General features: G+C 41.8%; 4 protein-coding genes and 1 pseudogene across 5 annotated transcripts; all 5 read right to left on the minus strand.

Annotated features, from left to right (window-relative positions):
* Positions 1-3,585: 3,585 nt before the first annotated feature.
* On the minus strand, positions 3,586-10,987 carry LOC129826102 (probable G-protein coupled receptor 21). The gene has a single exon (XM_055886425.1). It carries the CDS (start codon positions 9,969-9,971, stop codon positions 8,889-8,891), a length of 1,083 nt encoding a protein of 360 aa, XP_055742400.1. The 5' UTR covers positions 9,972-10,987; the 3' UTR covers positions 3,586-8,888.
* An 8,455-nt stretch (positions 10,988-19,442) lies between these two features.
* LOC129826103 (zinc finger and BTB domain-containing protein 26-like) lies at positions 19,443-27,216 on the minus strand. The gene is made up of 3 exons (XM_055886426.1): positions 26,601-27,216; positions 25,367-25,534; positions 19,443-25,176 (listed from the first exon to the last, which is right to left on the minus strand). Exons 2-3 carry the CDS (start codon positions 25,505-25,507, stop codon positions 23,962-23,964), a joined length of 1,356 nt encoding a protein of 451 aa, XP_055742401.1. The 5' UTR covers positions 25,508-25,534; positions 26,601-27,216; the 3' UTR covers positions 19,443-23,961.
* A 9,455-nt stretch (positions 27,217-36,671) lies between these two features.
* On the minus strand, positions 36,672-40,250 carry LOC129826104 (UDP-glucuronosyltransferase 2C1-like). The gene is made up of 2 exons (XM_055886427.1): positions 40,112-40,250; positions 36,672-38,344 (listed from the first exon to the last, which is right to left on the minus strand). The coding sequence occupies exons 1-2, from the start codon at positions 40,119-40,121 to the stop codon at positions 36,747-36,749; spliced, it is 1,608 nt and encodes a 535-aa protein (XP_055742402.1). The 5' UTR covers positions 40,122-40,250; the 3' UTR covers positions 36,672-36,746.
* Positions 40,251-50,577: 10,327 nt separating this feature from the next.
* On the minus strand, positions 50,578-56,526 carry LOC129825889 (keratin, type I cytoskeletal 18-like; annotated as a pseudogene).
* An 8,687-nt stretch (positions 56,527-65,213) lies between these two features.
* On the minus strand, positions 65,214-70,905 carry LOC129826105 (LIM/homeobox protein Lhx6-like). 2 transcript variants are annotated; one of them, XM_055886430.1, is made up of 8 exons: positions 70,441-70,905; positions 69,025-69,207; positions 68,699-68,820; positions 67,486-67,706; positions 67,139-67,239; positions 66,823-66,918; positions 66,478-66,658; positions 65,214-66,248 (listed from the first exon to the last, which is right to left on the minus strand). In XM_055886430.1, exons 1-8 carry the CDS (start codon positions 70,516-70,518, stop codon positions 66,166-66,168), a joined length of 1,065 nt encoding a protein of 354 aa, XP_055742405.1. In that variant the 5' UTR covers positions 70,519-70,905; the 3' UTR covers positions 65,214-66,165. The 2 variants fall into 2 exon arrangements, with proteins under 2 accessions (XP_055742405.1, XP_055742403.1); XM_055886428.1 differs by lacking the exon at positions 70,441-70,905 and adding an exon at positions 69,576-70,060.
* Positions 70,906-72,089: the final 1,184 nt, after the last annotated feature.

Consider the following 72,089-nt stretch of genomic DNA (forward strand, 5'->3'; position numbering starts at 1 on the left):
CAGATGATACATCTTCCGCTTTGTGGGGGATTGTCACCCGTTACAATGACACTAATGTCATCAGTCCAGCAACTGACCCGATGACTCCCACTGGTGAATCACTTTGCGATATCACAGACAGATATCCTCATCTCAGTTTGCAGGTACTGAAGAGGCTTCCACACGCGGACGCTGTGGTGACTGACATGCCTCGACAGCCACTCAGCATTTTGAAGGACAAACACCAGGAGATTTGGTTAAAAGGTTACAGCCATTCTCATAACAACGCGGCCGCTGACAACTCGTACATAGGGTCCGATATTTTTGTTTGTACCTCGTATACCAACACCAACCGCTGGTGGGGCGGTCCAGAGACACAAAGGTAGGGAATACTAGCCCGGATGATGATGAGCCTCATCGAGGTCAATGGTGGGGGTCGAGACTACGTGCAACACCATACGAGGCCGCCAGAGCAGAAAACAAATCTAGTTGTTAACTAGTGTACCACACTGGTCATTAAAGAGGTCCAGTGGACTTCCACCTGCAAAACAAATGGCAAAAATAGTAATGCCTTGCTATGTGTAGGTTCAACTACAATACAACTAGTAAAATGCTCTAATCATGTGTTCCGGTAGGATAATATTTCAGAATAAATCGATAAGATAACTGGTCCCCTTGAGTATCAGTACCAATGACAGCACAGTCAGTCCAGCAACAACCAGTAAGAGGATTAGAGACCTCACAAGTCAAATTGTTATTGATAACAGCGACGGAGGAGTTAGTAGACACTCAGATTTCAACACGTGTAATGGAATCTCCAGAACAGTCTTCTGATGGTCAACACACATGCCACTAATAAATAGAACCTTCCATTCAGGAGGAAAGTTATTAGAAGTCATGAACCATGATCACAATGACTGGTTCGGTGCTTAGAGAGTACTTCCGACGTGAGGTTAGCTCCTCCGTGGATAACATAGCTATGAAATAGACTCCTTCATTCCTATCACCGCTACAATGGCTTAAGACACAATGATGTGTAGTAAAACTACTACAGGTCCCCTTAACATATGTCTTGAGGTCGACATCAATTCTTACTGACCTGGAAATGATCTCATTGACCTGGAAATGATCTGATGACGTCAGACTCATTCTGAACAGGTTGCAACCTACCAGGATACTTGGTTCTTTCCCTTGGCATGTGCGCTTATATAAGCATTAACGCACACGTACAACGGAACATCTAATGAGGATTTTTGCTCTGATCACTTAAGGGTGTTCTGTTTCCATTGGACCTGTCATGACATTTTTTATCCGACATGCACTTTACTCGCATAAAAAGGTTGGATGGAGACCTGGTTAGTGATATCATTTTTTTATATGCATCTTCCATTTGGCATGTCTCTTATGATGTGGTTCACAGCACCACTAATGGATGTGTTGACTTGACAAGTGCTTTGAAGTTTTGAATGACCCTTCCCCCCTTTTGTTCCATGCAATTACGTTCCATTCCACATTGGAAATCGACACTTCCCTACTATACACTGAGTATACCAAACATTAGGAACACCTTCCAAATATTGAGTTTCACCCCCACCCCCCCCCCTTTTGCCCTCAGAACAGCCTCATTCGTCGGGGCATAGACTGTACAAGGTGTCTGTTCCACAGGGATGCTGGAGCATGATATCTCCAATGCTTCCCACAGTTGTGTCAAGTTGACTGGACATTCTTTGGGTGGTGGATCATTCTTGATACACATGGGAAACTGTTGAGCGTGAAAAACCCAGCAGTGTTGCAGTTCTTGATACAAACCCTTGTGTCTGGCACCAACTACCATACCCCGTTCAAAGGCACTTAAATCTTTTGTCTTGCCCATTCAGCCACTGAATGGGACACATGCACAATCAATGTGTCAGTTGTCTCGAGGCTTAAAAATCCTGATTTAACCTGTCTCATCCCCTTCATCTACACTGATTTAAAGTGGATTTAACAAGTGACATCAATAAGGGATCATAGCTTTGAACTGGAGTCACCAGGTTAGTGTTTGTCATGGAAAGAGCAGGTGTCCTTCATGTTTTGTACCCTTGTACACAGGTTACTGTTCACTGAGAGTGAGTTCCTCTTCCTGGATGTCTACAGGTTTACTATGATAAATCCCTGTTCTCATCTCACTGTACTCCATTGAGTTACAGCACCAAGGCTTCAGAGGAACGAGATTGCCTGCCAAATGTTATAGTCTGGTCTACAGTAAAGGATAATATCTTGCGTAATGGCATTCCATAGCATGATGCCATTTCACATTTCTATAGGCTCCCACAGCATGAATCCATCATGACATGTGATGTGGGAGGGAGATAAGCTGATGCAAAGACTACAGTATATTACAGGGCCTGTCTTCTGGCTCCCACACCCACGCATTCTACCATCTACAATAGTGTCACATAGATTATGCTGCTCTTTCAATTTTTCATTTTTGATGTTCTGACCAGCAACGCCTCTGAATAATAGTTGGGGCTGGCTCCATCTTGTGCAGCAACTCTGGGTTGATCAAAGCGAGAGGAGAGAGGACCCAGAGTGTTAAGTCTAAAGTTCAACACCTCTCAGCTCATTTCTTATCCTACACTCAGACTTCACGTCTTATTTACTTTTCGTCTTAAGGAGGGATTCCTTCACTTGAATTTTTAAAACTTTTACATCTGTGACTGTTTGCATTTGGGAGATAAAACCGACTTGGTTGGCAGGGTTCCCTGAAAGTACTAAGGAAGTGGATAAGAGTTGGCAGACTGGGCTGAGACACACACCAACAGTGTTTGCTGGCCGAGAGTACTTAGCACCTCTGAACGTAAATTGAACCGAGTGAGCACCGTTTTACATGTTGAATCAGCTTGAAAAATGTCTGCAGTCAGACGTCTACAGCGGGTGGTAATAATGCTTTTCTACTTTCTTATTAATTTATTCTTAAAAGGACACCTTCACTCAATAATCAACCCCCTACTTTGCACCTAACAAGCTTGTTTGCCATATCAAGCGTCTTCAGAACTGTAAAAAGAAATGTCACGTGAGTTTGCCCTGTCATTCCACATTAATAAGAAACTGTGAATATGGGTCAGCCTGCGGTAGGAGGGCTATTGTAACTGTAGTTCGCATGTACCTTAGAGTCTCTCTCTCTCTCTCGCACACGCACACACACACACACACACACACACACACACACACACACACACACACACACACACACACACACACACACACACACACACACACACACACACACACACACACACACACACACACACACACACACACACACACACACACACACACACACACACACCAAAACAAAACAAAACAAAACAAAACAAAACAAAACAAAACAACCGTGAAGCTTAAGGCTATGTGCCACAAAGTTAACTTCCCACACAGAAAGGAGGGAAAGGGCTACTTAAGTATGGTTCCCAATCAGAGACAACGATAGACAGCTGTCCCTGATTGAGAACCATACCCGGCCAAAACATAGAAATACAAAATCATAGAAAACAAAAACATAGAATGCCCACCCCAAATCACACCCTGACAAAACCAAATAGAGACACTCTCTCTCTCTCTCGCTCTCTAATTCAAGGGGCTTTATTGGCATGGGAAACATATGTTTACATTTCCAAAGCAAGTGAAATGGATAAACAAAATTTAAATAAACAATAAAAAGTGAACAGTAAATATTAGTCACAGAAGTTCCAAAAATAATAAAGACATTTCAAATGTCATTATCTATATACAGTGTTGTAATGATGTACAAATAGTCTCTCGTTCTCTCTCTCTCCTCTCTCAGCTGCCAGAACCCCAGTTCCCTTTTAGATTAGATAAAGGGTAAAACCAACAAGAAAGAAAGCAAGAAAAGAATGCCAGGAAGAAAGGGTAATAAACAAAGTACTGCCTGTACTACAGAAGGAAGCTGAAGGAATTCACATTTTCCATATTGGAGGTTCCCACCGACCACAACCCGTCCCTTCAATGGGCCGTGGCTCAGGCATGGATCAGGTTGGATAATCATCAATGTTTATGTTCCTTCTATTTCTGGCCTGGGTTATCAGAGGCTGAGTTAGTTACCTCAAAATGATTAGTGCGACACACTGCGTGCGTGTAAGAGAGAAACGCTCCAGGTAGCTGTGTGTGTGGTCAGGTGAGCCTGATAAAGAGAGGGAAGAGGCCCTGCCATGTCAGGTCAGGATCAATATAGATTGCTCCAGCTCTGGCACCAGCTTAATTTCCGGGCAATAGCCAAGAATAACTATCGGCATGAAAAAAGCATTTCCCCCTCCACATCACTCTGGTTCCAGGGATAGCTATACTTAGTGACTCAATCTCACTTCCTGTACTACACCGCCACACAACCCCACTAGAACCCAAGCCAAGATAATTCCCACACTAAGGTTAAAGATGCACTACGCAGAAATCGATCTGCCATTTCCTGGTTGCTAAAATTCTAATCGTTTGCTTAATTTCAGTTTATGTGACAGCACAAGCAAGTGTAGTGTAGAGAATCATCTAAACTGCTGTGAAATATAGTTTCCATAACCCTAAATATTGTATTTTCAGCTGTTTGAAGCTGGTGTACAAAACCAAATGTAAAAGACTGAAAAACTCAACTTAAGAACGGGAACCATAGAAATTGTGCACATAGAACAGATGTACCGCATCTTAGACTTGCTTTCAATGCGAATTACAGATCTATAACACACATTTCTATGTGCATTTGGTCAGGTCGCCCAAAAAGTTACAAATTGCAGCTTTAAAGCATTACTCAAAGTGAAATGCTCCCCTAATCAAAAATGAACAAAGAATTGTTTGGAGTAAATACTCGTCAGGGAGTATGTATTATCCATCTGATATTGTGACAGTGAGACTAAGACCATGGAGGAAAATTTGGTAACTTGATCCAGTGATGTTATAGGGCAGGGGTATTCAAATCCTACCCTGGTGGTCTGGACTACCGCTGGTTTTCTGATCTATGTGATAATTAATTGCACCCACCTGGTTTCCCATGTATAAATCGGTCACTGATTAGAGAGGAAGAATGGGGAAAAAAGCAGTGGAACTGGTTTTGAGTTTAAGATTTGAATGTGAGGGTTATAAGGTGTAGATTTAAGAAAAGCATTTGACTAATGCTAAAAAAATTGTATACACTCCAGTACAGTTGGTAACTTCACATTTAATCATCAGTTGCAGGATACAATCAGAATCAGAGTGGTCATCAGCAATTGTCAGCAAATACATACAGTACTTATCATCACAGGAGGTACAGTCCCCAACACGTGAGGTACAGAATATTTGTTGAAGAGCTGAGATTGCTTTTCACATTGGGAAACCAGTATTTTACCCACCTTATATTTTAGTTAAAATGTGCAATTTAACATCAGTTGTGGTGGTTCTAATGGTGGCAGCTAGGCGAAAGTCTCTTTTCAATGAATGTATAATGAACTAGTTGTTCAGTTACATGTTCATTAAAAACACAACCCCAGGAAACATTGTATGTTTCATGAAGTTATCTTGCCTCTGTACTCCTCAGAATGAATCATCATAAATCACTTGTCAGAATGCGAAATACAGTTGAGATGGTGGTGTTGGTCAATGTTGGACTGAGGGGGGAGCGACGCCAAGGGAGAGTCTCGCTGTTCCAATCTAAATACATTACAACCCCCCCAATCCTCAACCCCCACCCGACCCCTCCTCCCAAATACTGGTCCAGATTTGGCACTGCGGGTCTGGTCTCTGTGAAACACCACGTCCCCTGAGATCACCGCTGTAGCTTTTGATTCTGGTCCGATTCTGACAACAGCAACCATTTTCCCACAGGAAAAAACATGCTCTTTGACACAACATGTTTTGTTTTACAACATCAAAGCCTAAAGGAGCCCACGTGAGTGGGACCTTGAACTATATAATGTGCTGATTGTGGTGCATTAAGGAATGTGCTCAACAACATATGAGAGGATGACATACAATATACCATAATGCACAATTTAGGAGGAGTCATTTGGAAATCAATATACAAGGTTATCCTCAACATTAACCATTGCGATTTCATACGTACAGTATCTTCAGCAATTCAAAGAGACTTGCAATATGCTGGTAACGTCTTGGACAAGTGCAAAACGTGATGCTTCTCTTCTCAGATTACACTGTGACCAGACCCCCCCCCCCCAAAAAAACTGTCTACATCAAAGATAAAGTACATTGAGTACTACACTCTCCCATTGAAGGGCTTTCATGTTATCTCAAAATAAAACCAAGACTCTCGTTTATAGTCATGTGAGCGCAACAGAACACGCACTTCACTCTCACATTCTAGAACAGTCATGTGGGCCAAATAAAGGACAACTACTCTTCAATCAGATACCGATAGATATCAAATATCACATGCACATAATTCAGTTGACCAACGGGCTTGTGTCAGATACGGACGAAAGCCCTTTAGTAATAGCACTGCTGATATGTTTTCATTGTCTTGAGAAGAGTTGGGAGGGGACAGAAACGTCTATTGTACAGACAGACAGACAGCAGCATATGGGGACTGGTGAGGGAAACAAGCACTTACAAGCAGCCCCTCGGAGGAAAAACAGTGTGAAAAAAAACAACTCTCAAAATATTCCTCAATCTGAATAAATTCACACTCTTTAAAAAGGTTTCTGATGTAGAGACCCATACAAAAATATATCTGTTCTCTTGAACTACTAAGGTCTTTCCCAGAAAGGTGGAATTTCTGAAAACTAGAATATGACCTAAACGAAATATAGTATGATATTTACACACCATCATCAATGCTTATAATGTTAAGGAAATTGTATAGGCTATAGCTGAAAAAACTGCTTTCAGTGGCATCCTCCTAAAATGAGTATTGATCATCTCACCCACCTCTCACTGGCTGAAATACCATCATGCATAGACATTTTCTGAAAAATAATATTGTAAAAAAAAGAGAAGATTATTCTATATTATCCTGGGATATCAACAGTCATAACACCACAGTTAAGCACTATTCTTGAACAGATTTTTTTTTTTAACATACAAATGTTGTATACAAGACCTGTATACACACTATAGTACAAAGATGCCGTCATGCTGTCCTTGGAAATAAGAATACAGAGTACTGCAGTGCAGGCCCATCTCATATTCTCCTTACTTGCTCTACTGTGTGTGTGAGGGACTGATTGTCTATGCCTGTGTACGTATAGGTTTGTCATATAAGAAGACTCCTGCACATACAGCACAATCACCTCTGAAACTTTTATTGTATTGATGTTTCAGTGAAGTGTACACTGTCCAAGGTCTTTGTCTCCTATCCAACATATATTTACATATATTTGCACATAAACCTAGTTCACATAAAAACCTATTAGCAATTCACAAGTCTATTTTCCATAAAAGCCTTCGAGACCCACGGTAGATCCATATAAACCTACTTTGTATAAAACCCTTAGAAACACATTGTGTTAATGACCCCTCTGACTTCTAGAAAGACAATCTGGCTCTCTGGTAGCCTACTGTACATGTGCTGCTCTGCCACTCAGCTCATCTGTACAGCTAACAGGAGCCAAAGGGCACAGAGTGAGAGAACAGCTCAACAGTAAGACTACACACACGGTAATGATTGTGTTGTGCATCTGGATCGGTAGCATGCTTAATATCCAATCTATAAGAAAATATTACTTCTGTTATTGCTGTCAGATTATGATGAGTAAATTGTGCATTTGTAGCCTCAAGACCAGTCTGAATGCATCAGCCATTAAGGGTAAACAAACAACCGATGTTCGACCTCAGGAAACATGGACAGAAAATAAAATACTCAAATAAATCAACTTGTCTCCTTGCTGAGAATTCAGAATAAATTGGTTGTCCATGATAAACCAGAATGCCATCTTGCAAAAATCGGCTAATTCATACATTAACATTCCTGTATGAAACTCAACACTTCATAAACATTCTTGGCTCTCACTTCTAACACCCAACTTCAAAAGAGAAGAATCCGTTTCATAAAATACACACAAGCTACTGAATAAACCTCAAGTATTTTTTTCTAGGAAACGAACTGTTCCCAGTCCTTTTCACACACTACTCCTCTCTGTATGCTACAGCCTACTGTAGTGCACAATATCATTATCAGATTATCTGACTGCTACAAAATGTAAACTATTTGTCGCAATATAAGAGAAGAAAAACAGTATATTTCAAGTGCTTTTATGTTTCTAAAATACTTTTTTGCATCACTCATGTCTACCCTGAAAGAACAAAGACGATTAAACAGTCTTGAATCAATGTTGAAATAACTTTTTGCACTACATTGATTTACACAGTGCAAGTCGTGTTGTGCTGATATTGTCCTTTTTTTTGCGTTGGGAAGATGTTAGGTTCACAGGCACACCTAAACCCGGCACCAAAGCTGTAAGATTGGAGTTGCTCCTCTTCAAAACCCACAGAGAACTGTGTGCCTTTTTTTCCCTCAGCTCCATTCTGATATCCATATATACAACCACAAACCTTCTCCTCCGCACGTGGTGGTGATCCACCCAGCCAGAAATAGGCAGCCCCGCTTGGGGGAACACTCCAGAAGAAGACGCCCCCAGCTCTTGCCTGCAAACCACCCCTCTGACCTGGCCATAGGGAGCTCTATGTACTACTGCTGTAGAAATACAACCTGTCACATGCAATGTAGTAGTAATCCACTGCACTCACCAGGGGCTGAAGCCAAAGCCAAGGCCTAAGCTTACTGTACCCACTGGGCACACACTGGTTGAATCAACATTGTTTCCACGTAATTTCAATGAAATTACTTTGAACCCATATGGAATAGATGTTGAACTGACGTCTGTGCCCAATGGGTAGCTAACCAACTAGACAGTGTCTGTAGGAGATTGTTACACATGGCAGGCTGGGGCTGGGCGCGGCTTGGGTAGAGCGGGACCCTTCTTCCCCTCCATGCAGCAGCCCAGTCCCTGACACGGGGAGCAGAGTTGCCTGAACAGGCGGCCCAGGCCCTTCCGGAACACGCTGTTGGAGAGACTATAGATGAGGCAGTTGCAGAAGCTGTTGCTGATGGCTAGCCATGTGGTGAGGAATGAGGCCACTAGGTGGCGGTAGAGTCCGGCGCTCTCCAGCAGGAAGTAAAGGATGTAGGGCATCCAGAGGACGTAGAACACACTGGTGATTCGGAACAGCACCATGGCATAGCGTTTATCCGGGCACCCTTCGCCACGCTCGCCCCTTTCACTCTCCTGGGGGCCAAAGCGTGCATGGCGCTGGGTGATCTCCCGGGTGTGCTGACGGCAGATACGGAAGATATTCCCATAGGTGAAACACACAGTGAGGGCGGCCGGCACATACAGCATAGCCGCGATGAACGAGCTAAAGCCCGGATCGGTCTGCCACGAGGTCGCACACCAGCGAAATATGTCCCCATGGTAGCCGGGCTTCCCCCAGCCAAAGAAGGAGGGCAGGAAAATGAGGGCGGAGTAGAGCCAGATGAGGCCAATGCAGACGCGCAGGCGGCATGGTGTGACCAGTGTGGCGTAGGAGAATGGCTGTGTGATGGCGATGTAGCGGTCAACACTAATACACGCAAGAGACACCATGGACACGCTCTTCAGCACGGACACCAGGTAGCCGAACACCTGACAGGTGAGCTCCTCATCCAACCCCTTGAGGTAGTGGAGCAGGGACAGGGAGGGCACCAGGCAGCTCACCCCCACCAGGAGGTCTGCATAGGCCATGGTCTGGATGAAGTGGCTGGTGGTGTGGTGGTGGAGCAGCGGAGCACAGTGGAACACGACGATCACCACCAGGTTGCCGCTGATGATGAGGATAGTGAGGAAGAGAATGACGGCCGCCTCCAGCACGCAAGTGTTGAGGGTATGGGAGTAGCCCAGGCCCAGCAGGCAGAAAGGAGAGCTGCTTTGGTTCACATCGGACGAGGAAGAGTTCATGTTCAGTTCTGCTCTCATCTCACTACGGTCTTTATCTCTCTCTTTAGACAGACCGTCAGTTTAGCTGTGCTCTCTCACAATGGTCGTTATCTCTTTCTGTCAGTTCATCAATACGTGCTCCTCTACTTCCGTTTCCCCATGGAGGTGAGCTGCTACCAGATGGTAGTTTTCTTCCCCTCCTCTTCTCTTCTGATCCTCTTCTAGTCGTCTCTTCTTTCACTTTTCTGGCCCCAGAGTGCAATGCAGTATTACAGCAAACGTCATCCTCTTACAGCAGAGGATGTTGCTGTTTAGGAGTGTGTGTCTCTGGGTGTGTGTGTGTACGTGCTTGAGTCTTGTGTTGGTACTGGCCAGCCTTCTGGTGGGCTAACCTAGCACATGCAGGCTCTGGTGTGTACAGTACACAGGGGCTGCAGTAGAGTCTGTCTCACTACTTGTGTCGGTTCCACCTATATTCTTCTCTCCTTACCAATAAGCTGCAGAGGTGAGAAAAGCTGAGCTTGCACACAAACACAATCTCTGGACGGCAACTTCTGTGCAAGCCCTGTACAATACCAGCAGGTGGAGTTCAAGGAGTCCCGGAGGCCATCAAAAAGTCTAGATCTATAACTCCTCTGTGAAAATACAAACAGTATAGAGAGAGATTTCACAGACAAAAACTGTCGCCAGCAGCCAGAAACACATTCCAACCAAAACAGTGTCGCAAACCTCTAAAAGTAGCAGCAGCAGCAGCAGCCGTGCCTAGCAGGAGAGATGCAAAGAAAGACGTATTCAATATCCAAAATCCCACAGCATCCACAGACAAGAGAGTAAGAGGATAGGAGGATAGTAGAGCATCCAGTTGTGACGGATATGTCTCTAGGCGCTCCAGTCTCTGATTCCAAACCTCTTGTGAGGCTGAGCCATTGAGTGTTTAGAGTAGAAAAATAGGGAGGACACCGAGTCATTTACTGCTCCACTCTGCTGTGGCACTGATGCAGCAATGGTACTGTCCTCTCCTCCCCCTAATTCTCTCTCTCTTGCGTGTGCTCTCTCTCTGTCTTTTTCCTTCACTATGCCTGCAGCAACAACAGCCAGAGAGGAAGAGCTCCTCCCTGTCTGTGAACCCAGCCAGTGAGTCGCCGGGTAGACTCTTACAAAATCGCATTTTTCACATGTGAAATATATGTTTTTGAATGTTGATCTTAAATTTTAAACGTGAAACCATATTTTCACATGTATTCAATTTAGAGTTCACCTGTTAACCTGCCCCCGTGGAAATCTAACAAGAGAAAAGTTTAATCCCCATCAAAATATGTCTGTTTTTATAAGCTATCTGTTCATTTGCATGGGCTGCGTCTAAATCTACCACATCCGCCGATATCGCAGAGCTTTAGCGATGTTTGTCAGACCATGAGATATCCAGAAAATGAGTCTTCTGTAGCGTCCAAACAATTTGGTCTATAAATTATTATGTCTAGCTCTATCGAAAGATGCTTTTTTTCTAGGACGCCCACAAATCTAGTCTGAAGTTGGTACAGCCTCTTCTGCCAACTTCTGTTTGCACAAGACTGTCTGAAGGGTCCCGGGACCAGTTTTAAAAAATGAAGGAAGTACACGGAACAAAAATATGCAACATGTAAAGTGTTGGTCCAATGTCTCATGAACTGAAATAAAATATCCCAGAAATTTTCCAGACACACAAAAAGCGTGTATCTCACAAATGTTGTGCACAAATTTGTTTACCTCCCTGTTAGTGAGAATTTCCCCTTTGCCAAGATAATCCATCCACCTGACAGGTGTGGCATATGAAGAAGAGGATTAAACAGCATGATCATTACTCAGGTGCACCTTGTGCTGCGGACAATAACAGGCCACTAAAATGTGCAGTTTTGTCACACAACACAATGCCACAGATGTCTCAAGTTTCGATGGAGCTGTTGCCAGAGAATGTAATGTCTATTTCTCTACCATAAGCCAATGTCATTTTATAAAATTTGGAAGAACGTCTAACCAGCCTCACAACGGCAGACCACATGTAACCATGACAGCCCAGGACCTCCACACACATCTTCTTCACCTGGGGATCATCTGAGACCAGCCACCCGGACAGCTGATGAAACTGAAGTATTTCTGTCTATAATAAAGACCTTTGTGGAGAAAAACTGGGCCTGGCTCCGCAGTGGGTGGGCCTGGCTCCCAAGTGGGTGGGCCTATGCCCTCCCATGCCCACCCATTGCTGCCATGGGGCAAATCCAAAGACTACGGACTAATGAATTTATTTCAATTGACTGATTTCCTTATATGGAATGTAACTCTGTAAAATCGTTGAAATTGTTGCGTTTATATTTTTGTTAAGTATATATATGGAGATAGTTTCGTGCCTAAAATAAGGGGATAAATAGTATCCTGGTCTTATATCGCTCAGATATAGGACAGGCACTTCAGAGCAAACTTCCTTTCTAATGTTTTGGACTACAATATCTGTTGTTCAATGTAGTGCATCTGTCATTCAATGCGTTTAAAATGGCTAATAACAGTAATGTCAAATTCAATGTTTCATCCCAACATTATAATTTTTTTTACAACTTAAGGGGTCTTAAAAATCTAAATCAAATAGCTAAATGACCCTCGGTATGACCATCTTACAACAGTTCCACATGTTAGCATAGAACCCCCCCCCCCCGGGTTAGACTTGGCTTCGACTCTAGTCTATAGGGTTAACACCACCTTTTCAAATGAGGAGAATTACATGTTTTCACCTCACGTGAAATTTGCTGTTTCACATGTGAAAATCGCACTTTCAGTTGTGGAATTGCAAAATTGTAGAGTTGAAATAAGGTTATTCTCCTCACATGTAAAAAAATATAGTGTTAACATGTTGAGTAGCAATGTTTCCACTGATGGAATTGGGGTGACCACATTTAAAAAGTCAAAATGTGGGACAAGGGAACAAATTTCCGGGACATTCTCGTAACAGTGGACAGGATACATATTTTGGGGGCAGGTTAATGGATCATGTTCAAATGGCGACATAGTTCTGATGTATGAAGGTCACTGCCTGTTAAAGGGGCAATCCTAAATTGCTACATCAATTTTTGGACTTTTAAAGGAATGATATGTACCCATTGATTCTTGAAGAATATAACATATAAATGCCTCATGAGCTGAGTTCAGCTGTCGTACCCCATCAGAACCCAAAACAGAAGCTGGTTTTACTCCAATGTTTGTATACAAAGTAAATGTAAACAACCACTTTATAGCCTAAAAACGTGTTTAAAACGATCATTTTGATATCAATAGCGTAGTCTGTGGATTTGAGAGTGGTTGCATTTCTCCAGTCCCATCCCTTTACTGAAACTGTGGCAGGGAGACACTTTGATAATGTTCCATTTATGGATTGCTGCTTTAAACACCTTTATTAGAGTATAGTGTTATTATATGGTTTAGTCCTCCAGTGACTGAGTTACTTTTGTGCCATTAATATCAAGAACCAAATTCTTAGTATTGCAAACAAAAATAATGATATTGAAAACCCTGCTGTGTCTGCCACCCCCCACCCACCTCCCATCTGTAGGGAAGCTAATTATCCATCAATTATGACATTCCTGGGAGTGTGTAAACTTACATTTTTATCACCATATCATTTTTCTATGTTCTCTATAGTTATGTACCTGAAAATCTCAATTGTGCCTAGACTCTTTAGTGATAGAATGGCATTTCTCTAGCATTTCAAAGATGGAAAAAAACTACATTTGGATAACGCATGTTTTTTCTTTGTATTATCTTTCACGAGATCTAATGTGTTCTATTCTCCTACATTCATTTCCCATTTACACAAACTTCAAAGTGTTTCCTTTCAAATGGTATCAATAATATGCATATCTTTGATTCATAGGTCCTTAGCTACTGTACAGGCAGTTAGAGTTGGGTATGTCATTTTAGGCGAAAATTGGGAAAAACGGGTGTGATCCTTTAATAGCAAAACGAAATGAAATGCGAGAACATGTACAGTGGCAAGAAAAAGTAATTGAACCCTTTGGAAAAACCTGGATTTATGCATAAATTGGTCATAAAATTTGATCTGATGTTCATCTAGGTCACAGACAAACACAGTCTGCTTAAACTAATAACACAAACAATTATACGTTTTCATGTCTTTATTGAACACACCATGTAAACATTCACAATTCAGGGGGGGGGGGGGGAAGGTATGTAAACCTTTGGATTTAATAACTGGTTGACCCTCCTTTGGAAGCAATAACTTCAACAAAATGTTTTCTGTAGTTGCAAAACAGACCTGCACAACGGTCAGGAAGAATTTTGGACCATTCCTCTTTACAAAACTGTTTCAGTTCAGCAATATTCTTGGGGTGTCTGGTGTGAACTGCTCTCTTGAGGTCATGCCTAGGCCACTCCAGAAGGCGTATTTTCTTCTGTTGAAGCCATTCTGTTGTTGATTTACTTCTATGTTTTTGGTCGTTGCCCTGTTGCATCACCCAACTTCTGTTGAGCTTCAATTGGCGGACAGATAGCCTTACATTCTCCTGCAAAATGTATTGATCAAGTTGGGAATTCATTTTTCCATCGACGATGGCAAGCTGTCCAGAGCCGTGAGGCAGAAAAGCAGCCCCAAACCATGATGCTCCCTCCCATCACCATAGTTTATAGTTGGGATGCGGTTTTGATATTGGTGTGCTGTGCCTTTTCTTCTCCACACGTAGTGTTGTGTGTTCCTTCCAAACAACTCAACTGTAGTTTCATCTGTCCACAGAATATTTTGCCAATAGCGCTGTGGAACATCCAGGTGCACTTTTGCAAACTTCAGATGTGCAGCAATGTTTTTTTTGGACAGCAGTGGCTTGTTCCGTGGTGTCCTCCCATGAACACCCTTCTTGTTTGGTGTTTTACGCATCGTAGACTCGTCAACAGAGATGTCAGCATGTTCCAGAGATTTTAGCTGACACTCTAGGATTCTTCTTAACCTCACTGAGCGTTCTTTGCTGTGCTCTTGCAGTCATCTTTGCAGGACGGCCACTCCTAGGGAGCGTAGCAACAGTGCTGAACTTTCTGCATTTATAGACAATTTGTCTTACCGTGGACTGATGAACATCAAGGCTTTTAGAGATACTTTTGTAACCCCTTCCAGCTTTCTGCAAGTCAAGAATTCTTATTCTTAGGTCTTCTGAGATCTCGTTCGTTCGAGGCATGGTTCACATCAGGCAATGCCTCTTGTGAATAGCAAACTCAAATTTTGTGAGTGTTTTTTATAGGGCAAGTCAGCTCTAACCAACATCTCCAATCTCGTCTCATTGATTGGACTCCAGGTTAGCTGACTCTTGACTCCAATTAGCTTTTGGAGAAGTCATTAGCCTAGGGATTCACATACGTTTTCCAACCTACACTGTGAATGTTTAAATTATGTACCGGTATTCAATATAGACAAGAAAAATACAAAATGTGTGTGTTATTGGTTCAAGCACACTATGTTTGTCTATTGTTGTGACTTAGATGAAGATCAGATCAAATTTGATGACCAATTTATGCAGAAATCCAGGTAATACCAAAGGGTTCACCTACTTTTTCTTGCCACTGTACATGGATGCCCAAAAATATTTAGCTGTGATTTAAAATGTTCATGCAATTTTCCCTATCTTTGATTATGTTATCCTGGCCTTTGCTTTTGCTGCCTTTTTTCCAGTTGCTGTTTTGCCACATTCATTTCCAGCAACATAGCACCTTGCATCCACTGTTGGTTTGCCTCTAAAGCTATGCAGCGTTGGCTCTGGTCAGTCCCTGGATGGGAGAAGAGATGTAGCTCGAAGTGGTGAAAAATATAAGTGAAACTTCTCATGTGTCCGAAAAATAAGTGTCTTAACTCATAAACATATAAAATAAAATGTCACTTTAAAATGTTCACACTTGTCTGAAAAGCATATGTGATTTTTTTCACGCACACACACACACACACACACACACACACACACACACACACACACACACACACACACACACACACACACACACACACACACACACACACACACACACACACACACACACACACACACACACACACACTGGAACCCCCCGGCAGTAAGCTGCACTAAATGCCATAGCTTGCAGACAAGGGTTATTTTTTTGTCCTTTTAATTAAATTCCAGAGCATTTTTAATTAATCTCAAGGTTCTGATTAAGAACAATGAGTGAGAATGTAATAGCAGTAGGACATGGAAGTCGTATTTTAGCAGAGCTGGCTGTGTGGATTTACCAATCCCTCCCAGCCTCTGTACCCGTGGCTTTGCCTGGCGATAGATAAGAGATTAGTGGAAATATCTCTCTAAGATCCCCATGAATGGTTTCTTCAATTAGCATTATGTATGTATGTGAACGGGGGAAAGACAAAGAGAGATGGAACGAATGAAAAGAAATAGAGAGATAAAGAGACTGAGGGATGCTGTGTGTACAGAAGAGTATGTCCCAAGGCTGGTAGGTTTCAAGTTGTAATGTCATGTACAGTGAAATGCCTTTCTTGCTAGCTCTTTCCCAACAATGCAATATTCAATATCCGTAGTACTATAAAATAAAGCAAGAAATAAATGTTGGAACAAAAACACACGAGAGAAAGAAATAAGAGCACAAGAAAGTAAGTAAGCTACTGTATTTACAGGGTCAGTGCCAATACCACATTAACAATGTGCAGGGATACTGTAAGGGCACATATGTGCAAGGGTACATACAGTTGAAGTCGGAAGATTACATACACTTAGGATGGAGTCATTAAAACTCGTTTCTCAACCAACAAATTGCTTGTTAACAAACAATCGTTTTGGCAAGTCGGTTAGGACATCTACTTTGTGCACAACACAAGTAATTTTTACAGACAGATTATTTCACTTATAATTCACTGTATCACAATTCCAGTGGGTCAGAAGTTTACATACACTAAGTTGACTGTGCCTTTAAACAGCATGGACAATTCCAGAAAGTTATGTCATGCTTTAGAAGCTTCTGATAGGCTAATTGACATCATTTGAGTCAATTGGAGGTGTGCCTGTGGATGTATTTCAAGGCCTACTGTCAAACTCAGTGCCTCTTTGCTTGACATCATGGGAAAATCAAAAGAAATCAGCCAAGACCTCAGAGAAAAAATTGTAGACCTCCACAAGTCTGGATCATCCTTGGAAGCAATTTCCAAATGCCTGAACGTTCCACGTTCATCTGTACAAACAATAATACGCAAGTATAAACACCATGGGACCACACAGCTGTCATACCGCTCAGGAAGGAGACGTGTTCTGTCTCCTAGAGATGAACGTACTTTGGTGTGAAAAGTGCAAATCAATCCCAGAACAACAGCAAAGGACCTTGTGAAGATGCTGGATGAAACAGGTACAAAAGTATCTATATCCACAGTAAAATTAGTTCTATATCGACGTAACTTGAAAGGCCGCTCAGCAAGGAAGAAGCCACTGCTCCAACACCACCATAAAAAAGCCAGACTACGGTTTGCAACTGCACATGGGGACAAAGATTGTACTTTTTTGGAAAAATGTCCTCTCGTCTGATGAAGCAAAAATAGAACTGTTTAGACATAATGACCATGGTTGTGTTTCGAGGAAAAAGGGGGACGCTTGCAAGCCGAAGAACACCATCCCAACTGTGAAGCACGGGTGTGGCAGCATCATGTTGTGGGGGTGCTTTGATGCAGGAGGGACTGGTGCACTTCACAAAATAGATGGCATCATGAGGCAGGAAAATTATGTGGATATATTGAAGCAACATCTCAAGACATCAGTCAGGAAGTTAAATCTTGGTCACAAATGTGTCTTCCAAATGGACAATGACCCCTAGCATACTTCCAAAGTTGTGGCAAAATGGCTTAAGGACAACAAAGTCAAGGTATTGGAGTGGCCATCACAAAGCCCTGACCTCAATCCTATAGAAAATTTGTGGGCAGACGGGAAAAGCGTGTGCTAGCAAGGAGGCCTACAAACCTGACTCAGTTACACCAGCCCTGTCAGGAGGAATGGGCCAAAATTCACCCAACTTATTGTGGGAAGCTTGAGGAAGGCTACCTGAAACGTTTGACCAAAGTTTAACAATTTAAAGGCAAAAAGGATATGTGCTGAGAGAAGGACAGTGCACTGTCTAGCCATACTCCCAAGTACTTGTATGTGACTACCTTAAGCCCTAAACCCTCAGAGGAAGTAATAACACCTGTGGGAGGAGGGGCATTCTTCTTACCAAACAACATGACCTTTGTTTTGGAGGTGTTCAGAACAAGGTTAAGGGTAGAGAAAGCTTGTTGGACAGGAAAGCACAGAATTAACAAAGTTTTGGTGACAGTCAGGTTCATGTAATTACACCTTCTTATACCTTTTTAGGAAGAAATATATTTTATCATTTGAACTGCACCTGTTTGAAATTTTGTAGAATGAAAGGCTCAATTAAAGATGTTGCAGAACTGCTGATTTTGACATTTGAATCACCATTCCCTTCTGCTCAGTTTCCCTGTGTAACGATGTTCGTCTGAGGAAGAAGGAGAAGACCAAGGTGCAGCGTGGTACGTGTTCATGACTTTTAATAACACTGAACACTAGAGCAAAAAAATAACAAAACGGAAACAAACGAAACAGTCCTGTCTGGTGAAGACACAAAACAGAAAACAACTACACACAAAACACAGGTGGGAAAAGGCTACCTAAGTATGGTTCTCAATCAGAGACAACGAAAGAAAGCTGCCTCTGATTGAGAACCACACCTGACCAAACACATAGAAATAGACAACATAGAACAAAAACATAGAATGCCCACCCCAATACCCTGGTGTTGCTACGGCTTTCAAGCTGTTTTTACCATCCCTGTAAGTCGCTAATGCGCAGAGAACGTTTTCTAAACTAAAACTCATAATGAACTACCTAAGAACGAAGCACTAGGCTCTTGGTCTGATATGAGCTTTTGATCACCTGAGTAAGCTCCTCTCACTGCACTGGCGCAGTCGTAGCCTTGACCATGGCATTTGTTCACCGATATCACCTTACGTTCAATCAGTTCAATTACTTATTTTTTAATTCCTGGAGCACTTTGATCAGTCACATTCTTGAAGCCCAATAAACAAATACTTAGCTTCCTAGTAGATATGGAAATTAAAAAGGTTTATGAATGAATTTTTGGAGGGTTACTGACAAAATGATATAATAATTATATAATATATATATATTTTAAACATAGACATCGATGACAGGCGCATAGGCCCACAGAGCTCGTGCAGTAAGTGTAGGTGAGCCACAAGTTAGGATTACGACTGGCTACACAGTGGCACTGCAGAGCGTCAGCCAAGCAGACCCTGTCTGCCTGAGTGATTGGGCTAGGATCGGGAAGATACGCCAGTTGCCCCATAGACCATGCATCTATGCACCAACGCACGTGCACACACACACGTGCACGCCCGCACACACACAGAGGGCGGGTTCCAGATTCACATACAAAGACTCTGTGCAGGCATGCTCAGAATTGTACATCTTTGCCATGACTGGTGATGTGTTTAATGTCTCAGAAATCACATCAATATGGCATAATAAGATGGGCGGCTGGAAGCCTGTAGGTTATTTGTAATCACTGGTCAAGTAATCAATCAACTGATGTGGCCCCTTAATCTCAGATCTATGTCAATAAAACAGAGATAAGTGTTACACAGTGAATACATCTATTCATAATGCATGGTATGAAGTACAATAGGGATATTGCTATCTAAATGGAGCAGAGAAAAATAATAGTGTCAATATTATGAGTCCATTCATTTACTACATTATAATAACCACCATGGTGCTGTGGCATTGGGAGTGGTCTAAATCATGTTCCAATCTTGAATGACAGTACTGTAACCCCAGTGATACACCCACAACAATGGCCAGCTAGAGCTCAGAGGGTTTAAATGACAACTCATCATGCTGTACGATGACATGGTATACAATGGCTCCATCTACTGTAGAAAGCGAGCTTATGCTTTTGAGGTTTCAGGCTGACTTGATTTGTTCCATTGTGCTGAAAAACATTTACCAGTATTTACATGGTGGTGACATTGGCAGGTACAGTGTTATTACAGTTGTTACGGATACAAGTATTCTGTGTGTATTTCTGTTCTCTCCTTCTCCCCTACTCACAGGTGACAATCATCATTCCCCAATCAGTCATCAATCAGTCGCTAATCAGAAGACACCTGCTCCTTTTCTCCTACCCAATCACAGTTCATTTCCCTTGGTTTAAAACCCCTGTCAGTTGTTTTCTCAAGAGCTCAATCTCTCTGTCAATGCCATCTGTCTGTAGATCTCTTGTTTGGTTTGCAACTACATGTCACTTTGTCCCCACCTGTGAGTTTTGGTTATGGTGTTTGAGTGTTTGTTTGATGGTGGGAAAAGGGGGTAACCAGACAAGTCGCCCTTGGGCATACACTACCTGTAGGTAAACGTTGTTAAATACACTAGTTAGACCTGGGCGGACCACCCACTGTATTTTTGGTTAGTTAGTTAGCTGTTGGTGAAGTAGGCTAGTCTAACTTAGTGGTATTTTTGGATACTTATTATTTCTTTCCTTGGGTCCAGCTCAGCCCCTTTTCCTGCCCCCCTTTACCGTGTGTTTAGAAATAAACCTTGAGTGTTTGACGGTAATTAAGTTGTCTGTAGTTATTTCGTTCTCACCGTTACTTTGTCACTGTTACACTTTGCATGAGTTATATTACGGGTTCCATTACCATCCCCCTTAGACTGTCGGGCCAAAGGGATTCGTAACAACAGTATAGATACACATTGTTACATAGTATTTACAACTATTCCTGTTTGGACTTTATAGGCTATCAATTAGACTAGCAAATTGACAGTTGGCCCAAACAGGCCACACTAAGTACTAATGTGTGCACACACTGTAATTATCCTGTACCTACCAATGTAAAAACATAGCAAATAGATCAGCTTTTAGTGTCACTTAAAATGCGTTATAAAGGTTTGGTATACTTTCAGCCAGTAGTGTTGAAAGTAGTGCTCATGAGCCAAAACGGGTCCCTGAAAATTGTGTTCAACGTCACCCATTCGGTATGATATGTTACCTCCTGCAATTCATACGATATGTTATGAATTCTAATTCGTACAATATACATTACACATTTGTAAGTGCTTAAGATCCCGTTGATTCTCTTTAAAGATAAGTGTGACTTTTATTGTTTTCCTGTTGGGAATCTGATCCTGTGATACTGTGTGTCACAGTAGAACCACAACATACTCCTTATCCTCATCCACATGTCTTGTCCTTTATACAATATTCAAGCATACACTGCCATTCAAAAGTTTGGGGTCACTTAGAAATGCCCTTGTTTTCCATAAACATTATTGAAATGAGTTGCAAAATGAATAGGAAATATAGTCAAGACGTTGACAAGGTTATAAATAATGATTTTTAATTGAAATAGTGTCCTCAAACTTTGCTTTTGTCAAAGAATCCTCTATTTGCAGCAATTACAGCCTTGCAGACATTTGGCAATCTAGTTGTCAATTTGTTGAGTTAATCTGAAGAGATTTCGGATTGGATTGGCTTGATTGGCACTTCTTACGTACCATACGGTCAAGCTGCTCCCACAAAAGCTCAATAGGGTTGAGATCCGGTGACTGTGCTGGCCATTCCATTATAGACAGAATACTAGCTGACTGCTTCTTCCCTAAATAGTTATTGCATAGTTTGGAGCTGTGCTTTGGGTCATTGTCCTGTTGTAGGAGGAAATGGGCTCCAATTAAGCTCCATCCACAGGGTATGGCATGATGTTGCAAAATGGAGTGATGGCCTTCAAGATTGCTTTTACCCTGTACAAATCTCCCACATTACCACCACCAAAGCACCACCAGACCATCAAATTGCCTCCACCATGCTTGACAGATGGTGTCAAAAAAAAGAAAGTCCTTTGTTTCTGGCCATTTTGAGCCTGTAATCGAACCCACAAATGCTGATGCTCCAGGTACTCAACTAGTCTAAAGGACAGTTTTATTGCTTCCTTAAGCAGGACAACAGTTTTTGGCTGTGCAAACATAATTGCAAAAGGGTTTCTAATGATCAATTAGCCTTTTAAAATTATAAATTTGGATTAGATAACACAACGTGCCATTGGAACACAGGAGTGATGGACAGATTATTTCAATTAGTCACTATCACAATTCCAGTGGGTCAGAAGTTTACATACACTAAGTTGACTGTGCCTTTAAACAGCTTGGAAAATTCCAGAAAATTGTCATGGCTTTAAAAGCTTCTGATAGGCTAATTGACATCATTTGAGTCAATTGGAGGTGAACCTGTGGATGTATTTCAGGTTCTACCTTCAAACTCAGTGCCTCTTTGCTTGACATCATGGGGAAATCAGCCAAGACCTCCACAAGTCTGGTTCATCCTTGGGAGCAATTTCCAAACGCCTGAACGTACCACGTTCATCTGTACAAACAATTAGTATTCAAGTATAAATACCATGGTACCTCACAGCCGTCATACCGCTCAGGAAGGAGACACGTTCTGTCTCCTAGAGATGAACGTACTTTGGTGTGAAAAGTGCAAATCAATCCCAGAACAACAGCAAAGGACCTTGTGAAGATGCTGGAGGAAACAGGTACAAAGGTATCTATGTCCACATTAAAATGAGTCCTATATCAACATAACTTGAAAGGCTGTTCAGCATGGAAGAAGCCACTGCTCCAAAACCACCATCCAGCCTACGGTTTGCAACTGCACATGGGGACAAAGATTGTACTTTTTGGAGAAATGTACTCTGGTCTGATGAAACAAAAATAGAACTGTTTGGCCATAATGACCATTGTTATGTTTGGAGGAAAAAGGGGGAGGATTGCAATCCGAAGAACACCATCCCAACCGTGAAGCACAGGTTGGTATCATCATGTTGTGGGGGTGCTTTGCTGCAGGAGGGACTGGTGCTCTTCACAAAATAGATGGCATCATGAGGAGAGAAAATTATGTGGATATATTGAAGCAACATCTCAAGACATCAGTCAGGAAGTTAAAGCTTGGTCGCAAATGGGTCTTCCAAATGGACAATGACCCCAATCATACTTCCAAAGTTGTGGCAAAATGGCTTAAGGACAACAAAGTCAAGGTATTGGAGTGGCCATCACAAAGCCCTGACCTCAATCCCATAGAAAATTTGTGCGCAGAACTGAAAAAGTGTGTGCGAGCAAGGAGGCCTACAGACCTGACTCAGTTACACCAGCTCTGTCAGGAGGAATGGGCTAAAATTCACCCAACTTATTGTGAGCAGCTTGTGGATGGATTCCTGAAATGTTTGACCCAAGTTAAACAATTTAAAGGCTATGCTACCAAATACTAATTGAGTGTATGTAAACTTCTGACCCACTGGGAATGTGATGAAAGAAATAAAAGCTGAAATAAATAATTCTCTACTATTATTCTGACATTTCACATTCTTAAAATAAAGTGGTGATCCTAAGTGACCTAAGACAGGGAATTTTACTAGGATTAAACGTCAGGAATTGTGAAACACTGAGTTTAAATGTATTTGGCTAAGGTGTAATTAAACTTCCGACTTCAACTGTAGATATTCCATGAAATATCCGCCGATTCCAGCTACAATAGTCATTTACAACATTAACAATGTCTACATTGTATTTCTGATCAATTTTATGTTATTTTAATGGACAAAAAAGGTGCTTTTCTTTCAAAAAGAAGGACATTTCTAAGTGACCCCAAACTTTTGAACGGTAGTGTATATCGTCTACCCCATTTCCAAAAGAGGCATCATTGACAATAAAAACATTATGTTCTACAGACACACTATCATCACTTTGGTTCAACCTTAGACTTCCTTTGCCAAAACAATACTCATGAGGACAAATCATTTCAGTTCATAATTTTGTATTCAGTGTTATACCTTCAAGTACCTTACAGTGTGGTTTACAATTCAGCTAACACTACTACGCAGCTATTAATTTGTAACTCAGCAGAAATGTAAAGCGATACAGTGCTACAGAGAGTCACCCATAAGAACAGGCTTATTGTCCATGCTATTGTCCATGCTACAGTCCTGCAGACGCCCATACTCAAAGTCCAGAATCCCGTTGTGTAGTTGGCTCCTCTCGTTGGCGTTGTCAAAGCTGTTCTTGCCATGGATTTGTTTGAGGTGTTTGCGGAGCACGGGCTTGTGTGCAAACACCATGTCGCAGTAGTTACAGCGATGGGGCTTGTCTCCGCTGTGTAAGTTCAGGTGGTCCAGGAGAGAGCATTTCTGAGTGAAGGTCTTGCCACAGATCTTGCATTGGAAGGGCTTGATGCCAGCGTGGACCCGCATGTGACGGTGCAAGTTACCCTTCTGGGTGAACATCTTGCCACACAGCAGGCACATGAACAGCTTGTGCATCTTGAGGTGGTTGGCGTAGTTCTCTAACTGGCGGAACACACGGGCACACTTTGGGCACTGGTGGTACCACTGAAGGGATTTGTCTGAGTTTCGAAGGTGCCCCCCCAGATTAGGTCTCCCTGTGGCTGAGGTGGGTAGTGGAAGGGGGCTGAGTGGGTATCCTGGCATGGGTGGCATGGTCATTTCGCTAGCCCGGGTGTCCACTGTGGAGTTGATGAGGGAGTGCTGGGGCTCGGGGGAGTGTATCGACAATGGGGGGCTGGTGGGGAAGCTCACTGCGGTGGAGGTAGAGGGGCGTTCAGACACCCGCTCACACACGGACTCCACCTTTACGATGGAGATGGGGCTCTCCTCGCCCTCACTCCTGTCTCGCTTCTGCCTCTGGGGAGGTGTCATCAGCTGAATTGTCACATCATCATCATCGTCATCATCCTCCTCCACCTCACAATGTACTACCTGTGCTTGGGGCAGCTCCTGTACTCTCTGGGCATGAGAGGCTCTGAGAGTCTCTCCATCTTCTTCCTCCTCCCGAGGCTGCTGTTTCACCTGGCAGGGTCGCGGCTGGATGAACTTCTTGAGAGCCTGGGTGCACTGCTCCACTACATGGCCCATCTGGAGGAAGCTAGCCACAGTTAGGTAGTTGACCAGCTCTATCTCAGGCAGCTCCAGGGTTCCCGTGTAGCAGGACAGGAGCAGCTGATGGCCTACCTCCGCCTCCTGGATCATGGAGATCTGGACCTCCCTCGTGGATGAGTCCTGCAGAAAGAACTGGTCCCGGAGGAAGGGAGAACCGGCTGCCAACACCACCTTGTGACCTGGGACCTAATAATAATATTGTTAGAAAAACGTTATTTGTATAACACAATTCATACAGAGACTGCAACTCAAGGTCATGTGCATAATACAATAATAACCAAAACAGATTAAATAGATTTTAAAAACATGGTAAACAGTAAAAGCAGCATAGAATGCTTAAAAAGTGCAAAAACACAGGTGATTGGTGGATACACACCTCCAGGTCATTGATGCGCACAGTTACGTCACAGAATCTGGTCTGGTGGCGGAGCAGGTTCATCTTCTGCAGCATGGAGTCTCCGAAGGTTCCGAAGCGGAACTGGAGGATCACCTGGTTCTGCTGCTGGGCCATGGACATGGTGGCTTACTGCAGCTGCCTGCAGGCCTGGTGGAAGGGAGCAGATACAATGGCAATACATTTGATAACAGGTATATGGAAGATGCTGCAGTTTAAAAGCATTTTATGACTTGTCATAAGCATATGACCCCCTTATAAGGTATAATTATCTGAATGATCCTGACTTAATAACAGCCAGTTTGAGCCAGTTGAATATGTCATAAATGCTCATAAGACATTATAAAGGCTCAAAGCATGAGCAGGAGTACAACTTTTATTTGGATTTCTGAGCAATGCAGTATCATGTGAAGAAGTGCACAATTACTCAAAACTCATAGTCAAATCAAATTTATTTATAAAGCCCTTCTTACATCAGCTGATATCTCAAAGTGTTGTACAGAAACCCAGCCTAAAACCCCAAACAGCAAGCAATGCAGGTGTAGAAGCACAGTGGCTAGGAAAAACTCCCTAGAGGCCAGAACCTAGGAAGAAACCTAGAGAGGAACCAGGCTATGATGGGTTGCCAGTCCTCTTCTGGCTGTGCTGGGTGGAGATTATAACAGAACAGGGCCAAGATGTTGACCAGCAGGGTCAAATAATAATAATCACAGTGGTTGGTGGGGGTGCAATAAAGCAGTCCCAAACTTGACAAAATATAAGCTCATGACATAACATATTACAAAATAGATAATTGAACAATAATGCTGTAATTATAAGAGATCAATATGAAAAATCCAACATATCAGGTACTAAAACAATATCAAAATCTCCAATCTCATGTGGTAATATGAGGATTGTTATTAGGCTGCTGTGGAGAGGATACATAGCCTGGTTAACGCGCGACCCTTCGATAGCCTATTCGTTGGAAGACAAACTAATGTTTGATGAACATTAACAAAAAATGTTAGTCCCTTTGGAGTAAAATCTAACAAACACAGTGAAACGTCATTCATTGTTTAGAGAAACGACCTAGCAAAATCCAATGTCTAGTCGGTGTTCATTTTCTTCACGGGAATCTAGATGCTGCTCTAAAACAGTGGCCATATTTCACCACTGTGTGCCGAATGTAAAGACAACAGCATTACAACATTTCAGCCCTAGAGAAAATATTCACCTATCGTCTATTGCCAATAGGAAAATCCCTCCACGAAATCTGGCTTTCTCCCGGTAAAATCGATTTAGATGGATCTACTTTTCAATATAGAATCGTCTTGAAAAAAACAGTGCGGAAGAGTAGGGAGGGGCGCCACTCTCTCAACTAGAGCGGTCTAGAGAGGGATGACTTTTTAAAGCGGTAGAGAGCCATTACAGCTAGTGGTCCCAAGGACCTAAAGCTATGTCATAGTCCACATACGCTGATGCCGGATAGTCCGACGTCCCATTGTGACATAGCCTTGCGGCTCTGAGAAGGGACGCACACCTCCTTCCCAAAATTCCCAGCCAACGCGTCTCCGGTATCCCACCCATCAAACGGTTGTTAAAAAGACGTTGAAAAGACGACTATGCCCGATGGCTAATATACCTTCGGTTTTGGTTGAAAGTGAAAGATGAAAATATGTATTTTTTCATGTCGTTGAAAAGACACCTATAAAAAGACGTCCTTCTACGGCCCGTTTCGGTTGAAAGTGAAATTGAAAAGACATATTGTTTTAGGTCTTGTTTTAACGACTTGCAAAGAACATCATTTCAATGTACTTGTAGCCTATACACAAGGAAGCAGTAACCAAAAAATGGTCTGTCATTTCTTTCCATTAACAATCACACTACTCATTACATTACTCCAGTATTTGCACAAAACATTCATTCAAATAATATATAGTACAGAGATAACAGACAAAATACAGTTACGTTTAAGTTAATAGAATTAATTATATTCATTGAATAATTATCCATCAAAATGCTAGATATATTTTGCTGCGTTAGCAACGTCCCTGTGTGGTGGTGACGTGGAAACCACCACTCCAGCTCTACCAGGAGCATGCTTGAGGTGGTCTGCCACTGCTCTCCAAACATCATGGTGGCCTTGCTGTTCCATTTCTTGCAGCTGTAACACCAAAATAAACACTGTAAGTAATAGAAAAGACTAATAGACATGGAGCATCTTACAGGTTCCCCACGGCACTTAAATCAGCATTCAAATCAAACTTTATTTGCCACATGCACCGAATACAACAATTGTAGACTTTACCGTGAAATGCTTACTTACAAGCCCTTAACCAACAGTGCAGTTCAAGAAGAAGAAAATATTTAACAAGTAGGCTAAAATAAAAAGTAATAATAAAAAGTAACACAATAAGAATAACAATAATGACGCTATATACAGGGGGCACCAGTGTGCAGGGGTACTAGCGCTAGCGGGACAACTTCCGGTAAAACTGGAGGGCTCGCAATTCAAATAAATAATCATTAAAATTATGGATATTAAACATTTAGGAACATACAAGTGTCTTATATCGGTTAAAAGCTTAAATTCTTGTTAATCTAACTGCACTGTCTGATTTACAATAGGCTTTACAGCGAAAGCATGCCATGCGATTGTTTGAGGATGGCGCCCCACATCAAAATATTTTTCCACCAGCACAGGTTTCAAAAATTCACAAATTGCGATTAAATATTCACTTACTTTTTGAAAATCTTCCTCTGATTTGTCATCCAAAGGGTCCCAGCTACAACATGTAGTGTCATTCCTGGCTTCAGGGCCTGAGTAAGAGGCAGTTTACTTTGGGCACGTCAGTCAGGTGGAAATTGAGAAAAAAGGACCCTAGCCTGAAGAAGTTTTAACTCAGCATTCAGTCCCCATGAAGTAAAATCTATCATCTATCACATATACTTTATTTTATTTTTTTACATTTTTTTTCTTCTTGGCTTTCAAAATAGCATCAGACCTAACACTACTCACTCAGTTCCAGGTTGGATGGTGTCCTCAGGTCTCTGCTGGTTGTTTGCTAGAACACCCTCATAATGACAATGTATTACATTTTTTCTGAATCATTTAGAAGGGGATAAATGTGTTAGCTTTTCCGTGTCTATCAACGACAAAAAGCAATTTACAAGATACATTTGGTTAAAGTTGGCTGACAATTGATTAGGGCCCGGCTCAAACTTGCACGCAGTGTAGAAAAGACGAGGGCCTGTTTGAATGGGGCAAGTTGTCTCTTTCACTCCTTCCTAATATGCTATTATAATCATATTCATTGGTAAACTTTGAACACTGTAGCCTAATATATTTGTCAGTATGCGGAGATCGCAAGTAAAAAAAATCATCTTGAAATGGGGGAATGTTTAGCCGACTGGTTGCTCAGGAGACAAAGGCAATGTCAGACGTATGGAAGACATTTGACTTGAGCTCATAGAAAGAGGAAGGAGCCAGGGTTGCATGCATGTGCCAAACAAGTGCTGTAGGCTACTATATATATTTTTCTGATTGCTTGGTACAGTGTAAACAACACAAAATAAATTATAGGTGTACTAGAGAGTTGATCTGTACGAATGAAAACATTTATCAAGCCTTTATTATTATTATTTAGTCCATTGTATACTGTAGGCTAATTATTCAAGAGGATGCTTGACTGCATTTAAATGCATGACAAGTAGACAGTGTAATGAAATGAAGTAATAATAAGGACTAATTGATAACAGGCCAGAAAGCTAAACAAAACCAGCATAATGACATACTAGAGAGTCTGATCCAACGAAGACAAAAAATGATGAAGCATTAATTAAGGATACAGCAGAGCAAAATAAAAAAAACTGAATTCGAGAAGATGTCACGCTGGGCGGACCGTTATACATTTTTAGAACTTGCGTGTCAATAGGTTAAAAGGCCATTAAGGTCACATGATCACCTCATTTAAAATTGCCAAGCTCCTAAAACCCTTCTTCTCAAAAAGGACCACACAAATTACCACCATGTAAATGAATAATTGGATTTGATCAGGAATCAAGGAAAGACCCAAGTGTAGACTGTGACCCGGCCTCGGCAGTCTTCGGAGACTCTTGGAGGAACTCGGGTAAGCTCGAATCCTCTTGAGGACTTCTGGAGTTCATCAGATGCAAAGTGGGATCCTTGAGTGACTGCAATCAGACCTCTTCTCCCTCCTACGTTCCCGTAACCATCCGGATGGTTAAGGCGATGAGTGAGTCGAGATCCATCGGTAGTTCCCGGGCTGCAAGCTCGGGGAAACTACCCCCGCCGATAATCCGTGCAGGAACGTGTTGAACAGCACTTCCAGGTTCCTTCCTCTTTCCCGGACACCGGAGCCTCAAAAACCTTTCTCACCTCCGCCACGAATGGCTCCAGACTGAAGCAGACGATAGATTGTTGCTCCCACACCACCGTGGCCCAGCCGAGTGCCCTCCTGGACAACAGCGTAATAATGTACGCCATCTTCGAGCGGGCTGAGGGGTACGAAGAAGGCTGCAGCTCGAAAACAAGGGAGCACTGGGATAGAAAGGCCCGGGAGGTTCTGGAATCTCCATTGTAGCACTCCGGGGGAGGTAAGCGGGGTTCCCGGGAAACCGGGGTGACGGCGCTGCTACCAGCCGGGTTACTGAGGGGCTGGGAGGTTACCGTGGTGGTAGGCTGCCTAGTAGGCAACCCACGGAATTACTCCCGCAAAGCATCCAATGCTAGGTCATGACGTTTGGCCACGTCCTGGAACCCTTCCATCAGAGAACGAAGCATCTCCTCGTGTCTACCAATGAGGGCTCCTTTGGAGGAGATGGCGTTGCGGAGCTGGTCCAAGTCTACTGGGTCAGTAATGGCCATTTTGTACTATCAGGAATCAAGGGAAGACCCAAGTGCAGACTGTGTGAAGTAACAATGTTTATTGTAACCACAGGGACAGGCAAACGACAGGTCAAGGCAAGCAGGGGTCGATAATCCAGAGCAGAGGCCAAGGTACAGGACGGCAGGCAGGCTCAGGCAGAGGTCGGTAATCCAGAGGTGGAGCAAAGTTGCAGGCAGGCTCAGGGTCAGAGACAGGCAGTGGTCAGGCGGGCGGGTACAGGGTCAGGACAGGCAAAAGTAAAAAACCAGGAGGACGGGATAAAGAGAGACTCGGGAAAACAGGAGCTGAGACAAAACGCTGGTAGGCTTGGACAAACAAGACAAACTGGCCACAGACAGACAGAAAACACAGGTAAAAATACACAGGGGATAATGTGGAATATGGGTGACACCTGGAGGGGGTGGAGACAAGCACAAGGACAGGTGAAACAGATCAGGGCGTTACAGGTTTATAAGACAAAATAAGAATTTAGTCTATTAAAACAGACAGAGCATGTTATTTTGATTGTGCAACCTTAGTGACCCTCTAAGCAATGGGAGGGTGTAGTAAAGGCTTTACTTATGCACAACGCAACTCAGCATGCCTGGATACAGACTGTAACCATGTATTTTGTGGTTACGGTATTTTGTGGTTTACTTTTTTGATATGACACTCACAGCCATGATAAAAATGTCATCATAACACATGGGCTCTCATGTATTATTGCTTAACTATACCATGGCTGTTAGCCAATCAGCTTTCAAGGCTCAAACCACCCAGTTATTAATACAAAATATACTACAGAATAATGCCATGTTTGTAGGTATCGTTGACAACAGAGTACACAGTTGTGTTTCCTAATCCCCGCTTTGCGCGATGGCCGTTGAAGTTGAACAAGGACATCAGGCCATTGGTAAAGAGACTGAAAGTCAAGCACACATAGGATGTACTTTGTGAATTGAACACTTTCAAACTGCTGAGGAGATAAAGCTCTTGGATGTACTGTCTTTGTTGCAGACAGTTTGTTTCACTAACGATACCTTTAAAATGACTTTCTTATTTGATCCATTCTAAAGATATGACATACCTGTTCATGACCTTGTTGGCACAATCCTTTGTGTCCTTACCACCAATTTTGCTTAACCTTGCAATCTGTTTCAAGAGACTTTGTTTGAAACGCTGGAAGTTATGCAGTAACCTCTGTCTCAGTATGACTACTTTAAAAATACAATTCTACAGGCATTGCTTGTAAGAGTGGAATTAACTAATTGTATCACTTTAGGTAGTGTGAAAAATGCTGACTAAGTCTACAGTGTAAATGAAATGTCAAAATACATTTGTATTTCACCATCAGATTCTGTGCATCCACACTTTGAGGCTGCTTCTCTAGTTGCTCAAAGTCTTGCTCAATCTCCATCCTATTGACATGTAACTCAAAGACTTGCTCCGTCTCCATCTTATTGACATGGAACTCAAGAGTCTTGGGGCTCTGCTCTCCCAACACGTTTCACCTCCTCCAATATCTCCATCAATTTAGTTAGTACACACTTCTGAAATTCTGAAAGGAGAACATTTTGTTGATACTGTGGAAATATGGGGTTGTTACACACAAGAGGATCCTGACAAACAAGATTGATTGCAAATACAAGTGAAATGTTCCATGCAGTAATACATATAGTTCCACATTTCAATAACATTCTATATTCTAATGGATTCAGTGTTTAACTTTAACACAAGGTTTCAGTGTTTGTAGTAAATTGTGAGTCATTCCACAAGATAGGTGCCTTTTGAATTAGTGCATCATTTATACATAAAATATCAAAGGGAATCAAAAGGCACACAGTTTGTGGAGCAATTCACTTACTGCCATTATTAATGGGAAACAGCCCTGGTCTAGCGGAGGTAATGGGAGGGTGAGAGCTGCGATGTTCTTGGCTCCGTTGGGACTGGCAAGTAGAAGCCCTGGATGAATCTGCAAAATGCAAAGCCAACTCAGTGTAAACCCAGAGGTAAACAGCAAAAATAAATAGCACTTCATTTTTCTAAACCTACACACTACAATACATATTTTAAGGATAGTTTTGATCTTCAGTTAACAAGACTGGACATGATGTGTATAATTTCTGCTCATTGTAAGGAAACTAGCACTGATGAGCGAACGCGTCCCCGTCGTGTGCGTGTTGTCTGTGTGTGCTCTTTAGTTACTAAACAACTGCTCTCACCTTGTCTGGTAGAGTAACAGGATGGATATGGAGAATGTCTGTGCTCTCTGATCTGGAGGTGGGACTGGCTAGTAGAAGCCCTGGATGATTCTGCAACATTCAAAACCAATGAATAAACCTTCTTAAGGACTTATTATTATTGTATGTAGATTGATATGGGGAAAAAACAATTTCATCCATTTTAGAATAAGGCTGTAAGGTAACAAAATGCGAGGGGTCTGAATACTTTCCGATTGCACTGTATGTTCTAGGATATAGGATTGTTGGCTTTCATACTTTTCTAATTCTCAGTGCAGCTCAAGCAATTTTTCCAATTGTCAACACATTAAAATTAATAGACCCATCCCACTCAGCACGTGACGTCCACGGACTGCGAATTTACTGCTATGTCAGGTCCATCCCTCATGGACTTTATTTCGCCCAAAATTGTCTTCGCAAAAACCAGGCTCTATTTAGTCCGTCCGTTCTGGTCCAAATATAGCCGAAGGTCAGCCTGATCAGCGTGTACTCATTGAAATGCATGAGATACACAAATACAATTACACAATATTGCATATAGTATACGTTTGATTTTTGTTGTTGATATACACAATATAATAAAATATGTTGATTTAAAATCCTTTTTTTTCAAATAGCTTATTACATGTTCTGATATAGACAGAATGACTGAAAATTACCTGTAATTTCAAATCATTAGTGTACAATTTCACAACGGAATGTATTACAATTTATTACCAAACTGGGAGAGGCAGAACAAGCAAGTCATTCACCCGCCATTTATTCCTCAAGACAGTAACACAAGGACACGTGTAACGGCAGTCTATTTCTTCCTCCTCCTTGGACGAGGAGAGGCGAGAAGGATCGAAGGACCAATGTGCCGAGTGGTAAGTTTCCATGCTTTTAATATACACGAAAACAAGACACGATACAAAATAACGAACGAACTAACCGTAACAGTCCCGTGTGGCACAAACACTGACACAGGAAACAAACACCCACAAACCAAACGTGAAACCCCGGCTGCCTAAGTATGATTCTCAATCAGGGACAACGATTGACAGTTGCCTCTGATTGAGAATCATACCATGCCGAACACTATATCCCAACATAGAAAAACACACATAGACAACCCACCCCAACTCACGCCCTGACCATACTAAATAAATAACAAGACAAGGGAAATAAGGTCAGGAACGTGACAACACGCGGATAATTGTAAGCGTCAACATTTCTGAAAACTTTTGTAATTTGATAAGGTTGTTATATTAATGATCAGTTTCTGTTAATGTCGCAAACTATTATTTTCTCTAGCAACTCTGCCTGGATACTTGCATGCTATCTAACTAGCTAACTAACCTTAACACTAACTTAGTTGCTAGCTAGATAGTACAAGGCGGGAAAGCAGGGCTAACAGATTTGATGGTTGTACTTAGGTAGAAAAGTGTCCCCAAACGGGACTGCAGTGTTAATTTTGTCTAAACCCAAATCCATGAAAGAGTTGTTTGGTTCAATGAGTAGACCAATGGTAGAGACAGATCAGGCCTTTGGAATTTTGAATTTTATGAGGAGGGCAAAATACAAGCAGAGTCAGCGTAACTGTACCCAAGGACTCTTTTATGGACATGAGCTAATTGATCAGGGTAATAAGAAAGTATCGAAAGGGACTGGGGGATACAAGATCTGGGGAGGGTGTTTGACAAATGGGAATCCAGAAGCTGTGGATGAAATAGGGACTATAACTCGTGGGTTTTGGCCACGGCATAATCCCCTGGATGATGATAATTGGAAGATAGTTAGGGAAAGGCTTATGTGTACTCATCCAACGATGTGTGGTTGGTGTGAAAACCTGGGGATCACTGTGGCTCAACCAATTTTAGACAATCTGAAGGAAGAACGTGTTCCGCCATTATGTATCTGTAACAATGGCTCTTTGGCTGTGGGTGTAACAGTGCATTGTAAATCTTATGCAGGCTACCTCCCTGAAGAAGAACGCAGTCGAAATATTAGTACACCCTATGGGTGGCATTTAGTGGATGTCTCATGTTTAATTACTAGAGTGACCTATCTTGCTGTAAACGATGGTATAGGATCACCCTGGGGGTTTATGTGGATTTGCGGCGGTAGAGGTTATCTGGTCATTCCAAATAACTGGCGCTGGTGTTGTTTCCTCTGTGAAACTATCTTACCAATGCTCTCAGTCCCCGCCTCTGCTATACTAACTAACCGTTTCAATGATCCCATTTCTACAAGTATGAAAAGGTAGATTCCAATTAACAATGAGGCGTATGGCCATGTGTCACGCCCTGACCGTGGAGAGCTTTTTATGTCTCTATTTTGGTTTGGTCAGGGTGTGATTTGGGTGGGCATTCTATGTTCATTTTCTATGTTTTGTATTTCTTTGTGTTTGGCCGGGTGTGGTTCTCAATCAGAGGCAGCTGTTTATCGTTGTCTCTGATTGAGAACCATACTTAGGTAGCTTTTTCCCACATGGTTTTTGTGGGTAGTTCATTTCTGTTTAGTGTTTTCACCTTACAGGACTGTTTCGGTTATTCTCTTGTTTATTTTTGTTATAGTGTCCAGTTTTAATAAAACAAGCATGAACACTTACCACGCTGCGCTTTGTTCCGATGATTCCTCTTCTTCAGACGATGAATACCGTTACACCATGTCCTTAAACCAGCTGAGATATTCGGTATCTCCATTATTCCTAGCATTGGTGTATCCATTTTAGGTAAATGGATTAATAATTTGACTTACTCGCTACAAGCTCATATTAATTTGGCCTACAAGGGTTTTAGCCAGCTCTCCCTGGATGTCCAGAATCTTAAAGCAGTCACGGCTAGGCACATTTTGGCTTTGGATTACCTGCTGGCAGCACAGGGAGGCTGGCAGCACAGTAAGGCCCTGGGACTGGACCTCGATGACGAATGCGTAATGTTACTTCCTGACTCCTCCGATAACATGACCAAAATCCTGCTTGATATGTCTAAGCTCTCTAATACTCCCAGCCCTAGTGACGATGACGTTCTGACCAGGATGAGTAAATGGTTCACTGGGAACTTTGGAAATGTTATGGGCCAGATTTTAATGGGTATCTTATCATTTGTAGTTCCTGTGTTGATATGCTTTTGCTGTGTTTAGATTTTTTGTTGTCTTGGTAAATGGGCAGTGAAGAAGACCATGCCTGGTTTAATGGTATTGGCTTTACCTGCCTCCTATGATGAATACTATGAGGCCACTGGTGTTGACCCCAACTACGACCCTCTTGATTGCCCAATGGACCCAGAGGATGATTACTATACTACCTATATGTGAATGGTTAAAAGTTCCAGATGTCTAACGTTGATTTAAGATATAAGATAAGATTTAAGATAAATAAAGGTGAAATAAAAAATAAAAAAATTCTGTACATGGTTATATGAGACTAGGTAGTTTCAAAGGGGGGAATGTTGGAGGTTACGCTGGGGCTACACCAATGCCATGATTACTCTATATATATGTGATAACCTTTGTATGCTTGCAATGCGCAATGATGGAAAAGCTGCTGATAGTCATGCAGCCTCAAGGCCGAGATGTTCCGAAAGTACCAAAGGGCCTGAGACTACACAGGTGTGGTTGATGGCTTATAGTAGAGTGAGAAACCACAGTCTAGGCATGTTTTTCTCCTCTCAGATACTTTGTATCTAATCCAATGCAACAATGTTAAGGTATGATTGATGGTAGGTTGTCCACACCCACTAGTATAAAGAGTGTTGTCTCCTGTTTCACCACACAGATCTTTACTATAGACTACTGAGGTATTCTATATGTGAATCTCTGTCTGCAATTGCATTTTATTACTAAAGAGTTTTATACCAAGGTTCCTGTGTCATCTATCTGGAAGATTGATTGTTGAAGGAAACTTACATCACCGCATGCAAAGGACCACCCAACAAGAGACCCCTCTATCCCTCTCTCTCAACCACACAACTCAAGTCAGTTTTTTTTGCTGTAGTACAACAATAACAGCATACGGTAATATTATATTTGGACCACAAAACTTAATGTGAGGGTGACATAAAAAAATGGAATGCAAAGATATATTGCTAAAGGTAGCCTACTGTATTGTTTCAAATACCAGCATAGATTATTGTGGCCTTCTTGATGTTGCTAAAATAAGGTTTTAGAAAGAATATCAGAAAATAATAATTTAAATATTTGATTAATGATATATTTATTGATCATTTCGTAATTTATAAATATTCAAAAACACCTCAAAACACATCTATATCATTCATGTTTCACTTTCCTCCTACAAAACACCGTACACCACAAAAACCTTACTGCAAAAGTGATAACCAGTATTATGAGCAACACAATGGCCAGTAGCGTGGCTATGACGTCCACAGAGTGGTAGGTGAACCAGGACATCTTGTAGGACTCTGTCCTCAGATGTGCCGCTCCTTTGTTCCTCATGACAAACTCGATCCAGAACATGGCGCGGTCCAGTGGCTTCATAGGCTGGTCCCTGTGCAGCCTGGAGAGCCTTTGCATTGCCTCCCTGTAGGACGGCTCATAGAGAACAACCTTCACTGCCTCCAGGAAGATTTCTCTGTCTACGGTGGCGATGTCCACTATCTTAGCCACTCCCTTAGCCCTCATCCTGTTGAGGTTATCCTGCTGGTCAAACATCAATGGGAGGCCGACGATTGGGACACCGTGGTAGATGGCCTCCTGGACTCCATTGGTGCCGCCGTGGGCGACAAAGGCTCGGGTCTTGGGGTGTCCTAGGAGGTCGTTCTGGGGGAGCCAGTCCACCAGTAAGGTGTTGTTACCCAGGGAGGCAGGTCTCTTCCCAGTGTGCCTCCAGACAACCCTCTGAGGCAGTTGGGCAAAAGCAGTGGCGATGTCCTCAGCGATGTCCTCAGGAAGTTGTCCCACCAAGGTCCCGAGGGACATCATGATGACCCCATGGTCCCCGGAGCTCTGGACAAAGTCCTCCATGTCCTGGGGAAGCGGCTTGGAGGGCTTGCACTGGAAGCCACCCACGTAGACCACGTTTGGCATGGTGGGACGAGGAAACTCAAAGGTGAAGTCATTCCTCATGAGCCAGATGTCTGCTGCCTGGAACAATGACATGAAGTGAACATCCGGGCCAAAGTATCGATAGACGAACGGAATGTAATGAGGGTCTGTGATGTATGCAGTTTGAACCTTTGTAAAAAGATAAAACAGAACATTTATGACTCTCTCCTGAAAAGTCATTTTGTCCGTCAACATTGCTCCTGGTACTGGGACATATGAGAGAGGTGAGGGGGCAATGGCAAAGTGACCCTCACCCTGGATTGTCCATCTGACATTGAAGACAAGAGGAAGACCAAGGCGGTGTGCCAGTAACGTGCCCGCACCAGTGGCAGGATCCGTCAGAACCAGATCATAGTTTGCATCGTGAAACGATTGCATTAGCTCGGCATCTTCAAATATCATAGTCATCATCTCAATCAACTCCCTGTTTGACTCAGAGAACTGCTTCACCACCTCAAGCTCCAGACTCATACGAGACCAGAAACCTCCACCCTCCCTTTGGATCTGCAGTAATCTGGTCACAAACGAACTAAAGATCTTCTCGTCAATTCCTCCGCCAGATGCAGGGATGGTGATACATGAGTAATGAGGGGACTTCTCCTTGATGTACCAGTTGGCGGATGGACGAATCACTGTGATGCTATGGCCTCTGGAGTGCAGTTCTTCAATGATGACTTTCATGTTCACCCAGGGGCTTCCATCCAATGGGAGGACCAGCACCTTCCCCCCATAGACAGTGGTCAGAGAGAAGAGCAGCACAGTAACCGTGATCAGGGCTGGTTGATGCATTTCTAAGGTGAGTCCTTTGATAGAGGATACAAGGGAAGAGTAGTTAGTAGTTACTACATCTCTTATTTCCTATTAATAGGTTATAGTTGGTTGCCTGTTATTCTCAAACACATCAATTCTAAAAAAAATACTCGAAATTACAACGAAAAACGTAATTATTAGTGAACCCTCTTATATTGTTGTGATTAGCTTATACAGATTTACTTATACTGAACAAAAATATAAACGCAACATGTAAAGTTGACAATTACACAGGTGCACCTTGTGCTGGGTTAAATAAAAGGCCACTAAAATGTGCAGTTTTGTCACACAAACAATGTCACAAGTTTTAAGTGAGGGTGCAATTGGCATGCTGACTGCAGGAATTTCCACCAGAGCTTTTGCCAGAGAATTTAATGTTAATTTATGTACCATAAGCTGCCTCCAATGTCGTTTTAGAGAATTTGGCAGTATTTACCATTTTTACATGGCCCCGCTAGCTGTTTTTACATGGTCCTGCTAGCTGTTTTTACATGGTCCTGCTAGCCGTTTTTACATGGTCCTCCTAGCCGTTTTTACATGGTCCTGCTAGCCGTTTTTACATGGTCCTGCTAGCCGTTTTTACATGGTCCTGCTAGCCGTTTTTACATGGTCCTGCTAGCCGTTTTTACATGGTCCTGCTAGCTGTTTTTACATGGTCCTGCTAGCCGTTTTTACATGGTCCTGCTAGCCGTTTTTACATGGTCCTGCTAGCTGTTTTTACATGGTCCTGCTAGCTGTTTTTACATGGTCCTGCTAGCTGTTTTTACATGGTCCTGCTAGCTGTTTTTACATGGTCCTGCTAGCCGTTTTTACAAGGTCCTGCTAGCTGTTTTTACATGGTCCTGCTAGCTGTTTTTACATGGTCCTGCTAGCTGTTTTTACATGGTCCTGCTAGCTGTTTTTGCATGGTCCTGCTAGCTGTTTTTACATAGTCCTGCTAGCTGTTTTTACATGGTCCTGCTAGCTGTTTTTACATGGTCCTGCTAGCTGTTTTTACATGGTCCTGCTAGCCGTTTTTACATGGTCCTGCTAGCTGTTTTTACATGGTCCTGCTAGCCGTTTTTACATGGTCCTGCTAGCCGTTTTTACATGGTCCTGCTAGCTGTTTTTACATGGTCCTGCTAGCCGTTTTTACATGGTCCTGCTAGCCGTTTTTACATGGTCCTGCTAGCTGTTTTTACATGGTCTTGCTAGCTGTTTTTACATGGTCTTGCTAGCTGTTTTTACATGGTCTTGCTAGCCGTTTTTACATGGTCCTGCTAGCCGTTTTTACATGGTCTTGCTAGCCGTTTTTACATGGTCTTGCTAGCTGTTTTTACATGGTCTTGCTAGCCGTTTTTACATGGTCCTGCTAGCCGTTTTTACATGGTCTTGCTAGCCGTTTTTACATGGTCCTGCTAGCCGTTTTTACAAATACTGAGTTTTATTTGGATTTGTAGAACTACAAACGTTTTTGGAGAATGCTTCTTTAGATGTGAACATGTTAGACATTTATGTTGTATTAAGGCTATTGAATCAAGTCAAGTTTGTAGTTCTTCTATATAAGTTTATATCGCTTCTATAGTTCTCTGTATACATACGGTAGATATTAGTTAAAATTAGTTCATTTGAAAACGTTGTAAGTCTGATTATACCATGTTTTCAACACTAGGTACTCAGCAACTGTTTTAACAGGCTAAACTATTCCCATATTCCACATATATTCCACTACTTAAAACTGTTACTTTCAACTAGAAATGTTGCTTCACATAAACACTCACCAAAAAACATGTCTGCAGGTAGCCTAAAATCCAAAGTGATGTTTGGCCAACCTCCCAAACAGCAGTTCTTCACCTCACATCCGAGTGAAAGCAGTCATCTGGCTGTAACCTAACCTATGCTGCCACAACTAATCTGTGCTCTCTTGTTCAAAGTTCACAGGTTCTAGCATGCAGCATAATACCCCTGTAATTACATAAGGCTTTCACATGTTGACTTCCCGTTGTGTATTAAGTAATGGTTACTAGATCAACATGCACATAATTATGGAGTTAGTTAGAATATCAAAAATAAACTTTTTTCAAAGATAATGTTTGTCTCCATTAGCCATACCCAGGTTGAATAAATCCTGGCATAGGTATAATTCAGATTTTTGGGGGGCAATAACTACACATTTGATTTCATGAACCTTGCATGGTTACAACATGCCTTTGGTCTATTACTTTAAATGAAGATTAACAAACGTTGCTTTTAAAATGAACAGTAACCATACAGTAGTACAGGAATAATTTAGGCTACATTGTGTGTGTATAACTAAGGCAAATTATGATTAGTCATGATTCAAATGCAATTTAGTCCAGCCCATAATGCTTTAGGTTGACCCTGTGTCCAATTGGTTAAAAGGCACACCATTTGATTGGATTAGATTAGGATCCAATGGCGACCATTGAACCTGGCTCACTTACTGTAAAGAAAGTAGGAAAACAGAGTACTAGGGGAAAGTCATACCTTTGAACTGATGACATAATGTCACATAAGACTGTACTGTACCTTTAAGAAAAGGTCTCAGAGATGTCTTTGTAAGATTAAAATATGCAGTAGGCTGGCTCCACATGTTTCAGTCATTCATTGCTATTCTCCTAAGTACTCTGTGTAGCCTGCTCCAAATGAAGTTTGATATCAATGTCATTTGAATACAGTCACAGGTTATACTGTAAGTATGATGGGCCATAATTCATGGATAATACGGTCAGTTTGCATAACACCTTAGCAGTGTTTTCAGTGTCTTTATGCAAATTACTGCGTGCCTGTGCACACTTCTTATTCTGAAAAGTAAAAGTGTTTACCTGTGAAAGGGAGTCTACTTGGTAGTAGTATGAGGTTTTTACATTGTTTATTCTTTGATTTTATTTGACCATGGGAAAAAGAGCTACAGTACTTCGGAGATACAGCAATGTAGGTTTGGGTTGAATTGAGTCTAGAATATTACAGGTCAGACTTTGCCACAGGGTGGCAGTCCTCTCATACAAAATAATACAGGCTACTGTCGAAAAGATTCAACAGATATATTCTGCACAATAGTGCTTCCATGAGTTGAGGACACACTACATAAAGCACTATTCCCACACCACACTGACAAATGCAACTGCAGAAGTGGGCATCAATTAACACCCCTAGTAGTGTCATTGTGCAAACTACTTTCGTGATTTTACACAGTTTCCAGGATTTGGCAGACTGTGATGTGGTTATATGCTTGTATTGTAACTACATATTTGACGTTTTATTTTTTATTTAACCTTCATTTAACTAGGCTAGTCAGTTAAGAACAAATTCAAACATTATTGGGCACAGACAACAGCACACAGGGCAAGAAGGTAGAGACAACAATACATCACACAAAGCAGCCACAACTGTCAGTAAGAGTGTTCAAGATTGAGTTTTTGAATGAAGAGATTGAGATAAAACTGTCCACTTTGAGTGTTTGTTGCAGCTCGTTCCAGTTGATAGCTGCAGCAAAATGAAAAGAGGAGCGACTCAGGGATGTGTGTGTGTAACAGTATAACTTTACGGCGTCCCCTCGCCCCGACACGGGCGCGAACCAGGGAACCTCTGCACACATCAACAACGGTTGCCCACGATGCATTGTTACCCATCGCTCCACAAAGGCCGCGGCCCTTGCAGAGCAAGGGGAAACCCTACTTAAGTGTCAGAGCAAGTGACGTAACTGATTGAAATGCTACTAGCGCGTACCCGCTAACTAGCTAGCCATTTCACATCCGTTACATGTGCTTTGGGGGCCTTTAACAGAATGTGACTGGCAGAACAGGTGTGTATGTGTAGGATGAGGGCTGCAGTAGATATCTCAGATAGGGGGGAGTGAGGCCTAAGAGGGTTTTATAAATAAGCATCAACCAGTGGGTCTTGCGATGGGTATACAGAGATGACCAGTTTACAGAAGAGTATAGAGTGCAGTGATGTGTCCTATAAGAAGCAATGGTGGCAAATCTGATGGCCGAATGGTAAAGAACATCTAGCCGCTCGAGAGCACCCTTACCTGCCGATCTATAAATTATGTCTCCATAATCTAGCATGGGTAGGATGGTCATCTGAATCAGGGTTAGTTTGGCAGCTGGGGTGAAAGAGGAGCGATTACGATAGAGGAAACCAAGTCTAGATGTAACTTTAACCTGCAGCTTTGATATGTGCTGAGAGAAGGACAGTGCACTGTCTAGCCATACTCCCAAGTACTTGTATGTGACTACCTTAAGCCCTAAACCCTCAGAGGAAGTAATAACACCTGTGGGAGGAGGGGCATTCTTCTTACCAAACCACATGACCTTTGTTTTGGAGGTGTTCAGAACAAGGTTAAGGGTAGAGAAAGCTTGTTGGACAGGAAAGCACAGAATGAACAAAGTTTTGGTGACAGTCAGGTTCATGTAATTACACCTTCTTATACCTTTTTAGGAAGAAATATATTTTATCATTTGAACTGCACCTGTTTGCTAATATACTGTATGTGTGTCTTTCTATCTTTTCCACCGGCAGGCTGCAATGTTTTTTATTTGTTCGCTTCATAGGCTATTTTTAGTTGGCAATGGCAATAAAAGTTACTATTTATGCTAGTATCTTTTCATTTAGATTTGGATAGAATTTTGATTAACCACATCAATGATTTTGATATAAGAAGACTTCATTATAAATTAAACACGAAAATGTGCATATGAAAACCATAACTGGCATGCAGATCGGTAGGAATGGTAAGATACATTTACAATCCACATGAGAAAGTTTGCCGACTCTTCATGCCTATTACCTGTTTGATAATATACTGTATATGTGTCTTTCTATCTTTGTCTGTTTACACCTTGTACAGACTGCGCGTGTGTTTGTGTGTGTGTGTGTGTGTGTGTGTGTGTGTGTGTGTGTGTGTGTGTGTGTGTGTGTGTGTGTGTGTGTGTGTGTGTGTGTGTGTGTGTGTGTGTGTGTGTGTGTGCAAACATAGCTACGTGTGTGCATGTGTGCATGCTTGCGTGTGTGACCTCATAAATGAATGCCATGAGTAACCACAGCCCCTCCATGACATTGTTTCAGCTTCCATTCAATTGTTCTCAAAAAGTATGACTCTGTAGACAAAGCCATTCATAAACTTTTGTTTGGCATATAACTCACATTGACAGTTAAAAAAAGAATAGAAAATTATGTTCAACATGGATGTGACTCACATGAGTCTATTTATGGTGCTGCTATTCACCCTGATATTTGATCTTTATTCTGCTACACGAAGCCCTCCTGGTTCACCACTGATACTATGTCATAGTCTTTGTATTGTGAAAATGTATGTCAGCGGCCCATTGAGTCATTCAACAATATAGAGAACACGAACATGAATATTTAATATTGTCAATAGACTAGACTCTAAATTACTATCATGACATCAGCATACATACTGTAAATCTGATGGATTATCGGTAGAGATTTGCATACTGTTACATAGGGTACTTAATAAAGGTAGATACAGTATATATACAAAAGTATATGGACACCTTCAAATTAGTGGATTCAGCTATTTCAGTCACACCCGTTGCTGACAGGTGTATAAAATCGAGCACACCGAACGGCGCAGTAAGAATGGACGTTCAACGTGGCACGGTCATAGCATTCCATCTTTCCAATAAGTCAGTTCGTTACATTTCTGCCCTGCTAGAGCTGCCCCGGTCAACTATAAGTGCTGTTATTGTGAAGTTGAAACGTCTAAAAACAACAACGGCTCAGCCGCCAAGTGATAGGCCACACACGCTCACGTTGTCGCTGAGTGCTGAAGCGCGTAGCGCGCAAGAATCGTCTGTCCGCGCAAGAATCGTCTGTCCTCGGTTGCAACACTCACTACGGTGTTCCAAACTGCCTCTGGAAGTAACGTCAGCACAATATTTGTTCGTCGGGAGCTTCGTGAAATGGGTTTTTGTGGCCGAGGAGCCGCACACAGCCTAAGATCACCATGCGCAATGCTAAACGGCGGCTGGAGTGGTGTAAAACTCACCGCCATTGCCCTCTGGAGCAGTGCAAACGCGTTCTCTGGAGTGATGAATCACGCTTCACCATCTGGCAGTCCGAAGGATGAAACTGGGTTTGTCGGATGCTAGGAGAATGCTACCTTCCCGAATACAAAGTTTGTTGGAGGAAGAATAATGGCCTGGGACTGTTTTTCATGGTTCGGCCCCTTAGTTCCAGTGAAGGGAAATCTTAAAACTACAGCATACAATGACATTCTAGATGATTCTGTGCTTCCACCTTTTTCAACAGTTTGGGGAAGGCCCTTTCCTGTTTCTGCATGACAATGCCCCTTTGCACAAAGCGAGGTCCAAGCGAGGTTTCTGCCTCCCTATTATTTTCAGTTCCTGCTTCTTCTACCATAGGCTTTCCAAATAGCCATGTTTCACCACTGTGCTAGAAGTGAAAGCATTAAGATCTACAACAATACTCTAATTTGGTGGGTAAATGAATGCTTGTTATGCTGACCTTTTTTATATTCAAGCTGAGTTCACACGTTGCATAAAGTTGCACAGTTACAATTCCATGTGATTCCATGGGATTTGGATAACAAAATGTGTGCAACTATACTATAGTTACATTTTGGTTAAGAATGCACAGTTACAAAGCTACTACACACCATGAAAACTAAATGTAAAGTAGGAGGATGTTGAAGGGATCTCTCATGCCCTCCTGCTCACATAAAAACATACACACTTCTAGTCCAGACTTACTCTCACCCCATCACCAATTAAAGCACACAAAAAACACCATTAAAGATGCAGAAAATCTGTTGACTATTTCTCAAATAAACCCCAAGATTTTATATTCCCAATATTGATTATACATTGACCCCACACATATTCCAACAGTAATCACACTAGTCTACAGTTACTGTATGTCCAGTGACAGGTGGTCAGACATCTCCTTGGTCGACTCTCAGACCGTCCTTAGTCAATGTGGCTAGTGAATAAAAAGCAATCTTTCCGTGTTTCCAACCAGAATGTGGAGGTCCACTGCTCTGTGTGTGTGTGTGATGATGAAGATAATGTAGATAAACTAATGGAGCTGATTAGCTAATTTCTTGCTCTCCTCGATCTGCTCCATCAAATCAAATGTATTTATATAGCCCGTCTTACATCAGCTGATATCTCATAGTGCTGTACAGAAACCCAGCTTAAAACCCCAAACAGCAAGCAATGCAGGTGTAGAAGCACGGTGGCTAGGAAAAACTCCCTAGAAAGGTCAAAACCTAGGAAGAAACCTAGAGAGGAACCAGGCTATGAGGGGTGGCCAGTCCTCTTCTGGCTGTGCCGGGTGGAGATTATAACATAACATGGCCAAGATGTTCAAATGTTCATAAATGACCAGCATGGTCAAATAATAATAATCACAGTAGTTGTCGAGGGTGCAACAAGTCAGAACCTCAGGAGTAAATGTCAGTTGGCTTTTCATAGCCGATCATTGAAAGTATCGCTACCGCTCCTGTTGTCTCTAGAGAGTTGAAAACAGCAGGTCTGAGACAGGTAGCACGTCCGGTGAACAGGTCAGGGTTCCATGCCGCAGGCAGAACAGTTGAAGCTGGAGCAGCTGGATTCGTCGACTACCCTGCCGTTGATCATGGTCTCAGTGAACCTCCATTGCGGAGGCTGCTGGATGGCACAGTCCAAGAAGAAGGGGAGTGTGGCAGCACAGTGCAAGTCTCTCTCCAGAATGCACTCTCTCCCGCCAATTTGTGCACATTCATTTTTTCATAACTTTATTGTGTGAATTGTTTGGGTTTGATTGTTAGTGTTTATCAATTCCCCATTATATATATCACCAGTAAAACATTTACCCTTAATTCCTAATCCACAGTACAATGTTTGTTTGGTGATGTATGTTAATGCGTTTAATATATTATTATTCCAGGCTTTTTTCCGTTCTTGTTGTCAGAGTGGACACGTTGTTTGCAGAGTGCACAACATATGTTACACTTGTGAGAAACAAGTTTTGGTTTATTTCATTCCATTTACAAATTGTCAATTTAGTCATTGTCTTTTGTTTGGAGAGCTCCTGTCAATTTTGAGTAAAGACACTCACCTGATTACGCATATAAATAAGCCTATAGGCTACCTGGCCCGCGTGTAAATGTAGGCATATAAATGTGCCCATTTGGGGACCTGATAGTATTTCTGATTGGCTTCATGCACCACCACCAATGAGCTGTGGAGCTTCTCAAAGTAACGTTTTCTTCACCTCAAAACAGCAAGCAAACTAAGTCTGTTTTTACATCCATTGAGAATGACAATAGTTCCTCAATGTGGGCTATTTGAAAAATCTTTCCAGCTCTCTTTCGATAACCACTCAGCTGAAAGGGGGAAAAAATGACAGTGGAAACATAAAATAGGCCTACCTAATTACTACTTCTCCCTTGCGCAAATAGCCTACAGCTGTGTGTCTGTCAGGAGCTCACTGGTGCAGGAAACTGAGGGCCCAGAATATTTGATACAACGTTGCAAGGAGCTTCAGGCCAGTCCCAAGTTAATAGTTGATACAATGTTTCAAGTTTGTTGCAGACGGGCCATGCATAGTCAATGTGATTTATAGGATATTTATTTTTAACAGGATATTTTCTACCTGCAGGCTGCATTGTTTTTATTTGTTGACTTTATAGGCTATTTTTACATAGTTGGCTATGGCAATAGAAGTTAGTATTTATGCTAGTATCATTTTCATTTAGATTTGGATATCATTTTGATTAACCACATCAATGCTTTTGAGATACGAAGACGTCATTATATATTAAACTGTTCCACGAAAATGTGCATATGAAAACCATAACTGGCATGCAGATCGGTAGGAATGGTAAGATAAATTGACATTCCACATGAGAAAGTTTGCCGACTCCTCAAGTAGCCTATTATCGGCAACTTCAGGAGAATATTGGCAGAATCTGTGCCAGCCAGTAGGAGCAGGAGGAGGATGGTCGGAATAGGTTATCTGGATGTCTGACTCCATCGAGTAATTTGTTTCTTATTTCATCAAACAGTGAGCTTACAGCATCAGACAAGCTCAATGCATATATTGGTGATTTTATTAAAACTCATAGGTTGTGTCTATGTATGGGAAAATACACGTTTCACATCGAAAAAAACAGGCGAACAAGATAGTTTTTAGTTGGGGACAGCCCTGCTAGTCGACAGGGTAGGCAGGGTAGACTAGTGGTTAGAGCGTTGGACTAGTAACCGAAAGGTTGCAAGTTCAAATCCCCGAGCTGAAAAGGTACAAATCTGTCTTTCTGCCCCTGAACAAGGCGTAGGCTGTCATTGAAAATAAGAATTTATTCTTAACTGAAAAAAATAAATAAAATAGTCACACATACAGTTTATGACAAGGCTCTTGTCTCATCCTTGCCTGAATTATACACCAATTCATCTAAATGAGAATGCAACTCCACCATACAGTGCATTCAGAAAGTATTCAGACCCCTTGACATTTTCCACATTTTGTTACCTTACAGCTTTACTCTAAATTTTATTAAATTGTTTCCCCCCGTCATCAATCTACACACAATACCCCATAATGACAAAGCAAAAACGGGTTATTAGATTTCTTTGCAAATGATTCAAAAATAAAAACTGAAATATGACATTTACACAAGTAGCGAGACCCTTTACTCAGTACTTTATTGATGCACCGTTGGCAGCGATTACAGCCTCAAGTCTTCTTGGGTATGTTGCTACAAGCTTGGCACACCTGTATTTGGGGAGTTTTTCCTATTCCTCTCTGCAGATCCACTCAAGCTCTGTCAGGTTGGATGGGGAGCGTCGCTGCACAGCTATTTTCAGGTCTCTCCAGAGATATTAGATTGGGTTCAAGTCCGGGCCCTGGCTGGGCCAAACAAGGACATTCAGAGACTTGTCACGAAGCCACTCCTGTGTTGACTGTGTGCTTAGAGTTGTTGTCCTGTTGGAAGGTGAACCTTCGCCCCAGTCTGAGGTCCTGAGCTGGTTTTCATCAAAAATCTCTCTGTACTTTGCTCCATTAATCTTTTCCTCGATCCTGACTAGTCTCGCAGTCCTTGCCGCTGAAAAACATCCCCACAGCACGATGTTCCACCACCATGCTTCACTGTAGGGATGGTGCCAGGTTCCCTCCAGAAGTGACACTTGGCTTTCAGGCCAAAGAGTTCAATCTTGGTTTCATCAGACCAGAGAATCTTGTTTCTCATGGTCTAAGAGTCTTTAGGTGCCTTTTGTCAAACTCCAAGCGGGGTGTCGTGCCTTTCACTGAGGAGTGGCTTCAGCCTGGCCACTCTACCACAAAGGCCTGATTGGTGGGGTGCTGCATAAATGGTTGTCCTTTTGGAAGGATCTACCATCTCCACATAGGAACTCTGGAGAGTGACTATCGGGTTCTTGGTCACTCCCTGACCTCGTTTACTCAGTTTTGCTGGGTGGCTAGCTCTAGGAAAGAGTCTTGGTGGTTCCAAACTTCTTCCGTTTAAGAATGATGGAGGCCACTGTGTTCTCGGGACCTTCAATGCTGCATACATTTTTTGGTGCCCTTCCCCAGATCTGTGCCTCGACACAATCCTATCTCGGAGCGCTACGGACTAGTCCTTCGACCTCATTGCTTGGTTTTTGCTCTGACATGCACTGTCTACTGTGGGACCTTATATAGACAGGTGTGTCCCTTTCCAAGTCATGGCCAATCAATTGAATTTACCACAGGTGGACTCCAAGTTGTAGAAACATCTCAAGGATGATCAATGGAAACAGGATGCACCTGGCCTCAATTTTGAGTCTCATAGCAAAGGGTCTGAATACTTATGTAAATAAGGTATTTTTGTTTTGTATTTTTTATACATTTGCAAAATATTCAAAAAACCTGTTTTCGCATTGTCATTATGGGGTATTGTGTGTGTAGATTGATGAGAATTTTTTTTTTAAATACATTTTAAAGGTTGTAACGTAACAAAATCTGGAGAAAGTAAAAGGTTCTGAATACTTTACGATCGCACTGTATATGCATCTCAATGGAGTTGAGTTACAATGAATGTTGTCGGAGTGTATTTCTGACTACACCGAATCACTATCAGTCGATACTTGTAAAAATGGCTATTATTTAATGCTTATCTGGTCTGTCTGTTTGTCCTGTGTAACTGCAAACATTTCTTTGGATGCTTCAATCCATTATAATAAAAAAAAAAAAAGATGGATTCCAACTCCCACTGATAACTCTATAACAATCAAGACAAACACAGGTACACAGTAAGTTATACATTGTTTATATTTCTAAAAGTATCTAGTGGTAGTGGATGTTTGAAGTTGCTAACTTCATACCTGATTGGATAACAGTGGATTATGCGACGCAATTTGACAGACGTCACATAGAATGACGTTTTTTACGAAAACTACGGAGTGCAGCACCCAAAGAAAAGCTCACAGTTAAACAGGACAAACATAGGTACACAGTCAAAAATGAAACAATTGTTCTTTTTACAAGTATCGACTGACAGTGAGTTGATGTAGTCGGTGTATACCACCCCGACACCCATCGCAACGCAACTCCATTGAGATGTATATATGTTGGAGTGGATTTCTCTCAGCTACAATTCACCAAGACGCTGATTCCCAAATTACTAATACCAAGAAACATAAGCCTACACCAATATCTTATTGTATTCATTTTCAGATCTAAAATGAGGGAATGTTAATCTGCATACTAATTATGTCTGAGTTTAAATCTTAGCTGAAAAATATAAATATACAAATATTTAAAATAAATAAATAGACAACCTGGTCTCAGAGGATTTCATTTTATTCTGTAGGTAAATCCGAAACACGCCATTTAGTATATTTTACGTTTTGTATGGTATGTATTCATTTGTGGATGTCCAACACCCATTTCATATGATATGTTATGAATTACAATTCGTATGATATGTTACAAATTTGCAAAACTTACAATATGTTAGGAATTCTTGCTAAGTGGCTAATGTTGGCTAATGTTAGGCTAAAGGGTTAAGGTTAGCGTTAGGGGAAGGGTTAAGGTTAGGGGGAGGGTTAGGTTGGCTAAGTAGCTTAAAAGTACTAAGTAGTTGAAAGTTGCTAATTAGCAATCGTATGACTAATGTAACCATACCAAACGTAACATATTACACTAATTTCAGTGTTCCGGATTTACTTTGAATATATTACGTCTAGTCTATGACACCAGGCTGAAATAAAGGGACTCACACTTCCTCTCCTTCCAGCAGCCGCCTGTAGGTGGTGATCTCCAGCTCCAGGTTCTGCTTAATGCGGAGCATCTGTTCATAGTCAGTCTTGTTGCGTTGCATGCCCAGACACAGCTGGGACAGCTCCTCCTCCAGCTGACATGGAGTGGCTTGCAGACGGTCCATCTCCAGAGCATATTTATGGCTGCTCTCTCCCAGGTTCCCATCCAACACACCCACTTGCATGTGGACAGACAGGACAGCCCACGGCAGCCAAGTTAGCCTTCTATGTTTAGCTAGAAATTGAAATCATCACTAACCTATGACGCTAGTGTTATACTCAGAAATGGTAGCAATGTGATAGTTGCTTACAACTACACAGCTCATCACTCGAATGCTAATGTTGTACACAGACATGGCTGCCAAATTGTTGTGGCTTGTTAAACACCCAGCTCCTGCACTGACACAGCAATCAGGTAACTGTAGTAAACACCTGGCTCACCACTGTTTCAACTAACATGTTAATATTATGCACACACAGCCAGAAGAGGCCTGTTCAACCTAAAACGTTAATATCAAAATCAAATCAAATGTTATTTGTCACATGCCGAATACAACAGGTATCAGCCTTACTGTGAAATGCTTACTTACAAGCCCTTAACCAAAAATGCAGTTCAACCCGACAAAAAAAAAAAACAGATTCATCTACAGACACAGACGATTGACTTACCGTTGAAGTAGAGGCTAGTGCTCTGGCTGGAATCCATGCAACACTGGAAAAGTTTTGTGAGGAGGTAGCAGGGTTTGGGGGGAGTTTGGAATTCAGCCAGAGTGAAATTCTCACGCTCCAAAGAGAAAACAAGACACTCACAGCCAAGGTAAAAATCCACGATTCCAACATGGATTGTCTATTCAGGAAAAACAGGGTGATGAAGGAGTCGCTACTAGACATACAAAGTCGTAGCATGCGTGAATATCATATTTTTTCGGGGGTTCGCATCCAATAATCCAGAGGGCACGATCAGAGAATTCATGCAATCCGCCTTGAAACTTCCTATAGAGACTGTAAACAAGATGGCTTTCCACCGAGTACACAGACTTGGAGCTCGGAACGACAAGACCAAGGGTCCCCGACCGATCATCGCAAAATTTGAACACTACCAGCAAAAGGAGCTGATCAAAAGCAGGGGAAGTGAGCTTAAAGGGACCAAATTTGGTCTCAATTACCAATTTCCAAGGGAGATAAACGAACGTTGTAAGAGACTGTATCCAGTACAAAGACAACAAAGGGAGAAGGGTAAGCATGCCTTTCTCATTATGGACAAACTTTTTATAGATGGACAGCTATTCCGAGACAGCTCCATAACACCGTGGCTGTACTAAATTCTACAGGGGCTTCAGGTTACTAAAAAAAGGAATGGGAACTGTAAAAATATCACAACATTAATGAAGTGGATATGAACACACACGTACTCAATTACATGCTTGCTTACACATACAGACTTATATATACACACCTGATCTCGCTCTCTTCTCTCACTCTCTCTTTTCTCCCCCTTTCTATTGTCGAGAACTGCTTTATAATTGAATGTGTTTATTGTTTGTCTATCTTTATTATGTATTTGTCTATAAGTTTATTTATGTTTACAACAAGCAAGGGGAAGATATCAGAATAGGGGCATTGGGGAATAATAACATATTGTACGGAATACATTTGTACTGTAGTAAAGCCGTCTCTAGAGTAATGCAAGGTCTCTTTCATGATCATGTGAAATGTCAATTGCTATGGAAATGCTGGGATGTGATTTTCAAACATGTTAAAGGTAATTATGATGCAACTTTGATGGTGATATGATATGGATTACAATTATCATCATGAATATTAAGGATATATGCACTACATGTTACACACAGACACTCAACCATGCAAACTGGCAGAGTAATTATTTATCTGGACATCACAAATTATAGTATTACTCTTACACAGTCATCGTACACACTCTCACTAAATCACATCCAATATCATACACATCACCCTACTCAGATTTACTACATACATAATATCTTGTCTGAATTTTCTAACATCTGTGGTATTGGCTCACAGGCAAACAGGCAAGGGAATAAAACAAATACTGCTAGAACCTATTTCTTGAATTCTAAATATCAGACATTTGAAAGCTCTAGTTTAGACCGTCATAATATCTCTGATGGCAGTAACTTTACAAGCACTAATTATGGTCAATTTAGACTGAGAATAGTATCTAGTTATGGTAACGGGTGAAATAAGTATAGCCAGTTATAATTGTAATGGTTTAGCAGATTATAAAAAAGAAGATCAGTCTTTACATGTCTAAAAGAAAAGGAATATAAATATATACTTACGGGAAACTCACTTTACATCCTTAGAGGAAGTTGTGTGGAAAAAGGAATGGGGTGGTGAAATAATTTTCTGTCATGGACAAAGGAACTCAAAGGGTGTGATGATATTAATTAACAAAAATGTTGATCTGAATGTGCAAATAGTCAGGAATGATTGGAAGGTGGATCCTTTTGAATATGAAAGTGGACGAAAAAGAGATTTGGCTCGTTAATCTATATGGTCCAAATCAGGATGATCCATACTTCTTCGAAAACATTTATACCAACTTATTGAACTTACAGGCAACAAAGGATCGAATCATTATGGTAGGAGACTATAACACAGTGTTAAAACTTCGTATGGCTGCAGGGCAGTATTGAGTAGCTTGGATGAAAAGGTGCCCAGAGTAGGGGGGCCCAGAGTAAACTGCCTACTCCTCAGTCCCAGTTGCTAATATATGCATATTATTAGTATATTTGGATAGAAAACACTCTGAATTTTCTAAAACTGTTTGAATGATGTCTGTGAGTATAACAGAACTCATATGGTAGGCAAAAACCTGAGAAGAAATCCAACCAGGAAGTGGGAAATCTGAGGTTGGTCGATTTTCAACTCAGCCCCTATCGAATACACAGTGGGATACTTTTCCACCATAATTTGCAAATAAATTAATAAAAAATCCTACAATGTGATTTTCTGGAATTTTTTTTCTCATTTTGTCTGTCATAGTTGAAGTGTACCTATGATGAAAATTACAGGCCTCTCTCATCTTTTTAAGTGGGAGAACTTGCACAATTGGTGGCTGACTAAATACTTTTTTGCCACACTGTACCCACATACAGTACAATGTACACAAATACAGACAATATACTGAAGAATACTTCTACTCAGTCTTAAGAGTGATATGCTCCTGAGCTCAGCTGAGAGCCTCATCATTACCATGCCAGACTTCTCACTGACCTTCCTCAGGTACCAGATCTCTGAGTCCCCCTTTTCTTACGAGCAATGCCCTCATACTGGATCCACAGCTCAGCCAGTATGGCCTCAAGATCTGGGCCCTGGGCCGCATCCACCGCCACCTGCTTGTTGGTCATACAGGCCTTCATGGATACACACCCATTTCCTACAGGCACATGAGAGCATGGTTGAGGTCAACTCCATTTCAATTCAGGCACCTCAGGAATTCAACTGGAATTACAAGTGAAAATAAACCCAACCCTGATGGTGAGAGACACATTCAGTGGGCCTGGAGATTTAAAACTGTAATGGTTGATACTGATCGGTCCAAATCAATGTCTACACACTAACACCCAGATAGTTCAGCCGGTAGTTCATGTCAGTGTGTTGTTGCTGGCTCTATGGGGAGGCAGCCAGGTGGTGAGCTGCCTTAAAAAAGGTATCCGACTGTTCAGATGTAATAGTGTGTGTGTGTGTGTGTGTGTGAGATATCCCTTCTACTAAGGTGCATGCGTAGTTGGCCACATTCTGGACACCACGCATGGCTGTCTAAACACACTCTCTGTGCTTGCGTGATGTGTTTGTGTGTATGTGCACTAGTCTGACCATGGTATCTACAGACAGAAACTACAGAGAGTACAGGGTCATTTTACTCACAATCATATTTCAGTGACATTCAACATGCCTGGCGGAAAGAAACTGTACCAAATGGAAATATTTTTACATTTTAACACAAATACCTCTGTTACGAAAAGCACCATTTGTCTATAATAACAAACATAATTTTAAGGTAAAAAATATGCCTTAGGGAAATACCATATGAATCCTCATGTTTTTTTGAGGATGTAATTCATATTTAAGAGTATGTGCAATGGGACAATCCAGAATCCAACTCTGTTTCCTGCAGCGACCCTCCACTGAACCAAAAACTGTTTGACAATGTTTGAGGTGATTAGCTTGATGTGTAAATACTCATCAGTAATAGGTGGACCTGTTATGACTTGACCTTTGACCCGTGCAGTGGAGCTCTCACCTCATCATGATTCTTCTTGAGGAAGCAGAGGTCCTCCTTCAGGCTGTCCAGATTTCCTCTGAGGGTAGCTATGATTTGGACGTGGTCTGACCTGGCCATCCTCAGAGCAAGACAGTCCCTCTCTACAGACTGGCACAGTGGGGCCTCTGCCTCCCATCTAAACAGATGAATGGTAACCGAGACATAGACACACTCACATATGTACACAGGCAGGTACACACGCACGCACGCACGCACGCACGCACGCACACACACACACATACACATGTAACCCTACCTTGGTCAACAGATAAATCGACAGATACTGTGAACATTGCTGCATTCCAAACTTTGACTGTATAAAATCAATACACTATGAATACTTACAGACCTCGACACAGACTGTACTCTGGTGCCTTTTGATTTGTGCTTCACCTTGCCGACCACAGATACCTCTGAAACGGATGATCAAATCAAATCAAGTTTATTTTATATAGCCCTTCGTACATCAGCTAATATCTCGAAGTGCTGTACAGAAACCCAGCCTAAAACCCCAAACAGCAAGCAATGCAGGTGTAGAAGCACGGTGACTAGGAAAAACTCCCTAGAAAGGCCAAAACCTAGGAAGAAACCTAGAGAGGAACTAGGCTATGAGGGGTGGCCAGTCCTCTTCTGGCTGTGATGATGTCTCCTTGATCCTATCTATCATGGCCAGTGTGAACTGATGGCCTCCTTTCTGTCTGAGCGCTGTGGGAACAGGCTCTTTTTTCTCAGCATGACAGATAGATCATTTATCCAAAGTGCAATGCAGTTTAGCACTCCCATGTGAATTTCTCAGACTGGGAGGTAGAAGAAAAGCCCCTCTAAGTTGGCACTCACTTGACCCTGAAGTCATCGGCAGACAGCTTGGCATTATCAATCTCCAGCATGATGCGAGCATTTTCCATGTTCTTCTTTCTCACCCGAGGAGTAGCAGGAAGGAAAATATTTTCTTTAAAGTTAGATACTAAAGCACACAGGTACACATATGTAAGTGTTCCATCGCAAGAAAGCGAAGACAGATTGAATGTCATTGTGAAAGCAAAATGTTGAGGAACACAGCAGGGCGCATACATGAGACGTTTATGGAACAGGTCTACACAAATGTTAACAATAATTGTGTGTATTGTAAGCTATAATGGTACACAGTTACTGACTGGCTGATTACATATATTTATCATTACGGCCATGTGGGCGCTGACCTTCTCTCCAATGGCGTGAGCTTGGGCCATCATGCCCTCGATATCGTGACCTTTGGGCGCCCGCTCCAGCATTAGTAGTTTGATCTTGAACTCTAGCACAGCGTTGGGTCTCTCCAGGGAACGCACCTTGTTCAGGTAGTTGGACAGCCGGTCGTTCAGGCAATGCATGGTTCCGTTGTCGCTTGCGTCCACACCCATGCCATTCAGGGAGGAGAGGGTGCCCAGGACATTGAGCCCATTGCCCACAGAGAGGGAGTGGGTGAGGGACAGGGTGCTGACGGAGGACAGGGAAGACAGGGGCCTTGGAGTGACTTCGGCCACCACTGCTGTTTCTCAGAGACATGCTGGAGAAGGAGCGATGGCGGACAGTAGCTGCTTGAGGAGAAAGTGGAGGCCATGATGTGTTTCTGCTGCGCTGAGGCAGAGTGGTGGAGAGAGTAGAGATTTGTCAATTGTCACTAACTGGCCAAGCTGCAAAGCCAGAAGTTCTACGATTTCTCTCGTAAAAATCAGATTGTAAACCTAACCACAACCAACATTACTAACCAGAGTAGAGGATATGAGAAAAATTCGCCACAATAAATTACATACTGTATATCATTATTGAAGTCCCCTAAAATATTTTTTAATCGCATCTCTTCTTTCTTAGCTCAATCATCAGTTAACAAATATGGAGGCTAATATAACCTCTCATCATCACAATGTTACAACACCACCAACTGAACAAGTATGACACAAATATATAAATACAATAGACGTATATTAATAAAACTACAATTATACCAGAGGCTCAAGGCTAGCACACCAGTGATGTAACAATAATGCTTGGGCTAAAGTACAAAGCCAAAGTAAGGAGTCACACAGACAGGCTCTACTGTGTGGTGTTCAGATCAGCAGCACTGCCTGTGAATTTCCTTCAAATCTCAGTACAGTAAAAGCATCTGTCCTGTCTGACCTGATTAGCTACAATGGAGAGTGTAGCTAGGCCAGACAGGGGGGAAATAGCACACACACTGCACAGGGATTCCTGTTGATCCTTAGCACAATACAGAGAAACCTAAAACAACTACTTTACATGAGGATTGGCTGAGGGCTGAGGGGCTAGAGAGAGACGAGGTGGAGGACAAAGGAAAGAAATTGAAAAATCCCTGAGAAATGCTACCGAGGTGGGCAGAGGTTGGAGGTTGGGTTGGGGCTAAGCTCTGGCTTACAAACACACACAAACTGGACCTAAGCATTGCAAGTGTAGGTTTCGGTAATGTCTATCTGTGCCTGTCTGCAGTCATTATCGTTGACATCTAAAACCTCTCAGATTGAACAACATCTGTATTAAACAATAAAAAAGTGGTTATTTTTTTTGTCATATTTGGGAAGAAGTGAATAACCTTGAAGTGGTTCCCTGGGGCATACATGGACCACATGAGGAAATCTGAAGTCACGAGCAATAAAAAACAAAATGGTTAGGATAATTAAGATGTTAAGGTTACTGGTTACATTCTTACAGCTGTAGTCTGGACAATCATATGTAATAATGAACACCTAAACACTGTGTGGAGACAGACCTATTTACATACCCAATATGCAAAGTTGATAGGTGTTGCTTTTGACTTAAGGAAAGAGTGTCACTCAGTGGTAAAAAAGGGTCTATTGTATTTATGGGCAAATATATTCCTTTTCTGAAATAGCAAAACTGATTTTTATTATTTAGATGCACTTTAATTAAACAATTTAGTGTAATATAGAAATCAAATACTTTGTAGGCCTAATCATATGTAATTAAACTAGAAATCAGACACTGATTTCTAGGGGAGAGTGGGGTAAGTTGAGCCAAATGGTTAGTTGAGCCACTCCTTGTTTCTAGGAAACCATACACATAATGAAACATGTGATCAAATTAGTAGGAAGAGGTCATCATTTCATGGGGTCTGTGAAGGAAGAAATCACATGGAAAAAATGGTAAGCAGGTTAGGTCCCAAAAAATGTTTTCACCAAGTCAAATTATTGTATTGTGCTATAGGTTTCATGATGCTTCCATCTAGACCAGAGTAGGTTGTTTTAAGATTGTTCTATACATCAGTTGGGGTCTCTAGGAGCTACCATATGAGGTCCTAAACCTAGCCTGAAAGTGAATCCTTGTAACTGTGTGGACTAATTTAGTCTAAATGTTTGCCTTGGGGTATGTTGAGCCAATGGCCACCAAACCCCATACAAATGTTACATGCATAGTATTTTTGCAATGTGTCATGCTCGGCTATGAAAAGTCAACTGACATAAACTCTTGATGTGCTGACCTGTTGCACCCTCTACAACCATTGTGATTATTACTTGACCCTGCTGGTCATCTATGAACGTTTGAACATCTTGAAGTACGATTTGCCCTTAATGGCCATGTGCTCTTATAATATCCACCTGGCACAGCCAGAAGGGGACTGGCCACCCCTCAGAGCCTGGTTCCTTTCTGGGTTTCTTCTTAGGTGCCTGCCTTTCTAGGGAGTTTTTCCTAGACACAATGCTTCTACATCTGCATTGCTTGCTGTTTGGGGTTTTAGGCTGGGTTTCTGTACAAGCACTTAGTGACATCTACTGATGTAAAAAGGGCTTTGTTGCTACATTTGCAGCATACCACCCTGCATACCACTGCTGGCCTGCTTCTGAAGCTAAGCTGGGTTGGTCCTGGTCAGTCCCTGGATGGGAGACCAGATGCTGCTGGAAGTGGTGTTGGAGGGCCAGTAGGAGGCACTCTTTCCTCTGGTCTAAAAAATATCCCAATGCTCCAGGGCACTGCCCTGTGTAGGGTGCTGTCTTTTGGATGGGATGTTAAACGGGTGTCCTGACTCTCTGAGGTCATTAAAGATCCCATGGCACTTATCGTAAGAGTAGGGGTGTTAACCCTGGTGTCCTGGCTAAATTCCTAATCTGGCCCTCAAACCATCACGGTCACCTAATAATCCCCAGTTTACAATTGGCTCATTCATCCCCCTCCTCCCCCCTGTAACTATTCCCCAGGTCGTTGCTGTAAATGAGAATGTGTTCTCAGTCAACTTACCTGGTGTAAAATAAAATTTGACATGAACTCAAGATGCATTTTTACAGTACAGAGCAGACATCATCATGCCCCATGTATACACATGTAAACAAGCAGAGGTTTAGACCCCTTGAGGTTCTTGAGAGAGCAGCCAAGGAAGTGAGAGAAGGGAAGAAGTCCATTCAAGCAGCAGCAAGGGATGAGAAATAGACTGAATGACACTGAAGAGGTACATTGACAAAAAAGAAAACTAATACGTACCTGTCACAAATGACAATGACTCTTGCTAGAGACTGCCATCATTTTTTAGAGACTGCCATTATTTTTTAGAGACTCCCATAATTTTTTATATTTTGTATCTGCAGGTCTTATTATTTTATTACATGCCTGTTTAGAAGTGCCTTTTAATCACATGTGCTGTGTTGTTTACAACGATTGCCTTTTACTTAACTTCTGACATTCTCACGTGTGAAATTTAATTGCATGCCCAAAATTGACATGGACTACATTGATTTCAGACAGATGTTGCCAATTCCCTATCACCTCCTCCCTCCCCAAACTAATATCTAAATATGCCCCAAAACTAGAGTTAAAAGGAACCGGAACTTACCTTTGGCACGCAATTTGGACCAGAGACCTCTCGACCAACAAATGGCCACCTTGTTGCGTCTGTTCGCCTGCTTTGGGATAAAGGCAAATCACAACACTATCAATAGCACTAAGGAAGGTGCTATTTTCGAAATGTTTGAGGGACTCCAATTGTTAGCCTGTACATGTTGTAATTGTAGACACGGGGGACACTCCCAATGTAGCTGTGAGAGGTTACAACCAAGGCTACCACGTTGCCGGGCTGGTGCGGACAGCGGGACAGCTGGTGACCAGCCAGCCCTGCTCAGGAGGTAGTACCGAATGAACGAACCTTGCTGGGAAAGAGCCGAACCAACATTGGCCACCGCTCTGTGAATCAGCTGGTGTTTAACTTAGCTCATAGTTAGCCTATAGCCCTAAATCCTAGCCCATTTTTATGTAGTGATACTGTCATTGTTAAAGCTGAATTTATAATAAAGAACCTTTGCTTGTACTTAGGCCAGTCTCTGGTTGTTTGCAGTGGGATTTTGGAACTGCATTTGACATACCTGTGCGAAAGAGGCTATGATAGGCACACAGTGACATAAAGTCTGAGCTTGCTAAACATATCAAGAATCTCGTGGACCAGTTTCACTGGCTTAATAGCCTCAAATGCAGAGAACTTGACTATGAATTGGCACAGCGGAACAATGTCCCAGACAACTGGTCAAGAAATGGAAGGGTAAGTGATATTGAACAGATTTATATCTGAATATAGGCATACATTTAAGATTATACAATGTACCACACCCCCATTCCATGAATTAAACTTTGACCTACTGTCACAGGACAACACGCACTTAACCCGAGGTCGGTTCAACCTACCCTGTCCCTATGCTCAACTTACCCCATACCAAGAGACCACTTTTTTTGGAAAAGCTATGTTTTCAAAATGTATGTTTACATGAATTCTGATTATTTCCAGGGATACACATCCTGAAATATATGTAGATATCTTTGTTAGCATACTTCCCTTGACGTGATACTGAATGTAAAAAATTAAAAAGTCTCAACTTACCCCACTCTTCCCTAATTCTGTCTGAGAGGGCAGGGGTATATTCTGTAAACTAAAAGGCTGTTTGGAAACGTCTACTCCCCAGTCTTCCAGATGCCTGATCGCCGGTCCCTGCCAGAACAATACAATTCAGCAGCCACCGCCGGGATGATGCTTCCAAGATGTTACCAGTGAATTATAGGGTAGTGAGTGTAGCCAATCATTAATCAAACTCAAGTACTGCTTTACAGTTGTAAGATGTCAGCCTGATAAATAAACACATTTTGACTCACGCTGAAGTTTCATATTTATTTTTGCAAAGTGGAGGGTGGGCTTTGAGCCAAAGTTAATCATTTGTGTTAGCTATTTCCTCAGTTTTCCTCAGGGGTAGGCTACTCCTCATGTTGAATTCACATCTGTATGGTTCTTAGTGTAGTACTGTGTGCTACTGTAGAAATCTAAGCTTATGCTATTTATGTTCTAGCATTTAGAATCCACTGTGTACAGTCTACATTTTTCGAAAATCCTCACAATTCTCCCACATTTGATGCCGTTCAGCATTTTTTTTTTTAAACGAACTCGACACAATGTCCATAACCATGATGCTCTTGGCCTCAAAGTGAAGTGTTTCTCTCAGCACTGCTCTGCTATAGACCGTTGTGGTCTGGTTTTCAACCACTGGCCCTCAGCCAGCTAGTTTGGGTTTCAAAATAGAGAGTGGGGTTGAACTTCCTTCATGAAGACATTTCTTCTGTCTTGTCACAAAAGCAACTGATGAATAACGCTACATGTCAGAAAGACCTTAAATACGAGGTTAAAGTACAACTGTAGTGTTCCAACAACAACATTTCTCTAATGCTTGAAAAAAAGCCACAATCACCCCATATTTTTGTGTTGAACTTGCATGACTGGGAATCCCTGTATTATTCTTGATATCCGGTGTGAATAATCGGGGGAGAATGACAGAGAGAAGCCGTTTAGCGAGGTCAACAAGCTGAGGCATTCCTAGAAAAATATGCTTGCCTTTTTACTAGCCCACAGTATTTCATCATCAGTACCTATATTAGATAGTCTAAGCACTTCTGTGAGCATTATTCTGTTTTTGTCATTAGCTGTTCTCTGTACTTCATTGTGATACACTGTATGGACGAGGGTTTCTCACAACAGAAAAAAAAGACGCACATACAAAAAAAGCAGACAGAGAATGAACATGAGAGTTCAGAAATAAATGTTGTATTAGGAAGAGGAAGAGGAGGAAGATGAAGATTCTCTTAGCACCCGTCAGCACACTTTTGTTGACTGTTGCGAGAGCTGTTGAGTGCTGCTGATCAGTATGATGATGAATAGCAGGAGCAGTGATGTGATGTGAATACGCAGCAGAGCAGAGACGAGAGGTACTGTAGATGTAATTGCTCATCAGTGGAGCTACGCTGTAATTCTGAAAGAGGAATCCTGCAATCAGAGGCCTATTCATTAGCACAGGGGCCTCATTTCATCTGTAAACACTTGAGCCCGCCAATCACAGGGCAGACGCATGACATTATGACAAAATGAGTGTTCTAACTACCAGAGATGCTTGTGCATGGAGAACCGTGGCTCTAAAACCTCTATTCTGTCTGTTTCATGCTTTCATGCTTTTGGAGAATTTGATTTGACAAAAAAAAATCTAATTTGCGTTTACATCTCATTTAGTTGGACTGTAGCCCAGAATATGCCTGATTGATAATCATCTGTTTATTATTCTACACAAAGGCAGTTTTTTGCATGGAATAAAATGAAAAGGTCGTTTCACAGATTACATCTAGTAAGGTTCAAGAAAGGCAGATCAGATACATATAGCTGATAGCATTGCTTATTGGTGGTGTCTCGCAAAACCAGTCACATCAAGGAATTAAGATTTGTATTTTTATTTCACTTGGTTTGATTGTAAAAGCATAACCAAAAAAGTGACTTTGAATATAATGTAGAGACAAAGTTATACAATTTTTTATTTCAAAATAATTATGGTTGTGTAATTAGAATGAATATTAAAGTTCCAAACTGTTCAACTGTAGTACCTGACTGTTCTTCTTCCCCATCTCTCTCTGTAATCGACCACATCTTGAGATTCCGTTTCCTCCTCCTTGTCTTTGTTAAGATGTGTCAATGTCCACTTCGTTGCTCCACTGATGTTGGGTGGGTTTCGTATCTCCCCCTGAACCACACCTGGCTTAGTCAAAGCATGCCCATCTCTAATTAAATCTTCAATAGTCAAATCAGAGCACAAGGGAAGCCATTGTTGCTGCTTCTATCTACAATATATACCCCTCTTTTTACTGTAGCTCTGGTTTCTGTGTCTCTCCACACACAGTGTCACTGGGTCAAGAAACATGCAGTCATGTCTCTAACATTCTTTGTCTCCTAATGCAGCAAGAACGTGTTCTGGGTAGAAGTTTCCCATAAGCCTATATCTAGGATCAGCTTACTCTCTCAATCCTACACCTAAACCATTAGGAAGGAAAATGCTAACCTGACCTTAAATCAGTGTCAAAGGGAAACTCATCTACTCCTACTCCCAAGAGCACCAATGGTCAGTCGATTGCTTGGGATGATGTGGTTATTAGATGTGTGCCCTCTTGTGGTGAAGAGTGGTCCTTCTGTGCATGCATGTGTAGGTTGATGCCACCAAACACTGATCTAAGGTCAGTTATGCATTCTCCCCTTCCTAATGGTCGAGGATCGATTGAGTAAGACTACGCTGATCCCAGATCTGTGTCTGCAGGAAACTTTGATAATAGAGGGCCGGTGAGGCTGGATGTATCTTCATTTCAATTGGTCCTATTGACCTTTACCAATACACTTAAAACATTTGGAATCCTTGAGATTCTCAAACAACAGACAGAAACCTTACAGTACATCCTCTTCTTGGTCAAACATACTTTGCTGGTGCTGTCATGCATCAAATTCAAAGCACATGTCCCTTCATTGAATGCCAACAACAAGATTCTTTGATTTCAAGTGAATTCCCTCTGACAGAATTACAGAGAGAGAGGTTGCGACTGGGATGCCAGATATGTGAGCTCCAGACAGAGATGTCTGTTGCTGATATTTTAGCATGGAATGATTGTGGTTTCCATTTGTTTCACAGTATGTGGCAAGAGTATCAGAGCTGTTTACTGGGAAGGGATTTAACTATAGTATTTGTGTGTGTGTGTGTGTGTGTGTGTGTGTGTGTGTGTGTGTGTGTGTGTGTGTGTGTGTGTGTGTGTGTGTGTGTGTGTGTGTGTGTGTGTGTGTGTGTGTGTGTGTGTGTGTGTGCGAGTGTGTGTGTGTGTGTGTGTGTGTGTGTGTGTGTGTGTGTGTGTGTGTGTGTGTGTGTGTGTGTGTGTGTGTGTGCGAGTGTGCGTGTGTGTGCGCGAGTGTGTGTGTGTGCGCGAGTGTGTGTGTGTGCGTGTGTGCGTGTGTGTGTGTGTGCGCGTGCGTGTGAGGCCTGTCAGAGTATTGTTCCTGTCTCACTTTCATTGCATATGATAAGACCTGTTTAACTCAATGTACTATTTCACAAGAATTGTGATTATGTGAACTGAAAACACTGTATGCAATATGAGTCTGAATAGGTTTGTTAATTGAATTACTGTGATGTATAATCCGTGTTTCACTTCAATTTTATAAGGCAAAGAATAACAGGTAGTAAAACATGTTGAAGCATTGTACTGCTTTTTATCAAGGTGGGCTGAGCTGAATTCTTCTCTCATTTTGTCAAATTCTAAAATATCAGGGAAGACAGACTGTCGACCTACTTGAAGAGAGCATTAAAATGGGAATTGATCCAGGCAAAGTGTTAAAACAGATAACTGACTGGGGTCGCTAACAAAGGAAACGGTCAAGACTATATTTTCCTGAGTTCATTATTCAGTTTTTTTGCCACAAATGCAGCTTGAGTGCTGCCAATCAATACAACAATTTCAGATTAACACAGTTAAATGGACATATGGAATTAAACAGAGTGCTAGATCAATACTATCCACAGAGTTAAACGCTTTGAATGGTTCTTGCCATCGGATTGATTGTTGCGGACGTTAAACACATAGGGAATAAATTGGGGACCCTCAACCTGTAGCATGATCATTACATACCTATGAATATTGCTGATAAATACAGGTTATAAAGGATACTTGGCCTTTACTGGGTGGCCTGATGGATTTAATGTTGTTCAATGAGTGTAAGGTGCTTCTATCAGCGGGGTGAGTGGGTGGGTGGATGTGTGCATGCGCATTTGTGAAATAATAAGTTCAAGTGTGTATTTTATCTTCAGCACAGCGTTCTCCCTATTACACAAGGTGATTGGACTTAAATCCTTAACGTAAGATTGCGGCACTTAAATCCTTCATGTATTGCTGAAAAACCAAAGTGTTTTATTTCTATGTGAATTCACGTGAAATTATCTGTTTTTCAACCGATCTATTTTTCCAACACTCTTTTAGGCACATTTTATTACATCGGTAAAATATGTACAATTTACAATAAATTATTTCTTTAATTTGAAAGCATTTTTAAAAGTGCTTCTAGGTGAAGTATCTTTTTTTAAATAAATAAATGGACACAAGCTTTCCATTTCACGAGCGAAATAAGTAAACACAACACACAAGACCGCCTCTCTCTAAACACACAAGATCAGAAGAGTCTTCATCCTCACCTTACACAGGAATATGTAGTCCATGCATGGGAGGGTTTTATACAGGAAAACAAGCAGACGGAGTAACAGGAAAAAAGTCATATTTAAAACGAATGGAATTGAAACATAAAATACCTTCAGTACTATAAGTTGATGAATAAGACAATGAGAAATCTGAATCCGCAGTGAGTGAATTGATATGTTCTGTTGGAAGAGTCTTCCTGTTCCCAACCCTGGTCCTGGAGATCCAACTCATTCCCTGTCAAGCAATTGGTAGTGTAATCTGGTCCTGGAGATCCAACTCATTCCCTGTCAAGGAATTGGTAGTGTAATCTGGTCCTGGAGATCCAACTCATTCCCTGTCAAGGAATGGGTAGTGTAATCTGGTCCTGGAGATCCAACTCATTCCCTGTCAAGGAATGGGTAGTGTAATCTGGTCCTGGAGATCCAACTCATTCCCTGTCAAGGAATGGGTAGTGTAATCTGGTCCTGATGATTACCACATTTGTATTGAACTGGGATGTTTTTCCAACAACGATCTAAAGTCGAGCTGCCTTTATAAAACCGTCCATCCATTTGAATATGTGATATCTCCACCTTGGCATACTATGGAGACAGTAAAAGTCCTCTTGTATAGTAAAATGGAAGAGACAAATGTTGAACTGTTCTCAAAGTTTTGGGATGGAAAGGTCCGCGAGGGAGACGGCTTGTGGAGGAGGTGGTCTCAGGGGTATTACTTAGTGGCTGATGGGCAACTGTGGTAAGGTCATGCCTGGGTGGATGAGGTGGTTAGGGGAGGACAGCATCGAGAAGGGATGACCTGTGCACAGGAAGCAACAGAAATATATATTTTTATTAAATGCAATAAGACTAAATACATCGCACAAGAAGCCATATGTGATGTGACGTGAACTGAAATACACTATGGGCAGAATCATATCTTTGATAATGTTAATTGGCAGAGTAAAAAATTCGAAAATTCTGTTAGAGCTAAAGTCACCTCAATGTACATGTATGTTTTGTCCATCGAGAGGGAGTAACCAACTCACTGTCTATATATCCATGCAGAGCCAGCAGGTGTGGTCTGTCAGGACTGCTGAAGGGGGAGTAGAGGTTGTCTGGCAGTGGGGGGGGGATTCTGGAGTGGGGGTAAGGGGCGCCCTGGAGGTGACCGTTGTGCTGGGGGGGAGGATGCTTTTTATGCCTTGCTCTGCAGTTTTGAAACCAAACCTATTGAAAATGTAACATTACTAAAGATCATTGAATGGTGTATGCAAGAAGTAATCTGGTAAAGATGAATTATTTGATCATATTGTCTATTTTATTACATCATTCATTCATTTTCAATATGTCTAACAACATTACACCCACTAGTTTGATATTATCATACATACTTGTATGACCCGTCTGCTCAGTCCTGTCATGTCTGCCAGCTTCTGTAAGGTCTGGGTATCAGGGTTGTTGTCTTGGTAAAACTGAGACTGCATCACCTGAGAACACACCGAGCAAACTCAGTCATGAAGCTACATATTCAGCTGTATATTCACTGAATCAAGCAAATTCAGTCAGCCATTCACATTCATCTGAATTATGGAAAATGTAATACTAAAACTATATCACCCTGTCACTCCGTCCGTCTCGCTCTGTCACACACAAATACTGCGCATACTTTCACAGACACTCACACACATAAACACACACCTACCGTACCTGTAGCTGCTCAGCGCTGAAGGAAGTGCGTGCTCTCTTGGCTGGTTTGGGTTGGCCATCCTGATCAGAGGGCAAGGCTCCCTCTAAAGTGAGACCTGTCCCTAAGTCCCAGGAACAAGAAGGAAAGAAACATCACCACACAGTTTAATATTGTTCACTTTATAACTAACCTGAAAGAGATCATACACATGCAATTTGTGCAGGTGCTGGATATCGAACACTAAATTCCTCGGGGTAAGACATGTATGACACAAATTATGTCTGAATTCTTCCCCAATACAGTTTCCCACAGGGACGAATCCTAACTTGAGAATATCCCATACATGGCTCATATTTGGGTACCCTACCGTTCTCCGCCGCTCTCTGGAGGTTCTCCACCATGGTGTCGTAGTGGGCCCGACACAGCACCCTGCCCTCCACCAGACCAAACTCCTCCCCCGTGGACAGCTGCCTCTTACAGGAGTAGCAGGCGAAGCAGGCCAGGTGGTACACACTGCCCCGCGCCCGCCGTACCCAGTCAGTGGCATACACCTGGCGCCCGCACTGGCTACACTTGGTGCCAAACCTACTATGATGAGACAGAGAGGAGAAGGGGACATTTTTAGTCGTCTTTCACTGCTACTAGTTAAAGTAAATGTGTAATCAACGGAAATGTTGTGCAGGCCAGAAATAGAAAGAAACTCTTATTATAAAAGATTATAAACAGCATTGCTTTTCCAATCTAATTTCACTTTAGTCAAATATAACTGAGCCTACTGTTAATTAAAACAATAATAGCAACAGCAATAGGATAACAATAGCAATATAAATATAGAATAATGATAATATAGCAATAAATAGTGTTTAATTAGTTGGCATGCTACAAATAGCCTATAGACCGCCAGTGTATGACGAAAATTTGAACTTTCTGTGAGTGAGAAAAATAGCCCTTGATAAATTAAACAGTATTTTAGCAATCGCCCTGGTCGAAGGAGGGAATGATGACTTGATAAATGAAGAACAACGAAAACGAATAGCTTAAATGTAGTGATCTCAAAGTTGTAAGAATCATGATTGAGAGTAAAATTTTTGATAATGTCCACCACATTATCAGTAAAGGCAATAATTTTAATATATCTAAAGAGAAACATTCCGAAGTACCTTTGACGAAAAATGGGTATTGGGTGTAAAAGTGTGCGTATTTATGATGTTAAAAATGGACTATGGGTTTATTCGGATAGCCTTGTTAACATATTTGTTTTTGCTTTAATAAAGGTAATGCGTGTCTATGAATTGGTGTGATTTAGACGTTACAACGATACAAAAAAACAGTCCAATCCTGTTTACTTGCCCCGAGACATAACGAAACACTTGTCTTGACACAATGTATTTTTTGGTTAAAAAAAATCTATATACCAACGGAACAGATTATAAATAGGATAGGCTCAGTATGGTCGATCTTAAACCATCTCCCTGCAATAAGATGTGATAAGTAATCCATTGTTTGTAAACATTAGAGCCAAACATAGAATATACAGCAGCCTTAATTTTATGGAAAACAAATAGCAAAACTTACCCTACCTGAAATAATCCAATTTGCAAAAGATTTCTTTGTTTTTGATGTAGCAGCTATTGTGCTGACGTAATGATACTCTGCAGACTGAACACTCCAGACATCCCACGTGCCAATTCAAATTATTCACCTGCCATGAGAAATAAATACTCGTAGTAATAATAATAATGATAATAAAATAATAATTTGTTTGGTGTACTTATTTTATAAAATGGAAGTAACTTGAAAGATTATGCAAATATGCAGGCAACTTGTGAGGAAGAAATAGGTTTGAAATTGAATCGTAAATGATACTTGATTTGACCGGTGTAATAAAAGGCATTATAATGCTTACCTTCAGTAGGTATCTGTCTTGGATCTCTGTGCCGCAGCTGGCACACTGGTTTTTCCCGGTGGAACGAACCGGCGTCGGGGAGGCCAGGATCGGAGGCGAGCACATAGACGGTGTTACCGGAGGACTGGGCAGGAAAGGAGCCTCTACTTTCACATCCTCGTGAAGCTCCCCGTCGGAGTGAGACTGAGGTTTGGGATAGATTTTTCATGTCATAACCTTATAGCGACCTGGATGCAAGGTAAAAGGCCTATAGACTCGTATGAATTACAGGACACATGGCACCGTACAGGACAAGCCCTCATAGGTTACAAGAAAACAAGCATTGTATAGAGTAGGCCTAAATGCAAAAAAAGAATCGAATGAAATGAGCTTACTACAACATTATGCTACTGAAAACAAAACTTCAAAGGCCTGTCACAAAAGTAAACTATGAAAATGTGGTTGGGAAATGAAAAAAGGGTGTCCAAGTTCGGCCAAGTCTCCTATGATCATGTCGAAGTTCCTATTTTGATTAAATAAAATCGTTAATGTCTTATGTTTTAATAACTCACCATTATGAAGCTATTCTGTTTGTGGAAAAACAGCCGTGTAGATGAAGCCTGGAGCTGCGACTGAAGTCTGCTCTGCGCCCTGCTCTGCTTTGCGCTTTCGGCTATGCATCCCTACCAGCCCATACCTCAAGCTATATCCGGTGCAAAACAATGAATAATACTTTCTCAGGCATTTAAATCCTGGCAACAAAAGATAATTTTGATGAAGCAATTAGAATTAGGATTTATTTTCCCCTTTATGTACAACCCGTAGGTTACCTCCTAAAATAATCGCATAGCCTAATAGTTCCCATGCAATCGAAAACACTGAAAAGATGGACTACCTGCAATTAGTGATGGCTTCAAATGCTCGAGATTAGAGGCAGCCAGGGTGTCAATTTCAACTGTCAATCAGAGAAGGCATCGCGCCACCAGAAGAATTGCATATTTTAATTTTAATAGCCGTAATCGAAAATCGAATTTCTGTACACAAGACTAGGATGTGAAGAGGCTCTTGAACGTCGCACTATTCATAGGAGACAATGTACATAACTTGCAACATAAAGGAGCGTGATTGTCTCGGCTTCGCTTATGATAGGCCACTTGAAGCTCTCTTGGTGATTATAACGGTATTCAAGAGTGCCAAAAATCTGGGTTTGGGTGGGATTCAGAATCCATTTTGGCCTTCGTTTAAACGAAATTACGCTAGCACAAATGTGAAATATCTATATAATTGTCATTAAACATAGGCTGGAGCGTGGAGAACAAAAAGACAATCCGCTAGGATATTTCAGAGAGCAGCGCAAGCAAATAAGTATTCACTTGTAATGAGTCGATAGCCTATAGAGCATAGGCACATTTTCAAATTATATGTCATGTGATGTACCTGATCAACGAAAACATTGTCCAATAAAACTTTGTTCTTCTCTGGGTGTGGGGACAGAGCTTCATTTTTCCAGTACATGCAGGAGACCCGTTAACACTGTTAAGAGGCAGGCGGTATCCAAATCGGTTCCGGGATGGGTTCAGTAGCGAATTATGATTTTACTCATGAAAAATTACAAACAGCAAAATGCATTTTCCCTGGCTCGAAACTCCCTAAATATAAGTTGAATTATCTAGGACAGTTAGCCTTTTTTGTTTAGTTTACTGTCACTGCCTGTTAGTGTTTATTTCCAAGATACAGTTCTTTACATTGTGTTGTTGAAGCTGCAGCCACTTTCTGAATTAGTCCAAATCGAGTGAGCCGTGGCGTGCGATGTATCGGCATGCGCTGAGTTGGGTAGGCCTATCCCGCGCGCTCTCCTCTGTGTCAATCGGTGCGTTCAAGAAATTCAGCGACCGGTGTCCATTCAAGAAAGCTCTTGAGCGGCTGGGGACGGGCAATAACTGGTCCTTCAGGCACTCCCCCTCCACCTCTTCAAAATGGAAGTTACTCCCCGTCTGCTTTGAGAAGAATAGGAATAGGTGGGTGGCAAAAAGAGCAGAATTCTGATTTTTTTTGCATACAACAGGAGCATAAATATGAGATATACAGTTGATTAAATAAATACCATTATGTAAAATTCAAAAATGTGGCTTTAGAAAAATGTAGAACATGGTTTTTCACATTCACATTGTGTGCAGTAGGCCTACTTGTGATGATTTGAGGGTTGAATCAGTTGAATGCTTACATTCTTGCTAACCCGAAAGATACTGAAAATGTTCAAATACACATAATATCAAACACAAAATCTAGGTCTACTTATTTGGTCTGGTTTCTTACATTTAAAAATCTCTCAATATACGTGGACATGTCAGAAGTGTGCGTGTGTTCCATCAAAGTATGCCTCCCCATAAAACCATGTCCAGGACATCTTTCATGTCCAGAGAACACACTGCAAACAGTGTTCAACGTGTTTGTGAAGACATTAAGTGCTCCTTGGAGGTATGATTTGTTGCACATCGGGATTGTTTCAGGAACCTCCATTGATTTAGGCCTGCTTACTTGTTCTGAAAGAAAAGAAACAACGGTGATTATGCATGAACCGGGGGAGCGTCATTGTCCAGAGTGTTACAACAATATATTCAACTGTGTCAACTCAGGGGAGTGTCACTTTCCCAGACTCCACCTGCAAGCCATCCATGCAGCTCTGTAATGGCACAGCATGGGATTGTCAGTAACAGGCTTCTGCTGTCTCCTTCAGTCCCTCTATATTATGAAGGAGAATATTCATGCAATTAACTGTAACCTATGATCCTACTGTCATACATTCAAATAGAATAGATGATTCTCTCTTTTCTGTTTAGTCATTCTGTAGCCTCGGAAATCCCAGACCTATGCTGGAACATGGTTCACATTGTGGGAGGCAACCCATCTGCCTAGAGAGACTAATCATTCTACACTGCATCAATTTCTTTGTGTTTGCTTCTTCAGCTGCTGCTCTAAGGACTTACCGTAAATCAAACTAAATGATGAAGTGTGTTAAGATTGGCTGTAACCTCAGATAGTAGGAAAGTTCGCCGATGGCGATGTATCACCTGCTGCATCCTGTG

This window comes from Salvelinus fontinalis, chromosome 28 (genome assembly GCF_029448725.1).
Source record: "Salvelinus fontinalis isolate EN_2023a chromosome 28, ASM2944872v1, whole genome shotgun sequence".
In the NCBI taxonomy this organism is placed as follows: domain Eukaryota; kingdom Metazoa; phylum Chordata; class Actinopteri; order Salmoniformes; family Salmonidae; genus Salvelinus; species Salvelinus fontinalis.

Excerpts from the sequence above, each read along its gene's own strand:
- LOC129826102 (XM_055886425.1), bottom strand. The coding sequence starts at position 9,971 with ATGAGAGCAGAACTGAACATGAACTCTTCCTCGTCCGATGTGAACCAA.
- LOC129826103 (XM_055886426.1), bottom strand. The coding sequence starts at position 25,507 with ATGTCCATGGCCCAGCAGCAGAACCAGGTGATCCTCCAGTTCCGCTTC. Across the intron at positions 25,177-25,366 it reads TGCGCATCAATGACCTGGAG|GTCCCAGGTCACAAGGTGGT; the intron begins GTGTGTATCCAC and ends TATTATTATTAG.
- LOC129826105 (XM_055886430.1), bottom strand. The coding sequence starts at position 70,518 with ATGTACTGGAAAAATGAAGCTCTGTCCCCACACCCAGAGAAGAACAAA. Across the intron at positions 67,707-68,698 it reads TGCAAATTGGATTATTTCAG|TAGGTTTGGCACCAAGTGTA; the intron begins GTAGGGTAAGTT and ends GTCTCATCATAG. Across the intron at positions 66,249-66,477 it reads TCTGCATGGATATATAGACA|GTCATCCCTTCTCGATGCTG; the intron begins GTGAGTTGGTTA and ends TCCTGTGCACAG.